Source organism: Electrona antarctica, assembly GCF_951216825.1.
Source record: "Electrona antarctica genome assembly, chromosome: 3".
NCBI classification, from domain to species: domain Eukaryota; kingdom Metazoa; phylum Chordata; class Actinopteri; order Myctophiformes; family Myctophidae; genus Electrona; species Electrona antarctica.
In genome coordinates, this window is record NC_136808.1 from 33,422,553 (window position 1) to 33,474,462 (window position 51,910).

The 51,910-nt window shown below is 42.4% G+C and overlaps 1 protein-coding gene across 1 annotated transcript; it reads left to right on the forward strand.

Moving 5' to 3' along the window:
• Window positions 1–6,906: 6,906 nt before the first annotated feature.
• ano9b (anoctamin 9b) lies at window positions 6,907–38,129 on the forward strand. The gene is made up of 24 exons (XM_079497042.1): window positions 6,907–7,093; window positions 17,409–17,465; window positions 18,188–18,313; window positions 18,690–18,829; window positions 19,203–19,252; window positions 19,882–19,940; window positions 20,479–20,558; window positions 20,764–20,898; window positions 21,867–21,960; window positions 23,985–24,045; window positions 24,701–24,783; window positions 25,525–25,629; window positions 26,441–26,605; window positions 27,372–27,408; window positions 27,650–27,761; window positions 28,001–28,055; window positions 28,371–28,468; window positions 29,142–29,338; window positions 30,642–30,794; window positions 31,484–31,628; window positions 32,117–32,239; window positions 32,757–32,850; window positions 34,435–34,547; window positions 36,911–38,129. The coding sequence occupies exons 1-24, from the start codon at window positions 7,073–7,075 to the stop codon at window positions 36,954–36,956; spliced, it is 2,349 nt and encodes a 782-aa protein (XP_079353168.1). The 5' UTR covers window positions 6,907–7,072; the 3' UTR covers window positions 36,957–38,129.
• Window positions 38,130–51,910: the final 13,781 nt, after the last annotated feature.

Here is a 51,910-nt window from a genome sequence, read left to right on the forward strand (position 1 = left end):
CACAATATTTATCTGAGGAACAGAGTCAAAACTAAATGTAATGCGAGTAAAGTGCTTACCATTTCAAATGTGATTATTAGGGAGGAATGGTTGAGAACCACTCCTATAAGAACACGGATGTGCTGTTTTCGGCATCCAACTGTAAATTGTACAGTCTGTGAATGTTTTCCTTTCGGTGACGAGGGCAATAGTGCACTATTATACCCACATCTCTGCTTACCTACTGCTGGGTACATTATTATGGCAAAACAACATGCCAGTCAAGTGTATCGAGTACAATAAGTTCTGACTTCCCAAACATTTTCTTGTAAATAGGTTGTTTAGATAGTCCTTTTTCTTTTTTTAAATGAGATATGTTTATTGATGTGTGTAGCAGCGTACTTTAACTAAGCTAGTTATATCGATCTTTAGCTAGAGGTTGCAGAAAAAAATATATATTAAGAAAATGCAAACATTTTAAATACTGTTTTTACCAAAGGATGTTCATTTATTAGAGGCTGTCTTCTTTTTTTTGTTCCTTTGTGGTCTGTTGTCGTCGTGTCGTCCTGATGTCTTTGTTTAGTTTGAACTTTTTTTTCTTTCATTCTCTTTGATGAAATGGTGTTTTTGTACATGTTGCGAGGCAGTGGCGTCCTCTCTCTCTTCCTCGCCCCTCTGTCTTATGTCGTTTTGTAGTTTTATGATCATTGAATGTAGCCAAGCAACAACGTTATGCTTTTGAAATATGTTTTCCCAGCACTCTCTTTCTCTTACTGATATGTACATTTTTGCCTCTATATTTTGTAAAGTTAACTTGACGATGGGACGGGTCATGAAATCCCGTAAGGTCAAATCTAGAGCCATTATGGTCACAATGTAATGCCTGTCAAATAGTTCTGTTTTCGTTTTTGTAAAAACTATTAATTATAATCCCCCCAAAATAAATAAATTAAATTAACAACCACCCCAATATGATGAGCATTTCCAGCCAAGTACATATGAATGTCAGCCATGAACTCTCTGTACACTTGCGGCATAAAGAACAAGAAGCAATAATTACATGAACTGTCGTGAAGTAAAGTTTGTACTTTTTTGCCAACAGAGCAAGACATTCTCACTCTCAAATCCTAGCGAGCGTATTCTGATGGGCGAACATTAGGCGAAAATTGCCAATCTGGGAGCTCTTGCCACGTTGCAACGTGACGACGTGGTGTCTGGTAAGACAGAGGAGCATCACAGCATGTTTCTTTCCCTTACCACTACGGTAATGATACAATCTGTTTACACGAGTGTCTCAGTTTGTCTTTAAAACTGGGCACGACACAACCAACCTGCAATAAAGCAGACTCACACAAGGTCAGGAGAGTGTTGTCGGCGAACGCATACACTAAACATTAAGGTGTGAGAATACATTGGCAGCAGCGCTCTTCCCAAACTGCTGATTTATATACGTGATATAAACCCCAGCATTCATATTTTTGGGAAAGCTTTCGGCAAAAAATAACCGATCCACAAGCTCACAAGGCATCCTCCAATTGCAATGTGTCGTGAACTTGTCTCAGGTATTTTCTGCAGAGATATTTAATATAAGAGCAAAAACAGGAAAGTCACTAATAGCCTCATGTGGTTGAATACAAAACATTTGATTAAACAATTTGAAGGAACTCCTTTAAGGCAACTGTCAACATAACCAGCTGTAGACAATCTTTGAACCGTTTATAACTTGGTTTTTATTTTTTATATTTACGGATATTTACGGAAATAACCACAGGAAGCAGTGGGGGAGCTGGATTGTACATAAAAGTGTTTGTACCCATTCTATGTGTCTACTGTTGTCTGCTCTTAACTTTTATGATGTTGTACATTAGTGTAATAGTATAGGGTGTTTGGCATTAAAGTATCCTTTGAATAGACTGACATGTTTTTGTCCGATTTGTTTTTCCCATTCCTGCCACTGTTTATAATGTTAATCAGTGGTGGAAAGTATTTAAGTACACAGTAAAATATATTTTACAATAGTTTTAGTTTGTCATGCCATTAATGTGTTTGAATTGCTGCCCTCTACCATTATTATTTTCTCCCTTTTAGACAACCATTCAAGAGAAATCAAATACCATCAAAGTTGAAAAAGCGGCAATTTCTCATTTTTGGAGAACGCTTAATTTCATCCGGCCTTCCTCAGGGCTGCTCCGAGGAGCTCTGTTGCTCTGAGGGAGACTGAGTGCCGAAACGCGTAGGTAAGCGTTCTCAATATATGAGAAATTGCATCTGAGCCACTTTCCCCACTGGTGGTGGTATTTGATTTAAATTGTACCAGTATTTATAGCTGAGCAACCACTGCCTAAACCAAGGTCACCATCCAGAGGAAGCGCACCTGCTTTTCTTTCTAACCATTTAAGAGAGTGAGGGAGAAAGTAGGTATAGTTTTTTTTGTTTTTCCATTATTGACCTTGCAGTTGCATACTGTTGTTGGACCACTTGCAAACAGTAATTTAGTACAGTTGGCATCAGCTAGCCTATTTCTGTCCCAGAACCTTTGTATCCATGCTGGCAATGTCACAGCCATATACTCTAGTCTAAAGTATGCCCCTAATGCCCTGTGTGTGTGAGCCGCAGCCAGCCCAGAGGCCTCACTTGCAGCATATGTGGTAGAAGTTGAGATCACTGCATGATGTAGAATGGATGTACACCTCCTTTTGACAGCCAAGATAGCTGAAATCTCAGCAAGAGTTGTAAATATAAAATAAAACTAATCAGATTAATTCAAGTCTTAAAATGTAAAGTAGCATTTAACCTAGCTATCTGAAACTGGGAACGCATCTTTTATTTTAGATTTTAGCTATATGCCTACTTTTTCCAGAAAACGTAATAATGTTATTCTCAGCAGAACCATCTATTATAGTTTATGGGTTTATGGGTTATACATCTTAGCAGACTGCACTACTATTGCACTACTTTCCTGTGCTTTCCTGCAAACTGTTAATACATATTAATTTATATATATCAATCAATATTGAGGCCACACATCAAACAAATTTAAAATGATTGGATAGCAATTCATTTGCTTCTCAGTAGAAACATCTATTAATATGTGTTACCTCTAATCAAGTCATATAATAAGTCTTCATGCTGAGTAGCCTCGTTCCCAACCTTACTCTGAGCCACTGTCCTAGTAGACATACATATTGTATAGAGTAGACAAACACAACAGCACCACCAGGGGGAGCAGCAGAGTAACCACAGCCTTCATCCTAATATCTCACACTTTACTTGGTCTTGTGGTTGAGTTGATGAGAATGTAGCAGAGAGGATGGTTCCGCAAGGTCATGGATATTTTATGTGTGTTCTCCAACTGACTACAGTAAACATGTCCCGAAAGCTATACCACGTAATCATGTCATCACCATGCCGGCTTGTGGTGGACATTTTTGTCCAAATTCCATTTTTGCCACAGACATACAAAATGAGGGGACAATAATATTACAAGAAACACATAGAGAGCTAGCTTATAATGACCATAACAGGTCTGTAAGTGTACAAATGGAAGTATGGAACCAAATGGACCCTTACAGGTCCACTTCCATTTGTACACTCAAAGTCAAGACAAGGGGGTCCTTGCAAATAAAGCATTTGAGAACCACTAGTACTAGTTGGACTCGTAATGTGCCATAGTGTCATGAATCCGTGTCATACATATTCTGAAGAAACCTGGAGACTTAAAATTCAGTAATGGGCTGCAACATGAATCTCCAAATAAGAACATTATAATGGCACTAGTTTTAGAGGCCCTCGTTTGATACGAATTTGAGGCAGATAGAACGCTGCCTTCATGATTTGTGCCATTTCTTTGCTAAATGGACCCCTGTGTGTGTGGCCTTGTGTGACCCTGGCTGTCACCACGACCATGATGTTTAGACTCGACATGATCAAACTATTTAGGCCACTACTGCTACTACAGGGCAGCCGCCATGAATTGTTTGTGTCAAAGGAATGTTTTTGCCCCCTATTTTGCGGGGAACATTCGCTGAAAATAGCAAATCTACAAACACAACAGGTCGCACTGCAGCATGTTCTGGGCTTATAGATCTGCTATTTTCGAGAGCGTTGAGAGTTTAATAAGTGTTTAAATGTCTGAAAATACACACATTAACTTGAATCCAGCATGTTAATAGAAAATATAATGTGTGAACTAAGAAGCAAACATTAATTTGATGATGGTGTTATCAAACAAGTCTATGTAGGTATCTATGAACATCAATCTGCAACATGATTTTATACAGTATCTAGTGGGGTTCCCTCCCTGCTTCATCTCTCTCAGCTATGGGGACCTTGGTCTGAAAAAAACATTGAAGACCCCCTGATGTATAAATTCCAACAAGACCGCCAGCTATAGGTAATATAAGACCCTGCTCGAAATATTGAATGAATTACCAGCAACTGTACTTAAATACAATTTTGAGGTACTTTTACTTTACTGGAGTATTTCCAAATTTCAGTACTTTTCCTTCTACTCCACTACATCTCAGAGAAGAATATTGTACTCCAGTACAATTATATGAAAACTTTTTGTTACTTTGTAGATTTTGATTATTATTTTTGAGTGGTGTAAACCACTCCTACAACTGGCTTTGTTAGTTTGTCTGTCTGTCTGTTCGTACCAAAAAATGAGCATGGTTGCTATGGTCACCCAGTTCACACGGGTGTGATTTCATTACGTCAGACATTACGTCAGACCACAGCTGATCAGTCTATATAAGACCTTACACCACTCAGTTCACACGGGTGTGATTTTTTTTTAAAACACGTCTTATTCGGCCATTTGACCCTATCTATTCAATTCATAAAGATGACTTGAAAAATAACAAAATTCAATATCATCACAAAAAAATAAAACACTACAGAGTGGAAGAAAACAAAGAAGGGGGTTTAGTCAGGTAAATAAATGCCAGAGGTTTGACAAAATTGGATTATTTTGTTTCAACTGATTCTGACAGGACATTAGGTCTACTAGCCAGGATAAAAAAATCTACCATAATCTGCTCACTGCTAATACCCTAAATTTGCCTTAATCCAAGATGGCCCTATTGATAACCTATTATAAGGCAATATTTTCAAATTTTCATTATGCTTTAAGTAGCATGTGACATGTCAAACTAGGGGTTATTCAGGATTCTGAATCCATTCAAAGCATTAGTTTTGCATGAAAGTGGCTATGGCCAGAGCAGATTATGGTCGATTGTTTTATCCTGGCTAGTAGACCTAATGTCCTGTCAGAATCAGTTGAGAAACAAAATCGAATTTTGTCCAAACTGAGTGGATTTTCTTCCTTTATTTACTGGACTATAGTTGTAAAGAGTGGAGAGGGGTGATCTCCTGCATCTAAGGGAGAAGTAATAATTTCCTCTCCCTTAGGCCTACTGAAAGCAGTGAAAGGTGGATTAAATGATGCCAGTGATCTGCATTTTTTAATTCTCCTTCTCCTTCTACAGCACTGCCACGCTTCGGTGGCAGTGCTGTAGAAGGAGAATTTACCCATATTTGTTTTATAAGTGGGTGGTAGTAACCAGATCGTTGTTCTTGCTCCCTCTAGTATTGTGGCTGTGGGTGTCGCTCACTTTTTTGATGTAGTGGATCGAGTAGAAGTAAAGTACTGGAGATTGTAAATACTCCAATAAAGTAGGCTACAAAATACATATATGTCTGTCCTAGTGGCTGAGTGGCCTCTATTCACTGCTTGAGTGTTCGGTGTTAAACTGTCAGCTTATTTGTATAACATTCAAAATTTGCCCTTGAGACGATAAGAGTTGAGTTCACACACTGTGGAGCACTTTGTGTGAAACATTATAATGAACAACTTTCCTGTATCACATCACAGAACAGTTATTTTGCATTATCATTATGCAAACACCACTTGGCTTCCCATGCATTCCCATGTGTTCTGTGGCACACACCGAGAATAGCTGATCTACATGGTCATGCTCACAACGCCTTGCGCTGTCGTGAGCTTGTAGATTTGCTATTTTTGTGCACAACTATATTTGGTAATCTGTCACTAGCTGAGGGACAATATGAAAATGATGGTGTGCTCATTCTGTCGGAGCTCACCAGTGACTACAGTTTCACATGCTGAGTTTGCTGACCAGTGATGGGGAAATTACAAGTACATTTACTCAAGTGCATGTACTTTTAAGTACAATTATGAGGTACTCTACTTGATTATTTCCATTTTTGACATTTGAGTAGGCCCATACTTCTACTCCATTACATCTCAGAGGCAAATATTATACTTTTACCCCACTGCAGAACAGGTCAGCTCCATATATGGAGATTTAAGGGTTTGAGGTCAGATGTAGAGTTGCTGGCCAATATTGATGACATCAGGGATCTCCATATATGGGCATTCCCATATATGGGCTTAATATTGATGACATCAGGGATCTCCATCCCTGGTGTCATGATCACGTGATGGCATGGGGCATGACCATAGTGGTCATGGCCTGGACCCCAGGCCATGACCATATTATGGTCAGGGCCTGGTCACCAACCAACTGACGGGAAATGGACGTTAGGTTACCCAGCAGCAATACACAAAGTCAATCAATTTCATAATCATCTAACACAAAATGGTAACACAAATAAATTACATTTTACAAACAAAAGTATCTTAATTCCTCATATAATGGACAGAATGTATTTCAATTTCAATTTCTTCCAAGTCACACAATCAACGAATGATCTCTTCAGAAGAATATAAGTGCTGCAGTTCCTACTGCATCCACCAAGTGTCGCTGTTGTCACATGTTATCCAGTCTAGGTGAGATGGCTCTGGGTGGGTGAGATCATCACACACACCGCAGCAGGTATACCGGTACCTGCATGCGTGACGTCATGTGTACGCTTCACATGGTGTCAACAGACACGCGGAAGTTGTTTCTAATAAAAAGTCTTCAAACATTCAGGAGCATAGCAGACTATGATGGAATTATGACCAATTCATTAATATGACCTTATTAGGTTTATTTTTTATCATTATGATGAGTGCTGTTTTGACATATTTTTGCATGTGATCCGTCCACTCTCCAAAACACCCGACATGTTTTTCAAAACTCCAGAGGTAAGAATTGTTTTTCATTAAACTTTCTTTCCGAGTGTTATTTTTTCGATTTCAAAGAGAGCGCGCTAGAGAGAGAGAGAGAGAGAGTTTGTTTGTTTAGAGTTTACACTAGATGAAGTAGGAATGCTAAAGTTTAAACACCAAAGTGCCGAAACAATGTAGGCTAATTCATTAGTAAACACTAAACAATATCCTGAAATATTTCACATACTCACCTTTTTATCATTACTTATAGCTGACCATTTAAAACAACAATTACAAAGTTCTGTATTTAAAGCCTTAACCTATAAATCTGGACAGTGAGATTAGTGTTCAAATGTAACCAAATATACCCAACCCAGTTTTAAATCGCCTTTTAAACCTGTAGAAACAGCTGTTTCCCCCCCCCTTTTTTTAATCCACCCAAAAACAGTACGCAATTGTGTCTCAGATTTAGCCCTGAAACATGGCTCGTGAAGTACGAGCGGCATGTGAACCATGGCTATCTATCAGATTATATTAATTTAATATGTGGCATTTAAGATCGATATGTCGTTGTTGTTGTTGCCTAGCTCTTGTTTCTGACACAATTCATTATTGTTATTGCATTATAGGCTATATTGTCTTGTTTGATCATTGTTTTAAAAGCACTTTGTAACACAAGAAATGTGCTTTACAAATAAAGTTTATCATAGCATTTTGTAGTTGTTTACATTTGAACACTTGCAGAGTTAAATTACTATCACACATGTTGGCTTTATTTATATATGGTAAACAAAACATGCTATTATTATTATTATTATTTGAATGTTTTTGGCCAGTTTAATCCTACATTAGGCTACTGCATTTAAATCGTATTATGTGGAAAGATAAGATAAAGGTAAAATATAAAGACAATTGTCCATTCAAAATGCTAAATGCAGTCCCATAATGCAGCAACAGTGATCATGGGCTGTAGGGATGGGGGTGGTAGAGCTATTTAATACTTTAAAATGCCCACTGCAGTTGGCACAAACAAAGTCTTGTATTTAACCCTTTGTTTTGCTAATGACATGCTTGGCCTCCTGTCTGATGGTAACAAGTCAGATTCAGGGCGGAGAGGGTGGAGTCATTTAAATCTGAATTGCCTTTTGGCGGTTGTACCATGTCCTGAAGTTGGAATTGTTTGTCTCCAAAGATCTTACTAGCCTGGTTGACTACCTGGGTGAGCTTGTTTTATCTCGGTTCCCATACCAGGAGACATGTTACAAGTGAGAACAATCAGTGAGTGACTAGACCATGGTCAGTGTGTGTTTACGAGATCTCACAACATATGATACATTGGGATGCATCTTATTGATTGTGATAGAGAGAGAGATCTTTGTATAAGCTCATGTCTGTGTGTGTGTTTGATTGATTGATTGAAAAATGTATTAACAGTTTGCAGAATTACAGTACATTTCAAGCACAAACTCAATACAAAGGCTGTTAACTGTGAGTGGACGACCCAATTAAGCATTACACTTGTTTACAACAGGGTCCACCATGTTCAATTCATCAAAACATTTAGAGACGTACAAATAGACACTTCTATATAGACAAAGAACAGAACAGGAATTCATCATAATGGAGGTAAAAAGGGAAAAGAAACATATACAGTGAGGGGAAAGGGGGGGGGGGGGGGGGGGCGGGGGGGATTCAGATTTTACGGGGGCCAGTTTCGAATTGCAGCCATCCGTAGGTGCCCTTTGAGAGCGGTTTTGAAGGAGTCAAGGGATGTGTGTGTGTGTGTGTGTGTGTGTGTGTGTGTGTGTGTGTGTGTGTGTGTGTGTGTGTGTGTGTGTGTGTGTGTGTGTGTGTGTGTGTGTGTGTGTGTGTGTGTGTGTGTGTGTGTGTGTGTGTGTGTGTGTGTGTGTGTGTGTGTGTGTGTGTGTGTGTGTGTGTGTGTGTGTGTGTGTGTGTGTGTGTGTGTGTGTGTGTCCTGGTTGCTTCCATGCCCAGTACTGCCTAAAACCTAGTTTCTTAGGGTTGAATAGAAAGTTGTATACATGTATTGGTAAACAGCTAGGTCAGTCACAGATACTGCAGAACCTGCAGGTAAACAGGTTCTGTGTGCTGTCTGTCTGACACACCCAGGCTAAAGGTCCAGTGTGGAAGCTTCAGTCTGACTCTGTCCTGACATGGATTCAACACTGATAACATCATGGTTTATTACAGTATGTACCTCCATGGTTATAAATTATTTACAGTTATATTGTAGAAGTAGTGAAAGGCTATTTATAGCCTAGTTTGTAAGTGACTCACTCCACCTCAGCCCCCAGTACTTCACAATTATTTACCGTTTAGGCATTTTGCGGACGCTCTAAATCCAGAGTGATCCAGATGTATTTGGCCACCGGGTGCGGACCCATCTCAAGATATGCTGGGGATGCCCTGGCCCGGGACTAGGGATGGAGCTCCTTAATTTTTAATGATAATGAGAAACTTATCGATCCTGCTTATTGAGTGGGTATTAAGACCAGTATTGAGCCTTTTCTAACATTTTGTGGAAAGACGTGAGATGACAATTTTTCTTATTGGCCCGATGTGAGTTTGTGGCTGACCACCATCTAAAATTAAATGAAGATGACAAAAAAGTTTAAAATATTTTTGCCTTTTTGACAACTATTCATTAATGTGCAATAATAGTACTGTACTAATTACGATAAACCCTCCATGTCTCTTCAGCTAAATAAACATAAAATGCATATTTATTTAACCAAAAAAATATAATTTTCTTTCCAAATAAATTAATACATCTTGTTTTATTTCAGAAGTCAGAATCTCAACAAGACCCTGGTATCACTCTTATCAAAAAACACATACTGATGGGAAATTATATAAGCAAAGGAGAAAAGGGTGAAATCGGCTGGTACACTGTACCGGGCGACAGTGGCATCAAGGCCACCGTGGTCTCACAGTAGATCACTTTATGAAGGGCCTCAGGTCTCACAGTAGATCACTTTATGAAGGGCCTCACGTCTCACAGTAGATCACTTTATGAAGGGTCTCACAGTAGATCACTTTATGAAGGGTCTCACAGTAGATCACTTTATGAAGGGCCTCAGGTCTCACAGTAGATCACTTTATGAAGGGCATCACGTCTCACAGTAGATCACTTTATGAAGGGTCTCACAGTGGATCACTTTATGAAGGGTCTCACAGTGGATCACTTTATGAAGGGTCTCGCAGTAGATCACTTTATGAAGGGCCTCACGTCTCACAGTAGATCACTTTATGAAGGGCCTCAGGTCTCACAGTAGATCACTTTTTGAAGGGCCTCAGGTCTTAATGGGTTGAAAGGATGACATTCCAGACCTGCTTCCACAGGTCTACTGACTGACCTAGATACTGTATGAGGACCATGCACACATACCCTGGTCATTGTTCTCATGTTTTTGTTACTTTAGGCGTGTTTCGTTCTTGACTACAATGTTGCTTACAGTGCTTAGACTGATGCTACAGTATATAGTAGGTTCATACCAGGTTCATCAACCTGGTATCCTGTAGTTTCAACAGATTGTTATTACCCTAGCATCCTTGTTCTGAGGAGGACATTAGCCGAAAATATCCGATCTACAAGCTCACATGACGTTGCAAAAAGCTGTTGAGAGTTTAAGTGCATGGTTAAATACATGAATCCAACATATTAACAGAAAAGATCATGTATAAACAAAACAAACAAAAACATTAATTTCCGAGCTGTTAAACAAGTCTAAGTTATCTATGAAATCTATGAAAAGGTTTAATCTGCCACACAATTTTATACAATACGTATGTAGGGGGGTTCCCTGCTTCAACTCTCTCTGCTAAGGGGTCCTTGACCTGAAAAACGTTGAAGACCCTCGCTGGTTTCGACCCATGCGACGTTCATTGTTTACCTGGTATCCTATACTTTCACCTTCAGATTATTATTTTGATAGTATTGTTTAGACTGATGCCAGGTTCTTGGTTTATCTGTGATCCTAGTTTACACTGTCTCTCTGCATTCTGTGTAAGTGTTTATCTTGCTTATTGTAAGACAGTCTGGATAAAGAGCGTCTGATAAATGACTACATTGTAAATTGTGATGTCAGTACTGACTGCTGGAGAAGGCTCAAACTGCAGAAGCAAAGAGATGAGAAGTGAGCTTTGTTTATCAGTTCGGGGCGAGTCAGGACCTGTTGGACTAAAGCATGAGAGAGCTGCTAACCTCACTGATCATTGTAAACCAGTTTAACCCCTTAGCATGTGTCATTTGAGATTATATATGTATATGTAAACATACGGTTTTCAGAAAACTAGAAGGAAGGCAAAAACCTCTTATCTCCAAATTCTAACGTTTTGTGTTGGTAAATGAACGCCCATAGAGCATAACTAAAAATGAAATTTCAAATATGTATTAGAAATCACACCCGTGTGAAGTGAGGGGCGCTCTTATCATCTTACAACATCGAGGAGGGAATTCTAACTCATGTTAATTGCTATGATTAGGTGATGTAATGATGATGTAAAACAAACGGTGACAAAACAAACATTAAATTCTCTTTATTGTTAATGGCGTTTTTAAAACAAACATTGAACTAAAAACAAACATTTAACCTGAGGGGCTAGCGCCTAGCGCCCCTCAAAAATCATGCCTGTGTGAAGTGAGGGGTGCGGTGATCTCATCATCATACATCATCATCATACATCACATTCCGTGCTCAGTCAATCAGCTGAGCACATTCCATGCGGACGGACGGACGGACGGACGGACGGACGGACGGACGGACGGACAAACAGACAGACAGACAGACAGACAGACAGACGAAGCTGTGCAACTACATACCATACGGTACATAGCAACAACTACCCCAAAAGGGGTTCTCGTCCTAAGTGGGTTGCTTAAACTGATTGTGATGCTATATTAACTAATTTTGCTGGGTCAAGGACCCCTGGGGGTTCCCGAACCCCCTCAAGGACCCCTGGGGCAATCCCACTTTGAGAACCACACTGATTTTAAATAAACTCAAGCATGTTTTTCAGGCCTAGGTCCCTAGGGCCTAGCTGCATGATAAGGCTGTCCTTATAGTACACAGTGATGTAAGCAACAAAGCTGTACACTGTGATGTGTCGTGCCTAATAGGAAGTCCTATTTAAAAATTCACACCAGTGTGAAGTGAGGGACACTCTAATCAATTATTGACCTTATTCCAACCTTGAAACATACCTTAGTTACGTCACCAAGAATGGTGGTCCCTTATTGGCCAAGGGTTTCCACCGACAGACATACCGACAGCCGGTTTGCTCAGACACATATGACGTAAATTCTCCATTCATTGTCAATGGCATTTAATGTTTGTGTTAAAACAGAATCTACACTATAGCTGTTTATAGGAGGGACTGGCGCCCCTCAAAAACTAGGGCAAATGGGGGTAGCAGAGAATCTCAGCCTGAATCCCAAAAGCCAAAAGCCAAATATCAGACTCCCCCCAGGCCAAGTGGGGGATTTCCATCCCTAGATGTTTAGTTCCCCCACACAGGAGACTCAGGTTCAAATCTTGGGTGTTGCATAACATAAGCAACACAGCCGCCTGCAGCTATAATCACATTAATAATGGGAGTGTTAGAGTTGAATGTGCACGTACCGTATTGATGAGCAGAACACCCTGAGCTGTGGCCAAACCTGAATCTAACGCACCTAGAATTATCCTGCTCTATAAAGCATAAAATCCCTGGCACAAAATATTTTCAGGCATTTGTAGACTCTGCCTCAGGTCTTCATGGGTTAAAGCTGCAACCTGTAACTTTTATGCCCTAGTCGGGATTTGAGTCTCGGACCTCCCACACACATTTCTACTGCACGCAGCGCAGGGCTCGGAATTTTAATCTGTGTGACCTAAAATATAATTGGGAGCACCATTGCCACTTCAAATAATTGCTGTGGCAAAAACAAGACAAAAAAGCAAACTCACAATGACTTTATGTAGCAGACCGTTTTGTTTGTAAATACATCAAAGATGCGATTATAATCCATTCCTAATGGATAAAGCATTGGCCTGGGAGGGAGGTGGTCTCCAACCTTTTTAGAGTGTTTCAACCACTACACTCTCCAGTTGGCGGGTCGAGCAGTAACTGGCCAAATCACTGCCCCTCTCATCCAGGCTTCCAGCTATAGTGCCCCCCATCACAGAGGCGCAACCAGCACCAGCTGGCGCATCAGCCACACCCGGCCAACAGGGCACTGCATCCATGGAGCAGTGCCCTGCCGGCCAGGTGCAGCCGACCACACCCCAGCAACCGCCGTCTTATGCCAGAGCCAACAGGAGGCTCTCTCTGCCTTGTGTGTTCTTGTGGGATTGCAGTCACTGAGAGGTCTCTAGGACTATGCTTTGCTTCCTGCCTAGGATCCTTGTCCACACTTGGCCTTAGCCTACTCTGGTGTATTTGAGTCAAGGGAGCCGTCTCTGTGTCTGTGTCACTGTCGTTGTTGTCGTTGAATCTGTCCTAGCGAGTCTCTTCCTCCTCTCCTCTCGGGAGACTCTGGGGGTATTGCTCATTTGTACGTTCTGTAGCTTCCTTGGTTGCTGTCACCAGTCTCCAGCGTCACCGACCTTCCTCGATTGCCATCCAGACTTTCCTGGAAGTTACTGTTTGCCCAGGGAGGAATGGTCTTCATAATTTACTCATGACTTTGAGAGCACATTTTGATTTAGTGTAGTCCTACTCTTCTCCAGTTTTTGTCATATTTTAGTTATTTGAAAAGCTTTACTTTTAGTCTAGTTTCAGTCGACTAAATGCTGACTTTATAGTACACAGTGATGTAAGCAACACAGCTGCATAAGGCTGACCTTCTAGAGGGTATGCGCGTGATCATCATACCCGGAAGTTATGCAGGAAGGAGGCGGAAAAGTTTCAATTTACGTTTAGTCATAGTCTTTCGAATATCATATTTCAGTTATCTGAAAAGTTTTAGTCTAATTTCAGTCGACCAAATTTCATAAGATTTTAGTTTATAAAAGCTACAGTTGATTTTATCGACAAATATTTTGGGGGGCCTTGATGGCGTTGTGACTTGTGAGCTTAGCTTCTAGATCTGCTATTTTCAGAGCGCCAGTCAGTTACAACACTTGGCTATGGAACTGTGGTTAATCCACAGCTAGCTGAAGACATTGTTGTGTTGTCATTCAACTCTGCCAAGTCTGATGCTTTGCAGGGCTGTTCCAGCAGGGAGCCCATCAGGAGGTGCTGCATGGTTTGTGGTTCAGTGCCACAGTCACACACAACGTCCTCATCATTTAAATATCCACATTTGAGAGTGGCTTTCGCCTGTCCAACACCAGATCTTAATCTGTTTAGGCATTTCCACACTGCGTAATTTGAGTCTGTTCCAGGGGGTAGTGCCTCACTTAATTGCCTTTAGCTCCATTGTTGTTGCTGGTGGGAGCCTGGGAGGTTGTCAATTCTTTCTTCCCACCGAGTCACTTTTTCACTACTTGTGCTCGGTGTTCCGAGGGGCGGGATGCTCTTCAGGAAACTTTTCCTGGATTTAAGGCGACTTTTGGCTGGCACATGACCTTGGTCAATGGACTGTTGTTGCCGCTCTTTCCTGCTTGCTGCATTTCACTGTAACTCTGGGGCTATGCCTGCCAGGATGTACAAACGGTCTGTAGATGTAGATTCCAGGCAGCCAGTGATGAGGTGGGCGGTGGCAGCTAGCATTGAGGCCGGCGGGATCCAACTTCTTGGCATGGGCAGCTTGCTCCCCTACTGGGCAGGCACATTTGGCAGCTGAGAGCTAGTGCGGTTGACTTCAGAGTCTGTGGGTTAGCATCCCAGGTTGTGCCAGTGAGCTTGCAGATTATGTTGTTCCTCGCACTCACTTTACACTTGAACTTCTCAGTGTGGGTCTTAAAAGAGAGGCATCTGTTCAGGGTCACCCCTAGGTAGACTGGGTTCTCAGTGTTCAAGGGAGGTTCCTGTCCAGCTGACCTTCAGTTGGCGGCTGCACTTGGCTTCACAATTTTGCAGGTGGAAGGCAGTAAGGCACACACCTGAGTCTTAGATGGATTTGCACATAGGTGGTTCTCTTCATAGTAGGGTGTTAGCTCTGCCAGAGCATTGGAGAGTCTGTCTTCCAAAACGTTGAAATCAATGGCTTGTGAACCTATGCCAAGATCGTCTTCATAGATGAAGCTGCGAGTGTCTGCACATTCTGGTTGGTCGTTCGTGCAGATGTTAAAAAGAAGTGGTGCAAGCACACTTCCCTGTGGAAGGCCACTCTTGAGCCTTCGCCACCTGCTTTTCCTTCCTCCTAGCTCAACAAAAAAGTTTTCTGATTTCAATCAGCTCTGTCAGACGGATGTCTCTTGTGGTCTCCAGGATCTTGCTGAGGAGATGTCTGTGATTGACTGTGTCATAGGCAGCTGAGAGGTTGACAAACACCACACCAGTTACCATCCCTTTCTCATAGCCAGATGTTAGGGAGCTTGTGTGTTAAGCACTCATTGTAGAATTGTACTACAGTTCTACAGTCAAAGGTCTCAAGGCAAAGACGTGGCTTCTACAGTTACTGTTGAAGCCATGTCTTTGCCTTGAGACCGAAGTGTGTGGTCTGTTTGGTTGCGATGCTATCCAGTCCAGAGACTCCCCCTTCCAGCTCTTCCATGGTAAGCTGTCTTGTAAAATTGTTATTGTCCACCACTATACTGAGAACGAGAAGTTCTTGTCAGCTCAGTGAGAGAATTACCTCACCATCATTTTCATATTACCTCAGTTAGTGCCGGATTACCACATGTGGTATAGAACACATTTGAATTCAAGTGGTGTTTGCATAATGATAATGCAAAATAACTGTTCCTATGATAAACACACGTTTGTCCATTATAATCGCCACAGTAGGACAGAAACCTCACATGTCTTGTCCCTATTTAGACTTTGTTTTTTCTCTCCTTCATACTACATTGTCACACAAGTAGAGAAAATATCCGATCTACAAGCTCACAATGTGTCAACGGTGTCATGTTATGTCACACTCTGAGCTTGTAGATCTGCTATTTCTGATTCAGAATAGCGATGCTAAGGTTGAAGTAGCTAAAGATACAGAATGAACATATCTTTGCTGTCGGGCAGAAACCTTGTGTCGCAATTTATCAAACGTTTTTATGTTTTTTTTGTAAATTAATGCCTCTACTTCAAGAGTGTACCACAAAAGTAGTGGAAATAGCTACTATAAGCTAACAACGTGTGGCGCTGTGAGCTTGTAGATCGGCTATTTTCACTTCTTTAAGATATTTAAAAAATAATTATAAAAACGGTTTTGGACATCAATTCAATTCAATTCCACCAAAGGGAGAGTACTATATAATCTGACTGAAGGCTTGTTCAGTCATTAGAATCATTATAAATCTATAAATAAAGGAACTGGTTGGATTAACGTGTTCCTTCCACTCGCTATGTCCAACCGGGGAAACTCCCCCCTGTCAAGTGAAAAGAAGCAGCTCAGTCCGTTGCTCTCCCCAGGTTGGCAGAGGGAGTGTAGCGGCCAGGATTACCTTAGTTATTGACACTGGGTGAAAAAAAAAAAAAGAGTTACAACAATCGTGGGATAAAAATGTTAATAAATAGAATCACTATAAATCATAAAACAAAAACATTTTGTAGATCTGCTCTGTTTGGCAAGTGATACCATCCTTATTACGGGCTATAAATTAGGTTTAATTGAGGCTTGGATCATTGTTTACTACATTCCCCGAAGAGGGACTTATGTCTGAGTTATACTTAGTCGTAGGATGGTGCTGGTCACTGAAGAGGCGGTTGTCCAGAACCACCAGAAAGGGGTGGGTGGGTGTGTGTGTGTGTGTGTGTGTGTGTGTGTGTGTGTGTGTGTGTGTGTGTGTGTGTGTGTGTGTGTGTGTGTGTGTGTGTGTGTGTGTGTGTGTGTGTGTGTGTGTGTGTGTGTGTGTGTGTGTGTGTGTGTGTGTGTGTGTGTGTGTGTGTGTGTGTGTGTGTGTGTGTGTGTGTGTGTGTGTGTGTGTGTGTAAATGGTAAATGGTGCATTTATATAGCGCCTTTATCCAAGGCGCTTTACATAGATTGTGCATTACATTCACCCATTCATACACCGATTGCGGCGGAAGCCATGCAAGGTACCAACCAGCACATCGGGAGCAATTTGGGGTTCAGTGTCTTGCCCAAGGACACTTCGACATGTAGACAGGAGGAGCCGGGATTCGAACCGCCGACCCATGGATCATTGGACGACCTGCTCTACCTCCTGAGCCACAGTCGCAGTGTGTGTGTGTGTGTGAGAATAGCATGTCTATCATTTGTGTTGACTGTGTCTGTCTATCTGTAGGAGGATATTGAGCTGTGGGACAGACGTAAAGATGGACAACCTCTACTTCCTGTTCTGGTGAGACAGACACACACACAAAATAATTTCTTACAATAAATACACCGAATCTCTGTGGTATGTATGTCAGTGACGGCTCCAGAAAATTGTGACTGTGGGGACTATGGGGGGAGGCTGGCTATTTAGAGCGGGGGCTAATGAATTTTGGTGAACATAGAAGTCAGTTAATTGGGTTTCTGGGGAGGGGTGCTTAGGGGGGGATATGCCAAGCCCCTCTAGCCCCCCCCCCTGGAGTCCCTGTGTCTGTACTCTGTGAGTGTAATCCACGTATCTCGCCACACACGTTGTAGACGACACGACGGAGTGCAGTGCCCACTGTCGAGTTGGTCAGATGATAGGCGGTTGTCCAGAACCACCAGAAAGGGCTCTGGCTGTGGCCCAAATGAGCCAACCCTGGTCCAGAGTGTTAGCATGTTTTCTCTAACCCCCTGCTAGGTGCTCCTCTGCTGCACATGGACAGAAAAGTCCAATGCTGTGCGTGGGCTCCGACTTTAGTAAAAATAAAGAAAACTACTTCGCTACTCACCGAAACAAAGGCTGTTTTGTGTTGGTAAAAGTCTATCCAGGCTGGGACGACTCTCAGGACCCATGTTCTCTGTATAATATACGTTTTGGGCAGAAATTAAAATAAAATAATTTATTCAGAGTACAGATCTGGTCAATGGGTAATTTATATTGAGGTAATAACATGTCCTGTCTGTGTCTGCCTTTCTGTCTGTCAGCCCACACAGATGTCATATGACTATGTGCTGGTTGCTGATAAGCTGGATGAAAAGGAGGAATCCCACAAGTCTCAGCGGCAGAAAGACTTCATCCAAAAGCTGCAGAAGAAGAACATGAAAGTCACCGTGAGTCTGAAGCAGTGCTTATCCTCCATCGTATAACAGTTCTCCAACTGTGGGTCGGGAGACTCGGGGGGGTTTTTGGGGGGTCCCCAGACGATTAGCTAATGTAACTTAGATAGCATTTTATCTACATAAAATGCTATCTTAAGTTACATAAGCTGAGCCTTTGCATAGAGTGCTATGTCTAGTATTGTCTACACATAGCACTCTATAGTATACATGCATATATAGTTAGATATACCACTGTTAGGTTCTTAGCTTACGTATGATTCATGATGACTATTGTATACGATGTATTACCATGTTTTTGTTCTTGCTTACTGTAAATCGCTCTGGATTAAAAGCGCCTGCTAAATGCCTAAATTGTAATTGTGTGTAGGAGATTCTTCATGAAGACAAAGTGTTCTATGGAGTGCTTGCTCCCAACGATGTGTTTGAACAATACAAGTATTTGCTGAAGATCTCTGACGCCTGCAACTGGAGGGACGACCAGAAGGGGGCGATACCACACGCTACACGGTAGGTTATAATATGCACCCACCAATCAGTGTTCATTTTGTTGTCTAAAATGACAAAAACTAAATAAAAACGAACCTATGATGACTATGACTAAATATAATGACAATTTTGTCAACACAACTGCGACACGCTGTGAGCTTGTAGTGTAAAATCAGGCATTACAACTCCATCAAGGCCCACCCAAATCTTTTGTCAACTAAATCTACTGTACATAAAAGTTTCATGCCTCTTTCTTAGGTAATATTTGACACTTTTTCCACTGTTTGACAATTTCGTATAGTTTGTTGGTTACTTTTGACACATTAATGGTCTGTTATTTGAAATATATTACAAATGTCCTAAAGTGATGAATGTGTCTCCCTGTCTCCTCCAGAATAAGAGTTGTACATTTCATCCTGCACCACACCTACATCAACACTGGAGGTCAGTCCCCACCACACGGACAGACGGATAGACAGACAGAGAGACAAACAAGGGAAAGAAAGATAGTTATCATTAACAACCTATATAAGGAAAATTGTTCTAAATTTCATTATGCTTTAGTTTAAGTAGCATGTGATGTGTCAAACTAGACTGAGGCTTTTCATGATTCTGAATCCATTGCAAGCATTAGTTTTGCACGAAAAACACTCCTTGGGCTAAAAACGACCATAGCCGTCATTACAAATGTGTCGTTTACGTCATATTGTCTCTTTATTGTTAATGGCGTTTAATGCTCCATTACATCACCTAATCAACATGAGTTAGACTTTAATATTCCCGCGCCTCACTTCACACGGGTGTGATTTTTATTCTCTGGAAAAGGCTGTAGTTTTTACTTTAGTTCTTATTAGTTTTTTTGTTTAGTTTTTTTTATTGGTAATACGGATTACGTAGTCTGAAAAATGACGGAAGATAGCTGATCTACAACAAGCTCACAGCGCTTCACAACGTGCCGTGTTGTGACTAGTGAGTTTGTAGATTTTCCACAGATTATTTTCCCCAGAATAAGCAAGTGGCTAATACCTCCACCTGGCTGAATATCTGCCTTATACACTATGTGTTTTTCTCAGAGAACCTAAAAGAACTGCTGCAGAAGGATGTGTTCGAGACCATGTTCTGTCTGCATGAGGTGAGAATAATAATGAGCATAATGGAGCCATAATGGTCCTGAGATCACTCGCTCATCCCCTGGGTCACGGAAGTAATGTCTCTATGGAGAATAACATTGGGTTGTCTTAGAATCGTCTCATATAAGAATTGTGGTCCAAAAATAAACAAATTGTCATATTGTCAGTAAGGTGGCTCTGTATCGTTTGCAACAGTCGCCAGATACAGTCTGTTTCTGTCGGAAATGTTATTATATTTTGTCAGTGTTTTCCTCACCGTCAGTCGATGCTTCATATCCATATGAGTAAAACTTCGGACTCATTTAGTTATTTTTTGAACACAGTTCTTATATGATACAATAGGAAACGCATCTATGGGAATTCAGAATGGGGGAATAAAACGTGACCCAGATAGGATGCGTATATTATGTCAGACTTCGGTGCTCTATAATAAGAGGATGATAATAAGTTAATAACCCTCCTAGATTCAAGTGGTTAGTTAAGAGCATTTGATGTGTCTATGTATTGAATCTGTTTGTTTTCTTCTTCTGTGGTGCCTAGAGGAGGAAGCAGAAGGAACTAAAGAAGAAGTGGGCCCGGTGGTCTGGACTGTTTGTGGGACAACCCATGACTGATGTCAGGTTAGTTACCGTCACCTTTTATAACAGTGTCTCGGATGTCAAGTCAGTCACTGTCTCGCTGTCACCTTTATAACTGTGTGTGTGTGTGTGTGTGTGTGTGTGTGTGTGTGTGTGTGTGTGTGTGTGTGTGTGTGTGTGTGTGTGTGTGTGTGTGTGTGTGTGTGTGTGTGTGTGTGTGTGTGTGCGTGCGTGCGTGCCTGTGTAGGAGTTATTTTGGGGAGAAGGTGGCTCTGTACTACCTGTGGTTGGGGTGGTACACCTGGCTACTGGTTCCTGCTGCTGTTCTGGGTGTGGTCGTGTTTCTGTACGGACTGGCCTTCTTCAATACGAACCCTTTAATGTACGTACAGTATACGCACACACACACACACACACACACACACACACACACACACACACAAACACCTTGGACTCTTGCTCTTCCTCGTGGACAAACCTGTGGATTATGCCAGTGACAGTTCCCTTTTGTAAATGGTAAAATGAGAGAGTATGTTTTGCACCCTGTACGTACATCTGTTACCAGCTAATCTCCAGCAGTGTTGGCCTGTTTGCTACAAAACTGCACACACACTCCCTGGATGCCAATTCCAGCCTCATGGTGGCGCTATAGCAATTAACATTTTTACCTATAAATGCACCGATCTTCAGGAAACTTGCATGCATACTCCCTAGAGGCCAAGGAAAAACCTTTTGACCTACATTTTTCACATCTGCCTTTTCTAATGCCACCAGGAGGCCGACTTTTGTAAAACAAATTTTATAGTATTACTCCTTCAGATTTGTCCAAAAATCCTGCAAATCGGCAAAAACATTGGCTTTCAAACTTTACAGGATTGGCTCATTTTTAACAAAATGTTTGGAATCATGAAGGTGAAGGTGAAGGTTTTCACGGGCATTCCTACTAGGCCGAGGAATAAAACCCACCCTTTTCACATTGGCCTGTTATAGCGCCACCAGGAGGCCACAATTGCCTACCTGACCTGACGGAGACCTGTGCTCCGAGGAGCATTTTTTCTAGTTTTCTCTCTTTCTAGAAACAACAAATTTCCACCCACTGTTTTACACCTGCAAACCTCTGATGTGATATTAGAGATGATTCTGATTGTATGTTATCAGTGATATTCGTGTGTGTGTGTGTGTGTGTGTGTGTGTGTGTGTGTGTGTGTGTGTGTGTGTGTGTGTGTGTGTGTGTGTGTGTGTGTGTGTGTGTGTGTGTGTGTGTGTGTGTGTGTGTGTGTGTGTGTGTGTGTGTGTGTGTGTGTGTGTGTGTGTGTGTGTGTGTGTGTGTGTGTGTGTGTGTGTGTTCAGAAAGGAGGTGTGCGACTCGGACATCATCATGTGTCCCAGGTGTGATAAGAGGTGTAACGTCTGGAAGCTGTCGGACACCTGTACATATGCAAAGGTACAGGACAGGAGTCCTCCAGGGCCCTGTAGTAGGCCCGCTCCTTTTTTCCCCTAATACACACGTGGTTGCATTAACCCTAGAACACTAAACCATAATTTTGTCACACCATCACTAAACCTGGGAATATTTTATATTTCTCATCAAAATAATATTAAAGTACAACAATACGTGGAAATTTGAGGTACTCTTCTTTAATATGTCAACATGACATTTCACAAAAATTAACCAAATAAAACAACAACAAAAAACAGATATCATGGCATGAGGGGAAGTGGAACATTCAAAACAAAAAAAAAATAATAATTTAGCTGGGAACCTCCAACCATTCCTGGTTGGAGGTTCCCCAATGGTCCAGTGATAATTTAATCAACTGCCCATTGTGGTATGGGATTTTTCTTTTACCCTCTATCACTAAACCTGGGTTAAATTCACCCGAACACCTGCCTGTAGAGAATTTTGAAGACAGTAAATTGACACTTTGACTTTTAAGAACTTTTCAATACCTAAAAAAACAAACAAAAGAAATGTGTAATTTCTGTGTAATGTAATGTCTCAACTCCTACAATTCCACATGCTTCTCAGGGTGTTCAAATATGATTATTATGGGGGGTCCCCAGTTCAAATATGATTATTATGGGGGGTCCCCAGTTCAAATATGATTATATTGGCGGGGGTCACGGCTTGAAAAGGTTGAGAGAACATTGATCTAAATCTTTTCCTAAGTGGTTGTTGGCCTGAAAACCCTTGAAGAGCCCTGTTTAGTGTTGGTGTACATGACCTCCTGTGTGTGTAGTGTTGTTGTACATGACCTCCTGTGTGTGTAGTGTTGTTGTACATGACCTCCTGTGAGTGTGTGTGTGTGTGTGTGTGTGTGTGTGTGTGTGTGTGTGTGTGTGTGTGTGTGTGTGTGTAGTGTTGTTGTACATGACCTCCTGTGTGTGTGTGTGTGTGTGTGTGTGTGTGTGTGTGTGTGTGTAGTGTTGTTGCACATGACCTCCTGTGTGTGTGTAGTGTTGGTGTACATGACCTCCTGTGTGTGTGTAGGGTTGGTGTACATGACCTCCTGTGTGTGTAGGGTTGGTGTACATGACCTGTGTGTGTAGTGTTGGTGTACATGACCTCCTGTGTGTGTAGGGTTGGTGTACATGACCTCCTGTGTGTGTAGGGTTGGTGTACATGACCTCCTGTGTGTGTAGTGTTGGTGTACATGACCTCCTGTGTGTGTAGGGTTGGTGTGCATGACCTCCTGTGTGTGTAGGGTTGGTGTACATGACCTCCTGTGTGTAGGGTTGGTGTACATGACCTCCTGTGTGTGTGTAGTGTTGGTGTACATGACCTCCTGTGTGTGTGTGTGTGTGTGTGTAGTGTTGGTGTACATGACCTCCTGTGTGTGTAGTGCTGGTGTACATGACCTCCTGTGTGTGTGTGTGTGTGTGTGTGTGTGTGTGTGTGTGTGTGTACTGCTGGTGTACATGACCTCCTGTGTGTGTAGTGCTGGTGTACATGACCTCCTGTGTGTGTAGTGCTGGTGTACATGACCTCCTGTGTGTGTGTGTGTGTGTGTGTGTGTACTGCTGGTGTACATGACCTCCTGTGTGTAGTGCTGGTGTACATGACCTCCTGTGTGTGTGTGTGTGTGTGTACTGCTGGTGTACATGACCTCCTGTGTGTGTAGTGCTGGTGTACATGACCTCCTGTGTGTGTGTGTGTGTGTGTGTGTGTGTGTGTGTGTGTGTGTGTACTGCTGGTGTACATGACCTCCTGTGTGTGTAGTGCTGGTGTACATGACCTCCTGTGTGTGTAGTGCTGGTGTACATGACCTCCTGTGTGTGTGTGTGTGTGTGTGTAGTGTTGGTGTACATGACCTCCTGTGTGTGTAGTGTTGTTGCACATGACCTCCTGTGTGTGTGTGTGTGTGTGTAGTGCTGGTGTACATGACCTCCTGTGTGTGTAGTGTTGTTGTACATGACCTCTTGTGTGTGTAGTGTTGTCACTGACACCATGCGTTTTCATCTATGCAGGTCAGCCTTCTGTTTGACAACGAAGGCACTGTAGCATTCGCCATGTTTATGGCCATCTGGGGTGAGTGTGTCACTGGCTATCAATGTATTATTATTATTATTGTATTTGTTATTTTTTTATGGATCCGGATGTCATTGTATAATTTGTCGTTCCTTTGCTTGATGTGTAAGCACACATAAACTTCCCTTGCCATGTCTGCATTTACAGAGCGACAGCACCACCTGCTGCCTCAAAGGTGCAGTGCAGCGATAATGACCTGGCTTAAGTGTTATTCTGCATATCAGATAACATGTTATGATATCTGACCAGTTAGCCTACATCTGGTTTTACATAGCTCAGTATGAGGTTCAGTATCACGGTTCTGTGCACTCATTATTTCCTGTACAGTGCTCACCTCCATTTCGTCGACTAAAACTATGACGAAAAATGTTCGCCGACTATCGCCGACAATTTCGTCAACAGTTAAAAAAAGACAGGTCAGGGAGGGACTAGTGGTGAGGAGATCATTTTATGTGTGGTTGCGCTCGGGTGTTGAGCTCTGTAAATAGAAGCTCACAATCAGCTATTTTCAGCATTCAAGTCAACTAAAACCTTATGATATTTGGTCAACTAAAACGAGACATTTCAGATGACTAAGATATGACTAAACTAAATTAAGTTTTTTTCAAAAGACTATGACTAAAACTAAATAAAAATCTGTCTGTTCTGTCCACAGCCACGTTGTTCCTAGAATTATGGAAGAGACACAGAGCCTTATATGTGGCCAAATGGAAGGTTTATGACTGGTGTGAAGAGGAGGTACTGTCTGTCTGTCTGTCTGTCTGTCTGTCTGTCTGTCTGTCTGTCTGTCTGTCTGTCTGTCTGCATAACATCTTTTTCTTCAGGATTTAACACTGGTAGATCACATCCACATATTTAATTTTCTGCCACTGTGATGTTGTTTTATGTCAACAACTTTTCTCAAGACACACATTAGAGACCAAAATTATGCAAATCTTTGAATATATATATATATATATATATATATATATATATATATATATATAAAGGGAACATTTTTAAATCAAATATTTGTTTCTGTGGGTCCCTGGAACAAATTATTTAGAAATGGGGGTCAGTGGCCAAATACATACTGTATAATAATTTTGGGTGTCTTTGAAAAAGTTTGAGAACCACTCACATAAACATACATTTTACAGAAAACTGTTAGGATTTAGAAGACATTATTTTGTAGAAATAGGCCTCAGGTCTTAAGTGCCTTACAGAGTCGAACGTAATCGACACAAGAAGTACTACGCAACGGCGGGTGAGAGAAATTTCTCCCCTTGCGTCAGTTACGTGATCTTAATAGGGTGTGTGTGTGTGTGTGTGTGTGTGTGTGTGTGTGTGTGTGTGTGTGTGTGTGTGTGTGTGTGTGTGTGTGTGTGTGTGTGTGTGTGTGTGTGTGTGTGTGTGTGTGTGTGTGTGTGTGTGTGTGTGTGTGTGTGTGTGTGTGTGTGTGTGTGTGCGTGCGTGCATGCGCGTGTGCGTGTGTTCCAGGAGGAACTCATCCTGGAGGTGGTCAACGATCCAGCATGTAAACCTAAAATGTTTAAACACTCTTACCTACGCAGTGCCATGGTCCTAGTGCTGGTCACGTTAATGGTACACACACACACACACACACACACACACACACACACACACCCCTTGATGCATTTACTGTAAGTAGTTCTGATAATACCAATAGACCACTGAAGTCCTGCCGTCACTGCCGCTAGAGGGCGCTATTCCACTGGTTGGTGGGGTTATATTCTGTGTTGTAATCCCCGCAGGGGTATCTTAGATCCCCTTATATTAAGAACTGTGTTAGAAAAATAAACAAATCACCCCTGAAATGTTACTCGTATGGATATGAAGCATCGACTGAAGGTGGAAACAACCTACATTTCCAGCCTGCTGCCCGTCGCACACAACATTATATCGCTTGTTGTCTTGACGGAGTGTGACGTATTTAGTAACGACATTGATTTCAGACCCGAAGTGTACAAATGTACAGTACAAGTGTACTGTTGTAAGACCTGTAAGGGTCCATTTGTAACCCCCTCAAGGAACCCTGAGGGTCCCATGACCTCACTTTGAGAACCACTGTCCTAGATGTTTTTTTTAATTAATCGATACTCTGTATCTGGTAAGGCCAAATGGTTGAATAGCTGTATTTCTGAGTGGTGCAACCACTCCATTACGGAGCTTTGTGTGTCCCTGGGTCCCTGGCTGGCTGGGTCTGTCCGAGCATGAACGCGCCCAGGGCCGCCACCCTGGGCGTGTTCCTGTGGGTCTGGAAGTTCCGGGGACCCCCACACGGAGTTGCACCACTCACTTCACACAGGTGTGATTTTTTGTCGCAAAATGTATTTGAATTTGCTGTCTTTGTGTGTGTGTGTGTACGCGGGCGCGGGCATGCGTGCGTGCGTAGATGGTGTTGATCATAGGTCTGGCCCATGTTCTGGTGGTCTTCCGAGTGGTCTGCGCCCCCCTGCTGTCAGAGGGCTCATCAGAGTTCATCAGGGACCACGCCAACACCGTGGCCACCATGCTGGGAGCCGTGCTGCATTACATCACCATCCAGGTCATGACCCGGGTATGACATCACCATTACATCGCCATCCAGGTCATGATGTCGCATGACCTGGTTCTCAAAGGTTTTAATTTCAAACACCCCTGTGACTCTGATGGCTGGGCTACACTGGGGACTGAACAGAACCGTACTGGGCTACACTGGGGACTGAACAGAACCGTACTGGGCTACACTGGGGACTGAACAGAACCGTACTGGGCTACACTGGGGACTGAACAGAACCGTACTGCAGGCGGATCAGCTACAGTAGGTGGCTGCACCGACAGTTCGCCTGTCCCGCAATGAGCTCCGTATTTACAATTTTGGAGCGGTGCAGCCGATCCAATGCAACCCAATGTCCGTTTGAGCACGAAATGTCCGTGACATCATGTTGTTGACATCATCAGAACTCATCATTGTGATGAAAGGCACCGCTCACTTCACACAAGTGTGATTTTCTTTCCTCGAAGGACGGCGTAACCCCCCACGGACACGCGGAAAATGGAGTAAAAAAAGAAGATTCACGCAGTGAGCTTAGGCACAACCTGCGCACCGCACCCACGCTCTGTGTAGCCGGGTTCTGTTTATTATTGTGGCAGCGTACCATTGCAGACTCCGCAAATGGAGCAATTCCACGCCAATTCCGTCCCTAGTGTAACACGGCCTTGAAAGTGTACAAAATGGAACCAAATGCACCTGCACAACACTCTTGAGAAGTGTGAGAAGTGTGTTTCTATTTTTAAACGTGTCTCACTGGATGATGTTTCTGTCTGTCTTCCTGTCTGTCTAGGTGAACAGGTGGGTAGCCTTCAAGCTGTGTGAACTTGGTGAGTCTGAGAAATACAAAACATGTTGATCACTTCTCCAGCTTTTTTCTCATTGTGTAACATTTTGTCCATTTTACCCTTTACCCTTTACCCGACCTGAGGCCGATTCTATTCTGCCTTCTATTAAGTCAGTGGTTTCACACACTGTTTCATGTCAAAGGATCCCCGAAATGACATGTTGTTGGTCGTCTACGTCAAACAGCGACCTCTAGTGCCTGATTGCTGCATTGTGTCATTTCAGAGGAGACTCGGTCGTTCGCCGCCACAGAGAGGAGCTTCACGGTGAAGATGTTCACCTTCCAGTTCTTCACTCTCTTCTCCTCGCTCTTCTACGTGGCCTTCTTCCTGGGCAGGTACAGTATGGTGGTGGAAACTATAACTAAGTACATGCACTCAAGTCATAGTACTGTACTTAATGTATGTTTTGGTTAAAAAAAAAGTTTTCAAACAGTACAAATAGTTGCCTCAGATGTAGTGGAGTAGACGTAAAAGTATTCAAGCTCAAACGTTTTACTTAAAGTGGTCACAGAATTTGCGTTGCTTTGTACACTAATTATAATTTGTACAATGATAGTATATCATGTGTTTACAGGATCAATGGACATCCAGGGAACTACGTACGCGTTTCTAAATGGAGACTAGAGGAGGTGAGTGGAAACTATATGTTGGATATCTCTCTCTCCTCTCTTCTCCGCTCCTCCCGTCCTCCTCTTCTCTCCTCTCATGTTCTCTCTTATGCTCTCCTCCTATCCCCCCTCCTCTTCTCTCATCCTCTCCCCTCCTCTCCTCTTCATATCCCCTCCCCTCCCCTCCCCTCCCCTCTCTCATCCTCTCCTCTCATGTTCTCTCTTATGCTCTCCTCCTATCCCCCCTCCTCTTCTCTCATTCTTTCCCTCCTCTCCTCTTCATATCTCCTCCCCTCCCCTCTTTCATCCTCTCCTCTCCCCTCCTCTCCTCCTCAGTGTCATCCCAGTGGTTGCCTCACAGATCTCTTCATCCAGATGGCTGTCATCATGCTGTTAAAACAGACTCTCAACAACGTCTTTGAGTACATCGGGCCGTGAGTACTACTCTGAATGTGGTTCCAAAAACAAAAGTCTTATTCACACCTCAAAGGTTGACAAAGGTGGTCCAAATGCACACAGGTGCCAGTACACATTTGTCTAGGACTGTCTAGGAAAATAACATTTTGGTCACACACAGGCAGATACAAAGCTACAGGCTACCATTCATCTTCAATGGAAGCCAGTGACATGAAGATGGAAAGCTACCAGGCTACCATTCATGTTCAATGGAAGCCAGTGACATGAAGATAACCATTAATTTTCAATAGAAGCTAGCCACAAAGATACAAAGCAAGAGGGGTGGTATATACCGTTTGAATCGGGATACATTTACCATATTATAAACACTTTATTCTGAACACTCCTGAGAGTTTGGAATACATGCATTATTTGGGTTAGGGTTAGTCATATTTATATATATTCTGAATAATAAGTTATATTCTGAATATTCTGAATATAATATAATAATAAAATGGCACAGTTTTCGGTGAAGAGGTGACCACCGAAACGGTCATTAGTAAAAACCGAGAGGTGTGTTGTGTGAGCGGTGACCACCGCGGCGTGACGTCATGTTGTAGTTTTCGGTGGTCACCTCTTCACTGAAAGCTGGACTATGAATAGGCCTTAAGTGTATGCATATGTGTATTTAGACATGCATTTTTTTCTCAGCTGGCTGAAGCGTTGCTTCCGGAGGAACACGGCCAAGAAGATGCAGAGGAAGTGTGGCCACTGCTACAGGAAGGCGTGCCGCGACGAGAACGGCCTTGTGGAGCCATGTAACACCTGCAAGCTCCGTGATTGGATGAGGAACTACCACCTGTCTGACACCAACTCCTTCAGCCTCTTCAATGAGTTCCTGGAGATGGGTACGTCACGTGACCAGACACACTGATGGGTTGTTTACGATTTACGGTTTACAATTTAGTCATTTATCAGACGTTCTTTATCCAGAGTGACTACAATAAGCAAGCTAAACGCATACATCAGCATATGCAGAGAGACAGTGTAGTGCCTCAGTAAACTAGGATCACAGGTAAACACATACATAATATGCAGAAAGACAATGTAGTACCTCAGTAAACTAGGATCACAGGTAAACACATACATAATATGCAGAAAGACAGTGTACCCCAGTAAACTAGGATCACAGGTAAACCAAGAAGTTAGCATCAGTCTGGGTTGGGACGCAATTGTGGCTTGCGGACCTATTTTTGTGGGTCACAAGTGAATATACCCCTCCTTTTGCATAGGTACATTAAAGAGAAATTCAAACAATCAAACGAAATGTCATGAATTCCACAATAACTTTTAAGTGGAAGTGAAAATAGCCGATCTACAAGCTTTGTAGATCGGCTATTTTCACTAGTTAGGGTCCCGGGGCGGCAAGACATCAAATTTCTATTTTGGGTCACGGGCTAAAACGTTTGAGAACCATTGGTCTGAAATCAATTAACAATACAATATACTGTCAAAATAATAATCTGTACATTGAAACTACAGGATATCAGGTAAACAATGAACCTAGCATCGGTCTAAACAATATACTATGCAACGAGCTGTACGTTGAAACTATAGGATCGATAGGTCTAAACAAAATAATAAGAAGGAAGGGATGTCCGCACACTGTTTCTCTGCTCCCAGGACATTTTTATTTGGTACAACATTTCGACCCTTGCGGGTCTTCATCAGGTATGAGTACAAAACATCAAGTAGGCGTATTGTATACAACAGCATATGGGCAGGTCAACAAGGAACAAGCTCTATTGCAAGGAACAAGCTCTATAACCTGACTCTGCCAGATGGGGCAGCAGAGAGTACACTGGGTTCCCCCCTCCTGCTCCCATCTGGGAACTCTCAGGCAGACTTGATGCCCGGCCACAAAACGGCCTGGCCAATCAGCAGCAGCTATCCCGCCTCTAGCTGCTGCTGATTGGCCAGGCCGTTTTGTGGCCGGGCATCAAGTCTGCCTGAGAGTTCCCAGATGGGAGCAGGAGGGGGGACTCTCTGCTGCCCCATCTGGCGGAGTCAGGTTACAAGCTCTACCCCCCCCCCCCCCCCCCCCCCCTTTAAAATGGGGAATCATTTTTTCAGTGGCTAAGAGGTAGTGAATCGAGTTTACATACTTACCTTTCATCTCTCTCTCTCTCTCTCTCTCTCTCTCTCTGTCAGTGGTCCAGTTTAGTTTCGCCACTATCTTCGTGGCTGCGTTCCCATTGGCTCCTCTGTTGGCGCTCATCAACAACGTGTTTGAGATCCGTCTGGATGCCATCAAGATGGTCAGCCTGGAGCGCCGCCTAGTGCCCAAGAAGACCAACGACATCGGTGAGGCGTTGTGTGTGTGTGTGTTTGTGCGTGTGTGTGTGTTTGTGTTTGTGCGTGTGCGCGTTTGGCATCCCGAATACACCTGATGTTGTTTTTGGGTTAGGAGGGTTAGACGGTCCTGAAGTCTAGAATTCTTTTTTTTTTTTTTTTTTTTATTTACCCAAGGTAGTAGCTGAACACAAGTGCTCATTTTCAGCAACGCCCTGCACATAGAAACACACAGACAGACACAGAAACACAGAAGTAGGCTGTGTTTTTGATTACTCACTATGGCTTTCTAAGATAAACATTCAAAGCACCAACAGTTACTCAGGCCAGCCATCGGGTGTCCGTCAACCCAGGGAATGTTCCCTTTTTAATCCATGAAGGGTGCGTTTGGATGGCGTCACCAATTTTGATGCTGTCCAAACGCAACATGATGCAACGCACTCAGTGGAGCCCCGGATCATAACAACCTATATGGGTACAGTGGACTCTGTATTACTCATATACATGCATATAAATATGACCGGGCCATTGGTCAGTACGAGAATCTTTGAGGGTCCTACCGGAGACTCCGCCTATCATCAAATTATTGGCCAAATAATGGGCTTCATGAGGTGTGTAATTGATAGAAAATAGGCTATTTTTTGGGGTGTACTACTCCATTAAATGTTTTTTTTTGTGCTGACCTCCTCCCTGGCCTGCAGGTATCTGGACCAAGGTTCTGGAGGCCATCGGGGTCTTGGCGGTCATCGCCAATGGTCTGGTCATCGGGTGGTCGTCTGACTTCATACCACGTCTGGTCTATCGATACCGCTACGGACCCTGTGCTAATGGGACCTCCACCTCAGAGTAATATATATATGCACGCACGTCGCACACACAGTCACACCACTTAGACCGTCTACCTAGTAAAACTGACCACTTTTTCAATCGACACAAACACTCTTCATCAAAAATAGCCGATCTACAAGCTCACAACCAGGAAACATTTCTAAAATGTCACTAAAACAACGACTTTCACTATGACTAAACTAAAACAAAATTTGCTATCACAATGAACACTCCCTTAAGCCAATGTTAATATAGGATGAGTGTCCATGTAATAATACTGTTGTGTATTTTCATCTTGAGTGTCCATGTAATAATTGTGTGTGTGTGTGTGTGTGTGTGTGTGTGTGTGTGTGTGTGTGTGTGTGTGTGTGTGTGTGTGTGTGTGTGTGTGTGTGTGTGTGTGTGTGTGTGTGTGTGTGTGTGTGTGTGTGTGTGTGTGTGTGTGTGTGTGTGTGTGTGTGTGTGTGTGTGTGTGTGTGTGTGTGTGTGTGTGTGTGTGTGTGAAGCTGCATGGAGGGCTACATCAACGACACACTGGCCACAGCCTTCATGTCGCACGCAGCCGTACGGAAGGACTTCCTGCCCGCTCAGATGGTCACGGAGGAGGGAGCCAACGTCACCCAGTGCAGGTGAGCTCATCCACCACCTTTCATTGATTGATTAACAGTTTGCAGAATTACAGTACATTTCAAGTACAACTCAATACAAAAACTGTTAACTGTGAGTGGACGACACCATAAAGCATTACACTTCTTTACAATAGGGACCACCATTTTCAATTCATCAAAACATTTAGAGACGTACGAATATACACAACTATATAGTCAAAACAGGAAATCATGATAGAGGAGGTAAAAAAGGGAAAAGAAACATATACAGTGAGGGGGAAAAGGGGTGGGTGGGGGATTCAGATTTTACGGGGGCCAGTTTCGAATTGCAGCCGTCCGTAGGTGCCCTTTGAGAGCAATTTTGAAGGAGTCAAGGGATTTGCATGTCTTAATGACTGTTTCTACCTTGTCAGATAGAAAAAAAGAGCTGGTTGAATAGCAGGTGAACCTAATTATAAGTTGATTGTAACAGGTTCCATTTACCTATGTTGTTACTCACTTTTTGGTATTTTTTGTGTGTGCGTGCGTGCGTGTACAGCTATAGAGACTACAGGCATAAAGAGGACTACACTCTGACGTCTCAGTACTGGCTCATCCTGGCTGTGCGCTTTGCTTTCGTCATTCTGTTTGAGGTACGTATGGATGCTACTGTATATACACTGTGAGGCCCCTATATACCTGTGATATGGATGATATATACACTGAGGCCCCTATAGAGCGTCGCAGTCCCGCCCCCTTTCATGACGACGACAGGCCCAGGAAATCGCAATGTATTTTTCCCATAGACATTTCAAAAAGTATTTATTTAAAGACCTTTTAAGCGTCGTACGAAGCCAACTCGAGTCGTGACAAATCATGACAACACACACAATATTTTGGACCAAACAAATAATTACATAGAAGAAAAACAACAACAAAAGTGTTGTAACCTGCCGTTTTCTTCTACTTTCTAATTATTTGTTTGGCCCGAAAATTTTTGTTTGTTGTCAAGATTTGTCACGACAATAGTTGGCTTTGTCCGCGGCGTAAACGTCTTTAAATAAATACTTTCTGAAATGTCTATGAGGAAAATGAACAGAGAATCATTTCCTGGGCCCTGGTAGGGGGCAGGACTGCGACGCTCTATACCTGTGGTATGGATGATGTGCCACAGGGCCCATATATACCTGACACACTGTTTCCAAACAATTTATCTCCAGACCCAAAAGATTCATTTTATGTCTCCCCGGGATCTAAACTAGTGAAAACACAAGCTCACAACGTGGGCATATTTTCTCACAACACATTTCTTTTCCCGTGACCCACAAACTCATAGTTTGGGAAACAGTGCTATAGGCCCTGCCTGACACACCGGGCGCCACACTCACTAGGGTTGGAATCTACTCGTATTAGGAAGGCTGTGGACACGTCCGAAACCCGCCTACCATTACGCTTTTCTTTTTTTTTTCAAACAAAAAACAAGAATAATGGCTTCCATTATAGCCTGCTAACTTTCCAGTAATAGAAAGACTGCAGTTTCTATTAGCTTGGATTCCCCATCGATGATGTCACTGGTAGGCAGGTTTCTCCATTCCCTTTAATGATTCCTATATTTAAAAAAAAATCACACCTGTGTGAAGTGAGGGCCGCTCTTGTACATCAATTGTCAATGGCATTTAATGTTTGTGTTGCCACAAATTTACGTCATATTTGGCGGACATTTGACCTAATTTCTCCTTTCATTGTCAATGGCAAATATTGAGATGTGTGTGGACAAAAGCCGTGAGGGGCTGGTGTGAAGTGAGGGGCGCCCACTGCATTTATATCGGCCACATGATGTCTTACGTCGTCATTTAGTGCCCTAAACAAACATTAAAGTCCATAGACTTGGCTGGCTCTAAAGTGCTCTTTAAAGTGCTCTAAACAAACGTTTGCAGGCCAAGTCTATGGACTTTGAGAATATTATGTCATAAGTGCTCTAAATAAAGATTAAAAAAATCCCATAGACTTGGCTGCCATGATGAAATATTCAAAAGCCGCATACATTGGGGTTTTGGCCTTCAAAATATTTTTGGATAAACACAAATGTAATCATGCATACACAGTATTGCGTACATATTATTTGTAGTGGTTCACAAAGTGAGGTCCAGGGACCCTCTACTTGAGATTGCTGTCTCTCTATCACCAGCATATTGGTGGTTGTAAGTTAACCTGTCTCTCTGTCTCTCTATCGCCAGCATGTGGTGGTAGTGTGTAAGTTCATCGCTGCCTGGTTCGTACCCAACAGTCCAATTAGAGTGAAGAACAGCAAACTGCACGACAAACTGACACGCCTGAAGGAGGAGCTAAGGTTGGTATTATTAAATACATTTATAATGTAATAATAACAAATTGACACGACTGAAGGAGGAGTTATGGTGTGTTAAATAACTTTATTCTTTAGATCCATGGATGGATAGATACTGACTGACTGACTGACTAGGCACTCACTCGGGTGGCACAGTGGTAAAGTGCCTGCCGACCACTACGGAAGTTGTGGGTTTGAATCCACCACGGTGCATCCGCTTTGTCGACCATCAAACAATGGGGTATATAGAATAACTCTTCCTACTTCCGGGACCCTTCCCTACTTCCTTCGCAGGTGTTACCGATGATACTAATTAAGGCTCTGTTCCATTCTGGTCAAACAGAGTCAGGGTGTTGCTATTGTGTATGTTGGCTCACTGGAAACACTCTGCTACACCAGTGGGTGGGTCTCATAGTGTCCTTGAGTGGGTTCCAAATGGCCCCATATGGGTGTGTATTGTGTAACTTTGATAGTGTACAAAATGGGGGGTTTGAGAATCGCTGTACACTAAATGGAACAGAGCCTTAATTAGTATCATCGGTAACACCTGTAAGGGAAGTAGGGAAGGGGTCTGGAAGTAGGAAGAGTTCTTTCCTAAATGACTGCTGTCCATATCAAGGTTCAAGGTTGTACTTTATTCGTGTACAGGTACATAAGAGTAAAACTTATTTTGGTTTGGCTTCCTAAAGACAATATACCCTATTGGCTTGTGTTCGGGGGAGGGTAGCCGGGCGGGAGAGGAGTGTGATGTTTGTCACTGCATGTACTCCTATGGGCAGGGGGCGGAGCCTCTCAGCAGGGAGTGTTGGGCGGGAGGAGTAGGATGCAGGCTCTATGTCCTCCCAGTGGGGGCTCCTCACTGGCAGGTGAGTCAGTAGGATACAATAGCAGTAACAACGCGTATATCTTTTCTACGTCCGAGCATAGACATGGTAACGCCTCGCCTGCCTCTGATTGGCCTACCGACACTGCCGGCCTTACCAGAGTTTCCTGGAAGATACATGTATGCTGGATAGTCTGCCGCGAGGTTACTCCGTGGTGCGAAATAAATAAATAATTAGTAACGAATAATAAATAAAAAGTACGAGAATGACAGCTTGGCACGCGCGACAGTAACTTTTATTTTTGTAGAAGAGGCAAACTAATATTGTTTATTCCGTTGGCCTGTTTATTTGTATACATGTGTAAACTTGAAACAATATTTTACAGTAAAAAGGTCTCTTTTCCCTTGATCTTTATATTTTTTAGTATTAGTTTACTATAATTAGATTAATACACGATAATCAACACTAACACTTTAATTTAGAACACAGCCAAATCAAATCAGTAAAGCAAAGCAAAGCAAAGTTACTATATTTACCCAGGGTAACTGGACTAAGCATCAGATACTTGTTTACAGCCAGGCCCTGCTCATAGAACATTTCATGGTAGTGGTTCAATGCCTTGCTCAAGGGCACTTCAGCGGTGGTAATTTTAACGTGCCGGTCCGGGGATACGAACTGGTGACCTTCCGGTATCAAGACCGCTCCGCAAACCGTTCGGCCACCGCTGCCACAGTACATACGTGTTCAATCAATTATTCAATCAAAGCAAACGGCAAAAACAATATTAGTTTGCATCTTCTACAAAAATTAAAGTTACAAGTTACTGTCGCGTGTTGCCATTCTCTTGTACTTTCCCACCACAGAGTACCCTTGCATCTCGGAGGACAGGCAAGAGCGGCAGTGTCGGTAGGCCAAGGATCAACGCGAGACTGATGACATATTGAAGCTGTGCCACAGTGCAAATGTAAACAACCTAACAAGACTACAACTCGAAATTATTATGGAGATATCAGATTGTTGTCCCGCTGCTTCCGGTTCATCATTTCTGCTTGAGAGAGCCCAGATGCAGGCAGGAGGAGGGAACTTGTAAACTCAATACTACCGCAATCTGGCAGAGTCAGATTAGAATCAGTTGGCATTACGACCAAATTGGGGAGAAAAAGACTGACTGGCTAATAATAATATAATTTATGTATATAATAACCTATTATAGCCTGATTGTCAGACTCTGAGCTCAGTGCGCTCAGTCGAGTGGGCGGGGTCTGGAAACCAGGCTAAACCTATTATGCTATGCTATTTATTATCAGACTGGCAGACTGCAGTCTGCATTTGTCAGGCAGACTCGTATCCATTATAAGACTGTGTGTGTGTGTGTGTGTGTGTGTGTGTGTGTGTGTGTGTGTGTGTGTGTGTGTGTGTGTGTGTGTGTGTGTGTGTGTGTGTGTGTGTGTGTGTGTGTGTGTGTGTGTGTGTGTGTGTGTGTGTGTGTGTGTGTGTGTGTGTGTGTGTGTGTGTGTGTGTGTGTGTGTGTGTGTGTTACAGTGAAATGAAGCGCCTCAAGGCCCTCAACAAGTCCACAGATGTCTAGGCGACCTGTGCTCTGATAGGTCCGTTCACACAAGCCTCTCTCCGCTCTGGGATTGGTCCGTTGACAGACTGGCGTGTTTAGAAACATGGGCGGAGCCTGAACACAAACCGTTGATTCCGGAACGTCACGGGAACAGGCGGCAATTTTGTGACAGACAGACAGACAGTTGTTGCCTCTGCATGTTGAAAGACTGAAACTACACATGTCAAAATGCTACTTTGTTGTTGTCACCACACCTCTGCTTCTCCAGGCCTAGTTCCGCTACCAAAGCGTTTGATTTTAAGCTTGCGACCCACACATTTGCCGCCATTGGCGTAGATCTACGTCTTTTGAATTCATCTGAGCACCCGCCATTGGCGTAGATCTTGTCAATTATTGGTCCTCTATAGTGGTTATGATCGATCGAATCGTAATACTACTTACATTAGCACTGGGTTTCTAGGTGACAAAAAACATCTTGATTGCCGCGTGCATCCACACCCACTGTTTCTGTTCCGTTCAAATGCCTTTATCTCAGATTGCATTTCTGCTTTATTCGATGTTCCGTAGCCAAAATAGTGATCGCCACGGTAAGGCTGGGTGGTCTCTGAGCGAGAGAAAAATAACCGACCCGTCACAACACACATCATAAGTAACATGTAACATCTGGTTCCGGTTTTTGGATCCTTCAAAATAAGGGTTGCACGGGGAAAATGCTGGCGGTGAACGGGCGAATTAATTCTGGCAGGAAAAGAAAAATGAACCCACAAATGGGAAGGTCCAGGGACTGTTTGGGAACCACTGCTCTAAGCTACATTTCTCATTCTCAAAACATCTCTCATCTCACCCAACTTACTAATTGTATTTTTATTGTATTTTATTTCATTGTGTACATTGTTTCAAAAAATACAGTACATATTGGCACAAATGTACTCCATGCATTGGCTATTGTTTGTATATTTTTGCCGTGCGAATGCTTGTCCGAAACCTAGCAGATCCACATGTTCACAACTTGTCACGCTGAGACGCGTCGCAAGCTTTGTTGATCTGCTGTTTTTCAGAATCTTTGAAAAAAGAAATTGTGAATAATGAGTGCTTTTTACTTTTGGTATTTTAAGTATGTTTTGATGCCAATACTTTTGTACATTTACTTGAGTAAAGTTTTTAATACAGGCCTTTTACTTGTGACAGGTATTTTCTATATTGTGGTATTGATACTTTTACTTAAAGGAGCACCTCAGCCCTTTTCATCATAAGAAGGTACCATTTCTGTCTTTATTTGATTTTATTTGAAAAGCATGGAAACCATATTTATTGGTACAGCAATGTCTACTCACTCTGACCCCTTTCCACCGTTGGTTCCCAATGGGAATGGGTTCAGTTCTTTTTGGTTCTTAGTCCATGAGCCAAACCTCCGAAATTGGAACGTTAATTATGAATTGAGTGGGCAAAACCATATCTATATTAGATTGTTATCACCATGAAACTTCCCCAGTTGATTATTTACATGAAGACAATGATTTATTGTATTACAAATTTTAAACGTTTAAATATGCAAATGAGGCATCATATAGGAAAATATGCAAAAATGTGAAAAAGCTACTACTGTGGAAGGGTTATCATATTCATTTACTTATATTGATCCTCTAAACAATGTAATATAGGTATAGTTTTGCCCACTCAATTCATAATTAACGTTCCAATTTTGGAGCTCTGGCTCATGGACTAAGAACCAAAAAGAACTGAACCGGTTCCCATTGGGAACCAACCGGTGGAAAAGGAGGGCTGTGGACAGTTCAGAAACCCGCAGACCAGTGACATCATCGATGGAGATTCCAAGCTAATGCAGGCTTTCTCTTCCTGGGAAGTTGGCATGCTATAAAGCCATTGTTTTCACGTTAATGAAAACTCCTCTCAGACACAGACATAGCAGACGAAAATGAAACCATTATGATAATGTGCATTAGTGAGGAGCAATCATACGAAGATGCCAATTATCGTTTTAGTCTAATTTTACTTGTCTAAATATCATACGATTTTAGTTTACTAAATCTACAGTTTATCGACCAAAAATATTTTTGCAGGCCTTGATGGCGGTAATGACAGCATTATTTTACACTTGTTGCATGCTTAAAATAGCCGATCTAAATGGTAAATGGTGCATTTATATAGCGCCTTTATCCAAGGCGCTTTACATAGATTGTGCATTACATTCACCCATTCACACACACATTCATACACCGATTGCAGCGGAAGCCATGCAAGGTACCAACCAGCACATCGGGAGCAATTTGGGGTTCAGTGTCTTGCCCAAGGACACTTCGACATGTAGACAGGAGGAGCCGGGATTCGAACCGCCAACCCATGGATCATTGGACAACCTGCTCTACCTCTTGAGCCACAGTCGCCTATACAAGCTCACCGCTCCACTCTTCCCAAACGCTAAGCTCTGCTGATCTTGGCAGGGTTTTTTTGTTTTGTTGGTCAACCTCATCCATGTGCTTTTCAGCATCTGATTTACTTGAGTAACTCCAAATTTCCGATACTTTTACTTCTACTCAAAACAAAAACATACTCAAAACTTAGGCCTACATTATATTACCCACTTCAGTCATATACATTTAGACCATTTGAAAATAGATCTAGCCTACAAGCTCACAATGCATCGTGATGTGACACATTGTGAGCTTGTAGATCTACTATTTTCAAAGGATTATACATTTGAAAAACTGATTTTTTACTTGTAACAGAGCATATTGCAGTATTACTCGGGTAAAAAAAAATGTGAGTACCTTTTCCACCACTGCTGCTTCTTTAGTTGTAGGCCTATATGAAACATTCCAAAACACTGCAGATTTGACCTTAATTTTAAAAGTGTGGCACCAGGAATTGTCCACCATGTGGTGCTGTTGTCTTAAGTTCTAGGTCAAGGCTGTTGCTCCTATATATATCTATGGTTGCTCCCAGCAGAATGCAGGTCGAATTAACTTTTGTTATTAAAGGACCACTTCACCCTTTTTGCAAAAAAATAAAAATGTTAATGGTATTTAGAAGACTTTCCTGGGGTCTTTGTGTGTGTAATAGGCCTATGTGGTTTTAGATATTTTAGATCCATTCAGATTCAAGCTTGTCCGAGAAGCGAAGACCGTATGGTGGACTCCATGTTGCTCCCTGGAAGGAAAGAAACATGTGCAGTTGAGACCAGGACGTTGTACATGACAAATCATAGATATGGCACAAATGACCCAGTAGATGGCGTGATGCCACTGAAAGGAGAGATGCTTGTATACCATGTCACTGCATTTTACCTTTTTATATTAACGTTTTAACAGCAAGTGGATAAGTAAGTCCCAGCATGGATCATCACACAGACAGTAATGTTGGTCGGACGTGACATGTACATTGTACAAGCATATCTCCTTTCAGTGGCATCACGCCATCAGCTGGGCCATTTGTGCCATATCTATGATTTGTCATGTACAACTTCCTGGTCTCAACTGCGCATGTTTCTTTCCTTCCAGGGAGCAATGGAGTCCACCGTACAGTCTTCGCTTCTCGTCCTCTTTAGATAGTCCTTGGACTACATGTTGTCTCGACAGCTCTCAGCCTATCCACAAGGAAGAGCAGTGCACCAAAGCATTATGGGAATTGTAGTCCAGGAAGGAAGTGAGCCCAGTGTTGCAAAAAAGGTGAAGTGTCCCTTTAATACAATACAAAATACAATTCAACTAAGCACTTTCCCTCCCGACACATATAGGCAGGGATCATGAGGCCAGTGCCAGTTAAATGCGTGAAATACCACAGTAGAAGAAGACATCCAGGGCAACCAAGGTTAATTAAATAAGGTTAGGAAGTGAAGACCGTACGGTGGACTCCATGTTGCTCCCTGGAAGGAAAGACATGCACAATTGAGACCAAGGAAGCTGAACGCGGAAGTGTTATGGCTGCATATAGCCCATTGCGCATGTTTCTTTCCTTCCAGGGAGCAACATGGAGTCCACCGTACAGTCTTCGCCAGGACCGGTCCTGAGCAACCTGGCACTGTTTGGAGGCACTGGGGGGGGGACACTGGGCACTGCATGGGGAGACACTGGGGAGTATAGGGAGACCTTGGGCAGACATTGGGGAGGTACTGCAAGGCTCCCCTCCCCCCATGGCGCCCCAGGCGGCTACATAGTCGGCCTGTAAGAAGGGCCAGGCCTGGCCTTCGCTTCCTAACCTTATTTAATTAACCTTGAGGGCAACCAGGAAGTGTAGCCCCCCAGAACACTACAGTGTGGCTTCACTCTAGGCTGCGGTAGACGGGCGATGAGATGTTTTCGTCCATGATGTAAGAAGAGGGAATAATAAGCTTCCAAACACTGGATTTGGGCTCATTTTGAGCAGAACATTTTTTAACACATTGTGTGCCCAAGACGTCTGTGGACATCCTGGGTATTACCCTGCGTGTTGTGTCCAAGACGTCTGTGAAAAAATATATATTTGTTTTGTTTTTTATTATAAAAAAAAATATGTCAACAAAAATGAATGTAAAACGTGGGCACCCTGGGGGTTTTCTTTTTTTAAAGTGTTGTGTGGGCACACAATGTGTTTTAATAAGCACGTCGGATCCGTATTAGGGGTGTGCTCAAATATCGATATGGCGATATATATCGATACGTCCTCCCGCGATAAATAATCGATATTGATTATTAAAATATCGATATCATTTTTTATTTTATTTTTTTTATAAATTTGAAATGTTGTTCATAATGAAGTGATGAACAACAAGTTTAGAAAAGGAGGAAATGACAGTTAAAATAAAGCAAATCCCACTCTCAGATTCCACAGCAACCAGAAGTACTGAATTACTGGATGGTGATTTGCCCAAAGTCTCCAAAGAGCTTTGTGGGAATACAAAATGCTGAATTTTTTCAGTTCCAAGTATTTTGTAGTTGCAGATATCGTGATATATCGTTGATGAAATTTCATACAATATATCGATATATCGCAAATATCGCAATATATCGAATATCGTGATATTATCGTTATCGAGGGCCTAATATCGCAATATATATCATATCGTGAGGAACCCATATCGTCCCACCCCTAATCCGTATGTAGGCTATAAACATGTGAGTAAAAGCAAAAAAATAATAATCATATTTTGAATTACCGGATTAAATGACATTAAAGGTGTAGTGAAACGGAAATGGTTTCATCTTGAAACGCTGGCTCTGAAGTTTCTGAACAAATCAGAGCGTCGCATCCCTCCAGGCTATGGGGTCTCCAAGTCCGTGACTTCCTGTCACATTTGTAAACAAAGTGACAGAAATACGTGCGGAAAAGCCAGGGGATTATTTCTAACCTGTACACAACATATATATATTTTAGCGTGATGATTACGTTTAAAACGAGTAATACACTGTCTGGATGTCATCTTGAATGAGATTAAAAACGGAGTAGTTCTTTAATCAAAACCAGCTGTGGAGGAGGACAACAATGAAGCATGGGAATCAAACTGGTGAGCTTCATTTTTATTGGCTTTTATCGATGTGGGTCTCGACACGTCATCACGCAGCACGTTTTCGTTTTCAGGAAGTAATTCAAAAAAAGATTTGATGGACTTTTGATATATAAAATAATTAATTAATAAATTCACGGACCCACCAGTTGAAAACCTCTGCTCTATAGCAATGGTTACTATCACAATATTCACTATTCACCACTGTTACTGAACAACGCAGTGGCTATTACTATCAACATAGAACTTCAACCTTAAAAAACAACAAAAAAAAAACAGGGCGCCTTTTTAATATCCATGATTTATAATGTGATTATCAAACATGGATCAAACATAAATGAAGTTATTATAACCTGACATACTGTTTATTTACACATGTGGACAGCAGTGTGTGCTGCATGTGTATCCATGGTATTTATAAGGGCCCATAGTGGTGGTGGTAACCCTCTCTCCTCTCCACCCAGTTCCATGGTGTTCCCTGTAATTGTGGGGGAGGCTCGTTTGACGGAGTGGGACTCCACACTGTGAGATAAACACCGCCTGGTACCATCACAGAGACCAGAGGGGAGGGGGGGGGGGGGGGTATACACACACTCATTTCATTAAAAAAAAGCCATGCAAAACAATATACTATAGTATGTTGTTTTTCATGATTTTTGACGACAAAAAATAAAGATGAACATCAGACCCGTCTGAACTGAGTGGTACTGTACTGTACAGTACAGTACAGTACAGTACAGTACAGTACAGTACAGTACAGTACTGTACTGTACTGTACTGTACTGTACAAGCCCTTCTCCCTGGCCTGTGTGCGTGTGCGTGTGCGTGTGCGTGTGCGTGTCGTGTCGCTGCACAACAGCCAAGGTGCCCGGGCCCGAAAATCTTGATTTAATTTTAGTCATAGTCTTTTGAATTAAATTCCATTTAGTTTTAGGCCTATTTTCGTCATCTGAAAGGTTTTATTTTAGTCTAGTTTTAGTCGACTAAATCTACAGTTGATTTTGTCGACAAAAAAAATATTTTGGCGATGCCGTGATGGCGTCATAATGGCTGATATTACACTTGGTTGCATGCTGAAATATAGCTGATCTACAAGCTCACAAAGTGTCGCAGCGTGGCGTGTTGTGACCTTGTAGATCTGCTATTTTCAGAGCGCAACAAAAACAGGAGCGGTATTACAGTCGTTATACCGCACCGTTGTAACGAAAAGAGAGCTGAGCCAGAAGGCAAAGCTCTCAATATACCGAGCATATGGTATAACCTTCATACCTACTCTCACCTGGTCATGAAGTGTGTGTCATGACCGAAAGAATAAGAACGCTGATACAAGCGATGCAATGAGTTTTCCCGCGGTGACAGGCCCCCCTACTGACTTCTCGTTACGCCGCTGGATCACTGGTTCCAAGTGGGCTCCAGGCCAGGGTACCCCCGGGGTAACTTGAAAGGGTTCCATTGCAAATGGACCCTTACAGGTCTGTAACTCTAAGAGTTATGATGTGGTCCTTGAAATCAAACCGGTTAAGAACCGTATACTTCCCCAGAGGAAATGACTTCTCTCCACCACACAGGGAGCAACTGCACTATAAAAATATAGTGCTGCCATTTGTTATTTTCATAACGTTTTCTTTTTCAACATTACATTGTCTGAGTTGCTCATCCATTGTCCTCAGCTATGCCAAACTGTATGTTGGTTCAATTCCCTGCGGAGTACACAGCAGAGACAGAGACAGAGACATTCCTGCTCAGGACAAGCCTATAAATCCTCTCCTCTCCTCTCCTCTCCTCTCCTCTCCTCAACCTCCTCTTCTCTCCTCTCCCTCTCCCTCTCCTCTCCTCTCCCTAACCTCCCCTCCTCTCCTCTCCTCTCCTCTCCTCTCTCTCCTCTTCAGAGAGGCTCCCTCTGGTCTGCGGTCCAGAAACCAGAACCCTTCTATCTTCTTTAAGATCATCATCTGGTCTGTGGCCTCTAACCATCCTCATCCCTTTAAGAGGTTCATCTAACCATCCATCTCCTTTAAGAGGTTCTGTGGCCTTACAACCACCATGACCTTATGACCTGATCTCTCTGTCTCTGCGTGTCCATGCATGTATGTCTGTCTATTTACAGTTTTTCACCGTTGCTAACACACATTTCTCAAAACAATAACAGCTTTCTCAAAACCGCACCACACAAAACTGAAAATCTAACCCTGACACGCAAGATTTCTTTGGATCTTTGCCATCAAATGTCTTAATTAATAGTTCACAAAACGCAACTCGTGTTTTCATTTGCACACTGCACACTGAAGTGCAACATTGAAAACACAATCATAGAGATGGAACACAGCTAGTATATAAATGACAATGACTTTTCTTAGTCAAACATAAAACAGCACACAATTATGCAGCCAAAAAGTTCAATTTCTTTTTTTTTCTATTTGTAAACCTGCGCTGCCACACAGTTCCTGTCTGGCCAGGACAGGACAGGCCTCATCCACATGACCACATCACAGGCAATGTTCTCCCTGTCCAAGCAGTGTTGGAAGAAATGCCTCGAGTGGGACATGGGAATAAATAAATGTGTAAACATATAGCTGTATTACATTGATTGTAATAAATAATACATAAGAATTTTGCATTTTCTGTCAGAAATAGTTTAACATCCATATATGAAAGGTTAGGAGCAGCATTTAAATGTTTCACATTCACTTGATAATTATTACAAAACCTTTTCGAGTAAAGAAAGCAGCATTTTTCAAATGTATTTAAAGGTAGTTAGTTGCTCTGTTTGTACAGTATGTGCACTACTTCTATGTCGGTCTCTCTCTCTCCCTCTCACTCCCACACACACAAACCACTTGCCAAGAATTCCCTTCAATGGTTAATATTGTCCCTCCCTTTTCCCTGTTTCACTGAATCCCCCGTCCCCCAAAATGACCCACAGTTCCTTCACACTACCACGCACGCACGCACGCACGCACGCACGCACGCACGCACGCACGCACGCACGCACGCACGCACACACACACACACACACACACACACACACACACACACACACACACACACACACACACACACACACACACACACACACACACACACACACACACACACACACACCTGCTTCATGCCTCCTTAAACCAGGAATGACCTGAAACCACAAGAGTCACTCCCTGAGTTCTCTCCACTCACCTCCTCCCACCACTCCTCTCCTATGTCCTTGACTCAATTCAATTCAATGGGGCTTTATTGGCATGAGAAAGCATGTTTAAATTGCCAAGACAAAAGTGGAACAAAACAATTCATGTACAATTAAATGGGAATAAAGAAATGTGTAAACAGAGCTGTTACATTGTAACTTAGAGGGAAAAAAACTTACTTCACACCCGTGTGAAGTAAGTAAGTAAGTGGTGCAACTCCGTGTGGGCGTCCCCGGAACTTCCAGACCCAGGGTGCCGGCCCGGTTCCGGCAAGCCACCCCGCGTCCGAAACGGTCGAGAAATGACAGATTTGTGGGGGTCCCCAGGGGGTCCCTCTACTGTACACTCAAAATCATCATATACGTACAGTTGTGTGTGTGTGTGTGTGTGTGTGTGTGTGTGTGTGTGTGTGTGTGTGTGTGTGTGTGTGTGTGTGTGTGTGTGTGTGTGTGTGTGTGTGTGTGTGTGTGTGTGTGTGTGTTAGGCTGCGCAACAGTGACACTTGGTTGTGAAAACCAACCAAACGCTATTTTCGTGCTCGGACAGACCCAGCCAGCCAGCCAGCCAGCCAGGGACAGACGCAGCCAGAGACACACAAAGCTCCGTAATGAAGTGGTTGCACCACTTAAAGACGACATACTATAGTATGTCTTCCGAAACCATGAACTATAGTATGTTGTTTTTTCATGGTTTTAAAAATATAGTGCTTTCAAATTTGATACATTTATAATGGGGGTCAATGGCAGATTTTGGCACGTCAACAAAACACTTTCACCTAGAAACTCCATTCACACTTTTTATAATTCAGCTTACTGTGGAGACACATGCTGGAACTTTTTTACTTTGAAATGTTTTGTAGTTTCTGAGTTATTTAACACCCAATGCATTCTCAATGGCAATAGCACAAATGCTACATGCTACTAGTCCTACATAATAACCCATTCAAACCTATTTAGGTTAATGTTACGGTGGACATGTTTGCCTGAAAAGGAATTTTGAAATGTTTCATAGTTTTAGAAATATAGTGCTTTCAAATTTGAGAAATTTATAATGGGGGTCAATGGCAGGTTTTGGCACGTCAAAAAAAAACTTTCACCTAGAAACTCCATTCACACTTTTTATAATTCAGCTTACTGTGGGCACACATGCTGGAACTTTTTACTTTGAAATGCTGTGTAGTTTCTGAGTTATTTAACTTAAACGCCCAATGCATTCTCAATGGCAATAGCACAAACTTTGGCATGCTACTATAGTCCTACATATTTACACATAGAAACCCCATTCAAACCTATTTAGGTTAATCTTACGGCGGACATGTTTGCCTGAAAATGAATCTTTGAAATGTTTCATAGTTTTAGAAATATAGTGCTTTCAAATTTGAGAATTTTATAATGGAGGTCAATGGCAGATTTTGGCACGTCAAAAAAACACTTTCACCTAGAAACTCCATTCACACTTTTTATAATTCAGCTTACTGTGGAGACACATGCTGGAACTTTTTTACTTTTAAATGTTTTGTAGTTTCTGAGTTATTTAACTTAAACACCCAATGCATTCTCAATGGCAATAGCACAAACATTGGCATGCTACTAGTCCTACATACTTACACCTAGAAACCCCATTCAAACCTATTTAGGTTCATCTTACGGTGGACATGTTTGCCTAAAATGAATCTTTGAAATGTTTCATAGTTTTAGAAATATAGTGCTTTCAAATTTGAGAATTCTATAATGGAGGTCAATGGCAGATTTTGGCACGTCAAAAAATCACTTTCACCTAGAAACTCCATTCACACCTTTTATAATTCAGCTTACTGTGGAGACACATGCTGGAACTTTTTTACTTTGAAATGTTTTGTAGTTTCTGAGTTATTTAACTTAAACGCCCAATGCATTCTCAATGGCAATAGCACAAACATTGGCATGCTACTAGTCCTACATACTTACACCCAGAAACCCCATTCAAACCTATTTAGGTTCATCTTACGGTGGGCATGTTTGCCTGAAAATGAATCTTTGAAATGTTTCATAGTTTTAGAAATATAGTGCTTTCAAATTTGAGAATTCTATAATGGAGGTCAATGGCAGATTTTGGCACGTCAAAAAATCACTTTCACCTAGAAACTCCATTCACACTTTTTATAATTCAGCTTACTGTGGAGACACATGCTGGAACTTTTTTACTTTTAAATGTTTTGTAGTTTCTGAGTTATTTAACTTAAACGCCCAATGCATTCTCAATGGCAATAGCACAAACATTGGCATGCTACTAGTCCTACATACTTACACCTAGAAACCCCATTCAAACCTATTTAGGTTCATCTTACGGTGGACATGTTTGCCTAAAATGAATCTTTGAAATGTTTCATAGTTTTAGAAATATAGTGCTTTCAAATTTGAGAATTCTATAATGGAGGTCAATGGCAGATTTTGGCACGTCAAAAAATCACTTTCACCTAGAAACTCCATTCACACTTTTTATAATTCAGCTTACTGTGGAGACACATGCTGGAACTTTTTTACTTTGAAATGTTTTGTAGTTTCTGAGTTATTTAACTTAAACGCCCAATGCATTCTCAATGGCAATAGCACAAACATTGGCATGCTACTAGTCCTACATACTTACACCCAGAAACCCCATTCAAACCTATTTAGGTTCATCTTACGGTGGGCATGTTTGCCTGAAAATGAATCTTTGAAATGTTTCATAGTTTTAGAAATATAGTGCTTTCAAATTTGAGAATTCTATAATGGAGGTCAATGGCAGATTTTGGCACGTCAAAAAATCACTTTCACCTAGAAACTCCATTCACACTTTTTATAATTCAGCTTACTGTGGAGACACATGCTGGAACTTTTTTTACTTTTAAATGTTTTGTAGTTTCTGAGTTATTTAACTTAAACGCCCAATGCATTCTCAATGGCAATAGCACAAACATTGGCATGCTACTAGTCCTACATACTTACACCTAGAAACCCCATTCAAACCTATTTAGGTTCATCTTACGGTGGGCATGTTTGCCTGAAAATGAATCTTTGAAATGTTTCATAGTTTTAGAAATATAGTGCTTTCAAATCTGAGAAATTTATAATGGGGGTCAATGGCAGATATTGGCACATAAAAAAATTGCTTTCACCTAGAAAGTGATTTTCATAATATTTTTTAAATCCGCGAACTATATGTTCATTCATTCATTTGTGTGTGTTCATTCATTCATTCAAGAAATCATGAAAATCATGAAAAAACGACACACTATAGTATGTCGTTTCTTCATGCTATTCTCGTGCTCGGACAGACCCAGCCAGCCAGCCATCCAGCCAGGGACACACAAAGCTCCGTAATTAAGTGGTTGCACCACTTAAAAAACTCTTACCAAACCCCCAACTCTCCTCTCCTCCTCTCAATTCTTTTCACATCCCCTCTTCCCAGCTCTTCAATCACTTCTGTGTGTAGTACATCTCACACAGTAGTGTGTCACACAGAACACAGTAGAGTCGCCCACAAAGACCTGTGATGTGTTGCTGTGAGGGAAACCGTTTCAAACCGGTTCTATCACAAAGAAGCCCGTTGAAATGCACCCTGATGGACGGATGTGTTGATGTGGCGACCACCAAACACCACCCCACACACAAACACAAACATCAGGACCTGAGTTACAAGTACATTAGAGCTGCCAACCGTCCCTTGAATTACGGACTTGTCCTTTTATTTAAAAACAAAAGTAATGACACTTATAGCCTGACACTGAGCTTCTCTTCTTCCCAGCTAAGTCCTGCCCGATGCGGGAGCTAACTATTTCCGTAGACAACGCCCTGGTAACGTCTGTCCCAACAGCCAGGAACCTTGGTGTTGTCCTGGACAGTCAGCTCTCGTTCAAAACTCACATCACAGCTGTCACTCGATCCTGTAGGTTCACACTCTATAACATACGACGAATTAGACCGTTCCTCACCCAGGAATCATCCCAGCTCCTAATCCAGACAACAGTCCTGTCAAAACTTGACTATTGTAACTCTCTCCTTACTGGCCTACCGGCATGTGCACTGAAGCCTCTCCAACTGATCCAAAATGCCGCAGCTCGCTTGGTCTTCAACCAGCCAAAATTCTCACATGTCTCCCCCCTGCTCCGCTCCCTGCACTGGCTCCCGGTCGCTGCCCGCACAGAATACAAAACTCTGATGTTGGCATTTAAAGCAACCAAAGGTATGGCTCCCCCATATCTTGCCAGCATGATTGAACCCTACAAACCCTCCCGCGCACTCAGATCAGCCAACGCAGGGTAGCTGGAAGTACCCTCACTAAAAACGCCGGGACAACGCTCCACACGTCCCAAACTCTTCTCCCTTCTGGCCCCAAAACTGTGGAATGCACTTCCCGTTGCAATCAGAACTGCAGCATCACTCCCGATCTTCCGCCGTAGTCTGAAAACCCACCTTTTCAGACTCCATCATGGCCCATAGCACTTACCCTACCCCCCTTAGACAGCACTTCTTAGACTTATATAGCATTTGAAACAGACTTATAGCATGTCATGTAGACAGCACAATAAGTGCATTGTATGTAGTCATAGCACTTCATAGTATATATGTACAGCATAGTATAGCATATATGTATAGTTTATATGTATAGTGTCATTATATAGATGTTCTAGTTATAGTTTATATGTATAGTGTCATTATATAGATATGTTCTAGTCACGTTCTTAGCTTACGCATGTTTCGCGATAAATGCATTTTACATATGTGATGTATTCCCATGCTTTTTGTTCTTGCTTAATGTAAATCGCTCTGGATTAAGAGCGTCTGCTAAATGCCTAAATTGTAAATTGTAAATTGTAAATTGTAATTGTAAATTGACATTCAGCCTGAATTTTTATTTTTTTGTATTCATACAGAAAGCGCTTCCCATGGCAGCAGTTTCTGGGATGGGCGTTGCCAAAGCAGCAGTCTTCGGCGATTGGTTCACACCAACCAATCAAAATAGTAGCAAAGCAGATGACATCGTTGTCAATGTGGCTAACCTGGTTGTAGTTAACCAAACAAACATGGTCAACGAGCGCTACTAGCATGCATGTAAACTAACACGGTAAAATATGTCGCATGCATGATGATGTTTCTAAAACCTGTCGTTTCTGTAATGAATCTACAGTATTTATCAAGGGTGATCGATACGGTTGCAAGTTACCACAGTGGGGCCAGCCATGTTTGTTGTTTGACTTTGACATCATCGAGCTGATTGGCCATAGGCTCCGCGGTATCAGATTTTCAACCGATGCTGCCATAGAGTCACTGAATTGTACAGAACATATTTTTTAATGGCCGTGGCTAGCGATTCAAGGGCTGGAGTTTGGAAACCAACCAGGGACGTCTTTTTCACATGACTACAGAGATAAGGTGTACTGAAGTGCGTGAGGTTTGGACAAAGTTTATAGGAATAATAGCAAAAAGTGTGTTTTGCAAACAAAACGCAACATGGCGGAACTATTGTTAGGTGGAAATGGGCGTGGCTTATTTGGAGAGCTGCGTAATAATCCAACGAATCCAAGGGGAAAATATTTTGATTGTCTGACCGGTTCAAGAATTATAGGCCAACACATGAATCTTCCCATTATAGTGCCACAATGAGGCCAATTTGAAAAATGTAAGGTGACATCAACCCCTCAACTTCTACATTCCAAACCTAACTGACCTGGCGGAGTAGCCTGGCTCCAGCCCTGAATCACTAGCCACGCCCATTAAGAAAAAATGTTCTGGAAGTGAAACGAAATGAAAATTCAGACTGAGTGTCAGGCTACTGGCGGAGACCTATGCTGCACGTATTTTTGGTTTATTTCAGTTAGCATGCCTATAATATTTTTATTTTACTATATTAACCCTCTACACTCTCTCTCTTGCTCGCACGCACGCACGCACGCACGCACGCACGCACGCACGCACGCACGCACGCACGCACACACACACACACACACACACACACACACACACACACACACACACACACACACGAAAAAGTCATGTTTCCAAATGGATGTTTATTATACACTGTTATTCACTCAAATGATATACAGATCAGTTCAAAACGTCAGCAGTGAGTAGCAAGTACCAAAATGTTAGTGAAATACTCCTTTAGCTCAGCGCTTGCAGAGTGAATCCACAACCTGCAGGGAGCGTAGTAGAGCTCACACTACTACTTCTACCACTATTCTATTCTTAATGTCCTTACTGTACATGTCTTCCTTTTGCACTGCTCTTCGTCTGAACGGAGCACTTCACCCGTTTTCAACCATAGCT

Excerpts from the sequence above, each read along its gene's own strand:
- ano9b (XM_079497042.1), top strand. The coding sequence starts at position 7,073 with ATGTTTTTCAAAACTCCAGAG. Across the intron at positions 24,046-24,700 it reads CATGTTTATGGCCATCTGGG|CCACGTTGTTCCTAGAATTA; the intron begins GTGAGTGTGTCA and ends TTCTGTCCACAG. Across the intron at positions 25,630-26,440 it reads TAGTGCTGGTCACGTTAATG|ATGGTGTTGATCATAGGTCT; the intron begins GTACACACACAC and ends GTGCGTGCGTAG.